Consider the following 71,769-nt stretch of genomic DNA (forward strand, 5'->3'; position numbering starts at 1 on the left):
ATGCCATTAAAGGCAATTTGCTTTCGATGCCCAGCAGAAACAAAGAAAAGAAGAAAAAAAAAAAAAAAAAAAACCGTTGCCGGAGCTTAGTGCAGAGGGTAAACTCATCTGACCACATATATATAGTTCCCTCGAAAGTGTTTCGATGCAAAAAAAAAAGAAAAAAAAATCACAACAAACATGAACTTGCAGCAACAAGCATGAAGCTGCAGCGGTTGAAGACAGGGAAAGCAACTTGACCTTGCTGTTCGAACCTGCACTCACATCCACTATTTTTATCCAACACCGAGTTCAGTGGGTGGCAGACGCGAAGAACGTAGTGTAGCGATGAAGCAGTGCATGCAGTCACTATTGCAGTCAGCAACAATGCATGATGGCAGGATAAGGCAGTCTGGATGCAAGACAGCAAGCAGGTGCAGTGGCCATGCGGTGCCTTATGTGTGTGTGTGTGTGTGTGTAATAGTCTCAACAGTTGCAAATGAAATTGGTTTGCATGTAGTGCAGTGACAGTGCAAATAATGATCTGCATATAGAGAAGAATGGTACGGTGACTGTGCAAACGATGATCCGCATGCAAAGAAGAATGCAGTGCGGTGACTATTGATAGGAGCATATTTAGGCGACTTAGTTGGCTTGTTTTCGTGCATTTATGTTGTTAGTTCATAGTTATTTTAGTAGTTTAAGCTATTTTTGTGTGTTTTTAGGTTCATATGGCTAAGGAAGCAAAAAGGTGCATTTTGGAGCAAAATTGGACTTTGAACGGATAGCTTATGCTTGGAGCAAAAGGAATGGACGAAATTGAAGACCTAAAGGAGTTAGGATTCCTAATCACAAGAGGATTCCTAATCAAATGAGAAATCCTAGTCAAAGAAGGTTTCCTACTTGAAGTAGGAAAGTTAAGCCAAGGTTTCCTATTTTGGTTTAACCTTTCCTAATCCTAAATGTCCTTAAATTCCAGCAAGTTTGAAGGCACCTTATGTATTTTAGGACACAAATAAAGCTTCCCTTGCAATTTCCCTTCCTTGCCGTGCATCCCTTTAGTGTCTCCCTTCCTTGCCGTGCAAGGAAGGTCATTATGTCCTATTTTAAGTCATTAAAATACATTCCCTTTTCATATCAAACTCAGCCACAACTCACATACCTTTTTCTATTCCAAAATCTTTGCCTAATTTCAGAAATAAATCATATTCCCCTTCTCACAATTGAATGCCGCAAGTTACATGCCCTTTCCCTTTGATTTCTGACTTTGTGTTTCCTTTTCCTTAGGGATTTGGGGGTCTAATACTTTCCTAAACCATGTAATAAAAGTTGGGATTCTTGCTCCGAAATAAATACCCAAGCCGCACCTTTCATTAGCCTTAATCACCCCTTCCATACAATCTGCCCTCATTCACACAGAAACACATTCTTGCCGTAGCTTTCCATTAAACCTTCCACCATTCTCCTACTTCCATACCTTCACCCAAGCATCCATACACATCCATTCGAATTATTCCTCATTCTCCCTATTCATTCAGCCATCATCCGCCTTCTACCACCATCCTACCTATCCATCCATCACCATAATTCATACCCAAACACCCTTGTGCCGCAACAAAGAAGGAGAAAGAAGAGAGGAGAAGCCTTGGACGTTTTGGCCATTCAAACTTGGATTGTTGGAGCGTTTCTAGGTGTATTCAATCTTTGTTTTCAATGTTTAATTTATATTCTCTTTGTTTTGTTGTAAACATGAGGAACTAATTTTGTTTTGGCTAGAGGAGACTTTGAAACCATGATTATATTTGCAATATGAATTGATTAATTTCAGTTGTGATTTCATAAATTGTGAATGCAATTTACTTAACCGTTTGATGGATAACTTATTCTTGTTTGTTGATAAAGGGTGCACACTTAATTTGCATGCTTGAATTTGGTGCTAGAATATAAGGGAGTTTCACATAATCGTTACAAACTTATATTCACAAGTAGTTAAGGTTGTTTTCACAATCATGTTAAGTAAATTCCTAGCATGAGTATCATGATGTCATAGTTACAAGTGCTTTGTCAATGCTTATGACTTTCATAGAACGTAATGATCTTTGATTGTATCTCTATTATGATGTCATGTAGGGAACTTTTGAAGAATGCTTTGGGTTGTCATATGATGTCATCCAATCCAATAACTAAAGGAAAATCTGAGGGTTAATTAGTGATGTCACGGTTAATATGGGGTGTTAAGGTTCATGGTTTATCGAAAAAGCAACTGGAAATCAATTTGTATTCGAATGTATCATGTGTGGAAAAGTATCCTCTAGCTATCTAATCATCCATCGTTTTTCCCAAATTCATCCAAATCCTATTTAAGTCTTTTAGTTACTTGTTTTTATCTTAAATTCATCAAAAACCCAATCCCCTTTATTTAGTTGTGTCAAATCTGTCCTAATTAGTGTTTTTGAGTGTTTTGAGTCAAAACCAATTCTATTTTCGTCCAAATTGAGTCCTAGAGTCTAGTTTGAGTCTTTTTGATTGTTTTGTGTTGTTTTGAGTTTTTAAGTTTGTTTTGAGTCATATAAGTTTAGTTAAGAGTCTTTTGAGTTTGTTTAAGTGTTTTGAAGCATATTTTTGTATCTTTGAGTCAGTTTTCATTAGATTAGCAATCCTTCCTAATCCCCGGCCTAGAACGATCCCTACTTATATCTATACTACAATTGTCAAAAAGAGAGTTTAATTTGTGTGCTATTATATATCACATCAACTATGCAAGTAAAAATGGTTCGCATGCAGAGAAAAATGCAGTGCGGCGAGGAAGCCCACCGAAGAACTCAGTTGTGCCATCTTCAAGCCCCTCACAAGTGCATGCTACTATTAACAAGTCAAGAAGGAAAAAAGAAAAAAAGGTGGTGGTGACATAATGATTGAAAAGTAGAAGTAGGGGGAAGATGGTGCATTAGGCACCATCCAAAAAAAAAAAGAAAGAAGGTGATGGGATGGTGCACGACACCATTTTGAAAAATATGATTTAAAAAAATTAAAAAAATTAAAAAAATAATAAATAATAAAAAAAGGAAGTAACACATCTTAGTGAGATATATGTTTTATTTAGCACAATATACTGAATGAAATAAAGCATGTATATTGATATCTACGAGAAATTACAAATATATACAAATAAAAAAAATAAAAATAAAAAAAAAAAAAAAAGAAAGAAAGAAAAAAAGGAGTCTTCATAAAGGTTGCTCATGTGAAGCCTCAGCACCCGATAGAACCCCAGAAGAATGAGGCATTGAAGGTTGATCATGTGGCGACTCAATACTTGGTCGGACTCCAGATGGCGAAGGCAAAAAGTGCCTCTAGAATGCAGCCACAAATCTCTGATGGTCACTTTGAATCCGACCTTCGGAGTCCTACAGCTGATTAAGCTTCATCTTCATGCTCGTCGAATAATTATTTGCAAGCATATGCAAATCTCTATTCTCACGCTTGAGCTGTCTGATCTCTTGTCTAAGATTTTCCACCTCGGCTGTCAAGGATTCAACTTCGCGAGCTCGAGCAAGTAGGCGTTGTTCCATATTAGACACAGAGTCCGCATATTAAACACTGAGAGCCAGGGACTCTTGAACAACCAACTCATCGGACAACCTTGAAAGTAGCCTATTATCTCTAGGAGTGAAGAGGTTCCTAGCTACTACTATAGTCGTTCTTTCATCCTTTATCACAGAGTCTCCAACTGTAAGAGGATCATTAGAAGATAAGAAGGACGAACACCATATATTATCCTGACGCGGCTTGTCTGTATCACTTATGAGACTTAAATCTAAGCAAATGTTAGATGGGTAAGCCATTTTCAGAAATGATGAAAAAAAAGGGTTGGGTAGAGTAAAATCTCAAAAATACAGTAGAGACAATTTTCACAGGCGAGCAAAGTGTGCATTTTGAATACAATCGATACCTTTATAAAATGAGAGGCAACACAGCCACCCTTTCAAAAAAAAAAAAATAATAATAATATCGAAGAAATACCACTCTTTGAATTTCAAAAGTCAGATTTTCTTGCATAAAGTCAGTCAACACTTTTCAGACGCAATCTAAGCTTTTCGGAAAGCACGTGCAACTTTGTCAAAGATCTCTGACAAAGTTGGAAACGCATGAATTTTACTATTCCAACTACAACGCTGTCCCTGACAAGCGTGGGTAACAAGGCCACGTCCGCACCACTACATGCTGTTGGGAAATCTTTATATATACCGACCTTCATCCTCCATGGCAAGGCACACATCCAAAACGCCTGACTCTTCTTCCTTGCCAAGAATACATCTGCAACCAAACCTCTTAACATATTCAGTTTTCTTCCTCCTTGAAAATACCTCTTCAACCAAGTCACACCAGAGCAAAAGTATCTCATAGCATGCTTTCTCCTTGTCATCTTCTTTGTTCTTGTTCTTCCTTGCAGGACAAGGAGAAAGAAAACAATTGGCCAACATTTGGAATCAACATTCCGATTTAGAAACGACTGCCTGGAACCCCCTTCCCTGATTGCTTACCTAGCACTGCTCTCAAGTACTCATCTTCAACTGTTGATGAACTTCCAAAGAAGATACCAGATGCCTGGAGAACATATACAGTAGGCGAAAATGATATATCGAAGCATGTGGAGACAAGCGCAACAAAAACATATGTTGATTCATCCACTACTTCTTCAAAAGCAAACATATCTCATATCATCAGGGTCGAATGCGAAAGTACCTCATATCATGTTTTCTCTCTGTCATTTTCTTTGTCCTTGTTCTTACTTGCAGGACAATAAGAAGAAGAGTAATCAATCGGCACTTGGAATCAAGCTTCCAGTCAGGAACCAACTGCTTGGAATCCTTTCCTTGATTGCTTACCTAGCATCGCTCTAGAGTACTCATCTTCAACTTCAGGATAATATATGGCGCCCGTCCTTTTTATCTTCTAATGGCCCTTTTACAGATGGAGACTTTGTGATGAGGGATGAAAGAATGGCTATAATAGTAGCTAAGAACCTCTTCACTCCTAGAGATAATAGACTACTTTCAAGGCAGTCCGATGAGTTGGCTGTTCAAGAGTCATTCGTTCTCAGTGTTCAAGCTAGCGCCTACTTACTCGAGCTCGCCAAGTTGAATCACTGATGGTCGAGGTGGAAAATCTTAGACAAGAGATCAGACAGCTCAAGCTCGAGATTATAGATTTGCAAATGCTTGCAAATAATTATTCGACGAGCATGAAGATGAAGCTTGATCAGTTGCATGACTCGAAAGGTCGGATTCAAAGTGACCATCAGAGATTTGTGGCTGTATTCTAGAGGCACATTTTGCCTTCACCATCTGGAGTCCGACCAAGTATTGAGGAGCCATATGATCAACCTTTAATGCCTCATTCTTCTGGGGTTTTGCCGGGTGCTGAGACTTCACATGAGTAACCTTTGTGAAGACTCTTTTTTTTTTTTCTTTCTCTCTTTTTTAATTTTTTTAATTTTTTATTATTATTTTATTTATTTATATATATTTGTAATTTCTCGGAGATATCAATAGACATGTTTTATTTCATTCAATGTATTGTACTAAATAAAACATACATTTCACTAAGATGTGTTACTTCCTTTTTTTTTTTTTCTTTTTTTTTTTTTTTAATTTTAATTTTTTTTTAAAATCATATTTTCCAAAAATGGTGCCGTGCACCATCCCATCACCTTCTTCTTGACTTGCTAATATTAGCATGCACTTGTGAAGAGCTTGAAGATGGTATGGCTGAGTTCCTCGGTGGGCTTCCTCGCTACACTGCATTTTTCTCTGCATGCGGACCGTTTTTACTTGCAGAGTCACCGAACTGCATTATTCTTTACATGCGGATCATCGTTTGCACAGTCACCACACCATTATTTGCACAGTCACTGCACTGCATTCTTCTCTGCATGCGGATCATTATTTGCACAGTCACTATACTACATGCAGACCAGTTTCATTTGCAACTGTTGAGACAATTACACACACACACACACACACACAGCACTACATGCAGACCAGTTTCATTTGCAACTGTTGAGGCACACACAACACTACATGCAGACCAGTTTCATTTGCAACTGTTGAGATAATTACACACACACACACACACACACACACATAGGGCATTGCATGGCCATTGCACTTGCTTGTTGTCTTCTATCCTGACTGCCCTGTCCTACCATCCTACGCTGATGCTGACTACAACCGTGACTGCATGCACTGAAGAAAAGCTCGACGTGCTAGCAGAAAAAGCGATGTTCAAAGCTCGATTCCTTCAAGGATGAAGCACCAAGCAATCTTGGAGGTTAACACAAATGGACCACTGAAAGTAAGAAGGCGCACCATCATCCACATTGGACAATCTTCATGCCAACAAGCTCGAGAAGACAGAATTGAAGAGGAAGTCCAAGATGTCTTCCACATCACGATCCAAGAAGGCAAAGAAGATAAAATCCCCGAGGAAGATGTCACTGTTGTGCCACCACAGCTCTAAGATGGAAGGTAAGCCACGGTTAATGATCTCAAGGAACTCAACTTCGGCAAAAGCAAGGAGCCAATGCCTATCTTTGTAAGTGCACTATTAAGTGTGGACGAGGTGGAGGAGTATTAGCAACTGCTATTAGAGTAAAAGACGTTTTTGCTTGGACCTACAAAGAAATGCTCGGCCTTGACCCTCTCATCGATGTGCATCATCTTGCAGTCAAGCCTGGAACGCAACCGATAAAGCAAACTCAAAGACGCTATCGATCCGAGCTCATCCCACAAATTAAGGCCGAGATTGACAAGCTAATCAAAGTAGGCTTCATTCGAGAGGTGTAATACCCCAAGTGGATCTCCAACATCATCATTGTCCTTAAGAAATCTGGACAAATACGTATTTGCATAGACTTCTGGGACCTCAATGATATTTGCCCAAAGGACGACTTCCCTTTGCCAATCATCGAAATCATGGTGGACGCAACCACTAGCCACGAGACACTGTCATTCATGGACGGCTCTTCTGGATACAATCAAATTTGCATGGCTCTCGAAGACGAGGAACTAATAGCCTTCCACACTCCAAAAGGTATCTACTGTTACAAGGTGATGCCCTTTGGTCTGAAGAACGCTGGAGCTACATATCTACTGCTATAAGGTGATGCCCTTTGGATACATAAAATATGTAGAATCTACCCATCAGTGTTTTCTAAGAATTTGAAAGTGCAACAATAAGAAAAGACATACTTGTTTGTACAAATAACACGAAGGGAAAAAAAGGGAGAAACAAACGAAGTTGGAAGGGTAACAACAACATCATAGGCATTTAACCTTTATTCATCTCTACAAGCACCTTTAGCATACAAAGGTTACTACAGCTTGAATTTGAATGAAGCCCCCAACAAATTGTATTTCTAAAACATGGTCTCAACATGAAATGTCAAACAACACCAAATCATGAGCCAACAATGCCACAATTCACAATATTTATTATGATACAGAATGATTACCAAAACAAAAAACAAACCATTTTTTCACGGTTCTTCGAAGGATTAAGAGGCGGGTCTGTGAGTAAAATCGGACACTCAATAGAGTATTGTTATGAAACTATATATAACATCGAAATATCAAAATTCACTGTAAAATGCAAGTATAACTGAAGGAAATAAAATATATGAATATGCAGACAAAGTTTTCCCTTGTGCCTGTTTCCACCTACTTGGAAAATACTGCAGAAGCTGTAATTCATAAAATTCATAAGATGCTAAATGAAAAAACCTGGTATTTAACATATGGAACTCAAAAATACTAAGAACAAAGACAAAAGGTTGAAAATCAACAATTAATCCAAAAAGTGATTCTTATACAAAAACAACAAATACTCAGAAATTGAATACAAAATATCATCTCTTTGAGGTTATTTCTCCTAGTAATACAATAAATACAAAACCCTGAACGGTCAAACAAATAAAAATAAAAATAAAAATGAAAAACCAAAAAGTGTACACCTCGGGATTAAATCGGTGGTGGTTTGGAGAGGATAGATAGTTAGATGGGAGGAACTCGTGACAGGAGGCACGGCTGGCGGTGGCCGCAGCGGAGAGAGAGAGAGAGTAGGAAGAGACGGACAGCGGCTCGTCTCTATTACGAAGTGGGGATGTGGTGCGGAGCAGCAGCGATTACAACACTACAATATTGCTCTAAAATAAAAGAACAGATCATTTGAATTAGACTAATGTCCTCTTCAATGATTGTCTATATTGTTTTTAATTTTTAATGTTGTAAATAGAGATGTGATATCTACCCCTCATTTTACTGCTTATATATTTTTTTAATTTTCGATCATCGGATTAGTTGAATTAAAGAATATCAACAGATAAAAATTATAAAAAATAAAATAGGATATGTGAATAGTACATTCTTTGTAAATACGGTGGATGGCCCAAATGTAGAATTTGAAAGCCGATAATTGCAAATATTAGTATATTACTGTGCACATAAAGACTTTAAGCCTCATAATTGAAGTCTTTAGTATTTACATGAAAACTTTGTAAATAAGGTTAGTTTGCTTTTTGTAATTGTCTGATGAAAAACCTCTTTTGTAATATTACTGTGCACATGAAGACTTTAAGTCTGATTAGTTGAAGTCTTTACTAATTACAAGAAGACTTTCTTCCACGTGGCTCCAGAAACATTTGTCCCCATTTCTCCTTTTTTATTTATTTATTATATTTTACTATTATTTCTGTGGTGCTGCCGATGCACCTCTGCCCTTTTATTATTTTTTCTTTCACCTTTTCAAATGCACCATCCTTTTTTTTATTTATTATTCTATTCCTTCTTTTCAGATGGTGCCCATGCACCATTCCATTAACTTTGTCTTTTTCCCTGCAAAACCCGGCCACAAACTGCAGAAATAATAGAGAGAAGTGAGAAAGGGGCAGGGTAGTGGTAGTCTCGTAAATAAAGTGTTTATTAAATTGCTTTGTGATTAGTTTTTTATTATATCTTTTTGGTTGCTGTCAATTTACTTGAGTCACCGACAGAGACCAGGAAAGCTACGAGGAGAGAGGGAGGTGTGGGATGAGCAAACAAACTCCAGTAGCCCAAACACACAAAGCCCATTCTTTTAAACCAATGGCATGGACGTAAATAAAATGAAATCAACCCAAAATTGCACAGTGCCATCCTCTCGCCTACTTTAAACTAAAGTAATATCATGATTTGGACACCAAAAGGAGAAGTAGATATGGAGTTTTAGATCTGAACAAGATGAACTGCTTCACAAGATTAGCCATGTTTATTGTGAACAAAATGTGGTAGCAGATTCTTGCTGCTGTTATTGTTATTGTTTGTGGGCTTCGGCCACGAGTTATGTCTATGCACCTTGAATTATAAAATATCACGAAGCTGGAATGCATGTTTGTGAAATAGGATATAACAAAACTATTAATTCAAATTGCAACCTATGTCGGTGATGAACATGTAGCATGACGAAGGATCAAAGCTGAGAAGCCGAAGAAAACGATAGTATAGGGAGTGACTAAGCTCATATTCGAAGAGATTGATCCGATTGAACTGCTATTTGTCTAATCTATGTTATTCAGCTGATAAGTTGGCTTCTTCAAGACACCTCGTTAGCCCTCCACTGGAAGGCCTAAAAACATTTCAAACATATACTTATAATTTCAAACATTTCAAGCAATTATTAGTGGCGATCCTGTCGTTCGTATTTCATACAGCTCATCTATGATAGAATATCTGTGAGTAGACCCCTTTTAAAATGCATGTTTTAATGGTAGAAATGCATACATGAAAAATATGATTTATTGATTATGTTTTATGAAACGTTTTACAAGATATTATGCCTTACTTAGAATATTTTGGAATATCTATCGAATCCATGTTCTTGTAGGGTATCTAATGAATGACGATATACTATTTAGAATATGTTTTTACACTTCTTTATAGCATAGATGATGAATGACTTAATACTATGAAGATGTTTTTGAGATATATGTACCTATGTTTTGGAAAAATTATATTCAATGTTATTGTGCTTATTTAGTGGTCACTGTTCTGTCTACGAGGGATGTTATTTATATTGGCTACGGTCGGGCATAGGTTGATGCCTGTTTGGTAAATGATATTTATATTGGCTTTGGCCGGGCGTAGGTTGGTGCCTGTTTGGCAAATGAAGTGTTCTGAAGGAAGTGTTCTAAATGAAGAGTTCTCTATGCCTTCGGGCGATATTGATACCACTAGTTAGGACACTATATACGAGATATGTTTTATGAATGTTTTATGGCATGCTAGGGTTTTCGGAAAAACCTATCACATATTATGCTATTAGTTTTCATTAAAACTTTGGGGGTTACTTTGTTGATAACTATTTCAATATTATATATATCAACTTGGTCCACTCATGTTTGTTTTGCACCCCCTCAGGACATAGGGACGAGGATTACGACTCGCGCTACAAGGTTTTCCCTTACCAGTGACAGCGTGGCATCTCTTCTGCTTTGACTTCACTTGTAATAGCACCTTCCGCTTGTAATCTAAATTAGATGTATGCTCTGAACATGTCATGCATCATCTTTATGAATTCATTGTTGGTAGTTGAATATTATTAGTGATAGTACTCTCATATTGCATGAATAGTCACATTCTATTATCTTGCTATAATTTTTGTGCATGCTTCACATGTTCTCAGCATTTGCATTCATAAATGGCTTACGTCACCTTCGAGTGTCGACCAGCACGTGACCATCCCGATATCCGTAGGACATCGAGATCAGGGCGTGTGTGCATGACATAGGTTCAACAGCGTACGAATTAGTCTCAAAGGTAAAGTTGAGGATAGATTCAGGACTATTTCCTCCTTGTTTAGCATTTTCAAATCAAAACTCTCACCAAAAATGATTGCTGGAAAAGTAGGAAGATATTGTCACGTAAATAAGATCAGCTTGAGGTTCCATGTCCATAAGTATCGATTATTTGGTGAAACTCGAAAGAAAAAAACATATTTAACCTGTTAACCCCTTTGGTCATTCCTGTCTAATTTGAGCGTTAATATAATAATATACATTCATGGACTAGTGAAAGAAAATAGAAAAGCAAAACTTTGTAAAGTATAAGAGTAAAAACGACCCTGCATTGACCCGTTGCATCCGACATCCGACATCCGACATATCCTTGACATTTGTGTGTGAAAGCACGCCTGAATATTCCTTTGCGGAAAGTGATTGGCAATTTCTCCTCTAGCTAGCTACCTAACACCACCCGTGGCTAAAAAATTATCTTAATTAGTCTCTGGCACTCTGCAACTGCTCACCCTCTGCTTCTTTCTTCCAGATAATTCATGCAATCTCTTTCTCTCTCTCTCTCTCTCTCTCTCTGCATATTCAATATTCTAGCTGAAGTATAATCCAGGAAATTAATCTCTCCACAACCTACTTATTTCTTCTCCATCTGGGGACTGGAGGTAATTCTCTAACTTGTTCTTGGGTAGTTCCTGATATTCTCCATACAGTGTTCGATCAAAGGCCTGTAGCAAGGGCTCGGCAGGCGCTGTTGCGATTTACTAATCCCTCACTCTATTGTTGGCTCGTTAATTTGTTTGTATTTGTACATACGAGAATTCTATACACAGACTTTTAGTCGTTAGATCCTTGATCAAGGATCCACTGACCAAGTTCTAACGTCCAAAAATTAGGTATAGAATACGTCGGAGCATATTAGAATTTTTGGTAATATAAATCACTTTACCTGATCATTTTTAATATATTTTTAGCTTGTGTTGTCATCAGGAATTTCTAATTAATACCTTAGTTAGTGATGATCACCTAAACTACTTTATTTCCCTCTTCAATATGAAGGTTGTGGAATTTGACCTAAGCATCTCCCCTTTTTGGTATCTGAAAGCAGACCACTTCTTAGTTCATAGACTTTCTTTCTTTTAGTCATGAGATAGTGATTTTACATTTACACGGCGAAAAGTCAAGCTGCACGAGAACATTTGACCTTTCAGGGTACGAAGATCGTCAATTGATCTGTTAGATTTTCTAGTTTAGGATTTCTAATTCTGGAATATGGATAATATTTTAGGAATATATTTCTAGGCCAGGCGCATTTGCATGATTTATATGATTTGTGGATTTGCAGGTTAAGAATGGCTGCTTCTTCTGCTGCTGCTGCACCCCCTCAAGAAAAGTATGATGTGTTTCTAAGTTTCAGAGGTGAGGACACCCGCAATACTTTTACCAGCCATCTTTACGCTGCTTTATCGGGGAAGAAGATCACCTACATAGACGACATACTTGAGAGAGGAAACGAAATTTCACTTGCCCTTCTTGAAGCAATCGAGAAATCAAAGCTTTCTGTTATCATTTTCTCGAAAAACTATGCTTCTTCCACTTGGTGTCTGGATGAACTTGCGCACATACTTAGATGCAAGGAAAGAAATGAGTAGCTTGTTTTACCCATTTTTTACGACATTGATCCATCACATGTAAGAAAGCAGGAGGGGAGTTATCGAGATGCATTTGCTGAACATGAAGAACGTTTCAAGGACAATATGGACAAGGTGCACAACTGGAGGGTTACTTTGACGAAAGCAGCCAATCTATCTGGGTTTGATAATGCAAACAGAGCCAGGTAACTAAGAACTATGTAATTTGTATATTAAGTCACTTGTGAATTGTGATTGTTTGATTCATGAGCAGATTAGTTAAGGCATAGAGAACACTGACCTTCTGTCGTTTGCCTTCATAATCATATTTTCCAGGACGGATGCAGATTTAATTGACAGAATTGTCAAGCATGTTCTGAAACAATTGAGTCGCAAATCGTCAAGTGATTTAAAGGGCCTATTTGGAATTGAAAGTCGCATTAAGGATGTTAAATCGTTACTATGCATTGATTCACCAAGTGTTTTGACGATAGGTATTTGGGGCATGGGTGGTATTGGGAAGACCACCCTTGCTGATGCTGTATTCAACCGACTCTCTTGTGAATTTGAAGCATCTTGTTTTCTTGCAAATGTTAGCGAGGAATATGCAAAACATGGACCAAATCACGTGCGAGATAAACTTCTTTGTCAGCTTCTAAAGCAAAATGATCTAAGTGTCGACACTCCATCTATAGGGTCACCTTTTGTAAAAGAGAGGCTACACCGTACAAAGGTCTTCGTCGTTCTTGATGCTGTGGATAAAATAGACCACATAGAGCTTCTGGCTGGAGATGATGCTTGGTTTGGCCCCGGAAGTAGAATCATTATCACAACTAGAGATAAAAGTCTACTTGAGAAAAAGAATATTCAGGATTCTAAGATATACAGGGTTCAAGGGTTACCTGATGATGAAGCTCTTAAGCTATTTAATTTGAATGCTATCGGAAATAGCACTCCTCAAACAGATTACGCAGAATTGTCGGGAAAGGTGTTAGATTATGTCAAAGGTCTTCCTTTAGGTCTCAAAGTTTTGGGTTCCTTATTTTTTCACTGCAAGAGAAAAGAAGAATGGGAAGATATATGGAACAAATTGAAGAAATATCCCGACAAAAAAATTCAGAATGTGTTGAGACTGAGTTACAATGGATTGGACGACAATGAGAAGGAGATATTTCTTGATATAGCATGTTTTCATAGAGGCATGGTAGTGGACTATGTAAAAAGAAGGTTACAGATTCGTGGTTTCTATCCGACTGGAATTGAAGCTCTCATCGCTAAGTCTCTCATATCAATTTCAAAATGGGGATGCATAGAGATGCATGATATGATACAAGAGATGGGTCAGCAAATTGTACGTGAACAATGTTGTGACGACCCTGGAAAACGCAATAGGTTGTTCGATGCTGAGGATATCCATCGGGTTTTGGAAAATAATGCAGTAAGAGCCAAATGCTTTCACTTTCTTGAAAGAAAAACAATATCATGAACTTGTCAGATGTGTATACAACTGTGGTTTATTTCCTATTGTATTCTCATTTATAACGTAAATTGCTCTTCATTTTTCAGGGAAGTGCAACAGTTCAGTCGATAGTCCTCAACGGGTCTAACAATAGAAACCTACGCTTGAGTCCTGAATCCTTCAAAAAGATGTATAATCTGAACTCGTTGGAGATTACTACTCCTTTGTACATTTCTCAAGATCTTGAGTCTCTCCCCACTGCTCTTAGATCTCTTTACGGGGAGAGATACCATTTGAAATCGTTGCCAACAAAGTTTTCTCTACAAAATCTAGCTAATGTGGAACGAAGGCCAGGTATATATTCTTATTTTTGTTCTTCAATAAAATGAGTATGGAGCTATTTAGGCTGAGTTATTAATTCTTATCATTTGTCTAAAATTTGTTACAGAATCTTAGGAACTGAAAAGTGATCGATCTTCATTGCTCGAGACGTCTGACTAAACTTCCAAATCTCTCTCAAAGTTGAAGCATTGAGCATGTAGATCTTTTTGCCTGTACAAATTTGGTTCAACTTCCTTTGTATATTTAATATCTTGACAAGCTTAAACATCTTAATCTGGGATTCTGCTTGAAGCTCAAAAACCTTCCGGAGATGCCATAAGGTATTGAATCCATAGATATAGTCCAGACTGCAATAACGGGATTGCCTTCATCACTTCGGCCTCACGAAAAAGTTCCGTCCTTGGAAATTCTATTTTTCAACAGCCTTGAGAATCTTTCGATTTGGACGAAGAATAAGAATACGATTCTTGAAAATAAGCTCAAAATATCGCTTTACCGTTCCTTTCAAAGTTGCTTAAGGGCGCGTTTAAGTCTTGTAAAGTTCTCGGAGCTTCCTAGGTATATATGACGGTTAGATTTGGCTGGTATAGCAATAGTAGAACTGCCATCATCAATCGAGTGTCTCTTTGGCCTTGTCAAAATTCAACTGCAAAATTGCAAAAGACTTGCGAGTCTCCCAACTAGCATTTGCAGTTTGAAATATCCTGAGGAACTTGATCTCACTGGTTGCTCTGCATTGAAATACTTTCCAGAAATCTTGGAGCCAATGGAACATCTGAAGTATCTTTCTTTAGAAAGAACAGCAGTTAAGGAGCTCTTCTCATCAATTGTGAATCTCATTGGACTTAGAAGATTAAACATGTCAGGTTGCAAGAACCTTGAGTTTGTCCCCAACAGCATTTACAATTTATATTGTTTTAGATCCCAAACAGCATTTACAATTTATATTGTTTTAGAACTCTCGAAATCGGTGGCTGTTTGAAACTGCTTGTGAAATTGCCTCCCTTCTCATTTGAATTCTACCATTGGGAAGGATTTTTTATACACCGGCGTATCAGAAATTCCTGATCGCCTTGGCTTAAACTCATTACGAGATTTACATCTAACTGGAACCATGATTAAGAGCATACCGGCAAGCATCAAAGAAGCTTCTGAACTATTTCGTCTGCGCTTAACAATTGCAAGAGCCTTGTATCTTTACCAGAGCTCCCCCTATTGCTACTTTTACTTGACGCACATGGCTGCACCTCCCTACACAGTGTCACGTTCGAAGACTGCAGTACTTACAGTTGGGACTGCTACTATTTCCAGGAACTTATTATATTTTCCAACAACAACAAAGCCTTTTCCCATTAAGTGGGGTCGGCAATATGAATCCTAGAACGCCATTGTGTTCGGTTCTGTGTCACGTCTTCCGTTAAATCCAAGTACACTTAAGTATTTTCTTAGAGTCTCTTCCAAAGTCCTTCTAGGTCTTCCTCTACCCCTTCGGCCCTGAACCTTTATCCCATAATCGCATCTTCTAACCAAAGTGTCAGGAAGCCTTCGTTTCATATGTCTAAACCACCGCAACCGATTTTCTTTCATCTTTCCTTTAAATTCGGCTATTCATACTTTAACTCAGTCCTCATTTATCCTCATTCATAATTTTATCCTTTCTCGTGTGCCCACACATCCAACGAGGCATAATGTGAAACGCCGTCCCACATGGATTGAACATTATGCAACACAAATCTGATCTATGATGTTTATGATATTAAAGAACCATATGGATTGAAGATTATGAGTTGATTACTCAAATGAACTTATACAGTATTTTAGACACTAAGAGTGATCATTTATCTTCTTAAGGGTAAGGATAAATTGATATTTGGTCCGAAAGTACCATATCTTAGTGAAGTATATGTCATGCTGTATTTAGCACAATGCACTAAAATTTATTGACATCTCCAATAAATTACAGACATGTGCATACACATAAGTTAAAACAAACAAACAAACAGGAGGGAACCTTCACAAAGGTTGCTCATATGAAACCTTTTTACTAGGCAGAACCCCAGAAGGGGGAGGTACTGAAGATGGATCATGTGACGCCTCAGTACTTGGCGTAACCCCAGGAAGAAGAGGCACAAAAGGTTGGTTATTTGGTGCATCAATATTTGGTAAAACTCCAGACAACAAAGGCAATTGGTGTCTTTGGAATAAAGCCACAAACTTCTGATGGTCACTTTGAATCCGACTTTCGGATTCCTCCAGCTAGTCAAGTTTTCTTTTCATGATCGTTGAGTAATTAGTTGCAAGTATGTGCAACTCTCTATTGTCAAATTTGAGCCCTATGATCTCTTGTCTAAGATTTTCCACCTCTACCATCAATGATTCGACTTCGTGAGTTCGAGCAAGTAGACGTTGGCCCATATTGGATGATACACCCCGACCCCGATATTCCCCGAATACTAGGATAGGCATGTGCTGGACGACACCCGAGGGTGACGAAAGACATTTATTGAGTGCAAACGCTGAAAACAAGGGGTAAATAAGGTTTATAAATATAAAAGAATAATGAATATGCAAATAAGGACCGTGTTCAGAGCACACCTCTAATCTAGAACACTAGAAGAAAATAATATAAAATTGAATGAGACAAAGGAGTGGGTCCTACACCACGAGGACTCGAAGATGCCGATGCGGAAATGCCTAGACGTCGGGATTGTATACCTCAATTCTAAGTCCTGAAGGGGGTGCAAAACAAACATGAGTGGACCAAGTTGATATATATATATATATAATAAAACAGTTATCAACATATTAACCCCCAGGTTTTATGAAAACACATATATATAATGATAAACATAGGTTTTCCGAAACCTAGCATGTCGTGCAATGTCTCAAATCATAATTCGTATAAATAATAAACACTAATGAATGTCCGATAACTCTTAAGGCCCCATGCCAGCTTCCCGTCTCTGAGCCGACAGTCAGAGGAAAATACACTTCAGGCCCCATGCCGGTTCCCCGTCTTTGAGCAGACAGTCAGAGGAAAACACACTCCAGGCCCTATGCCAACACCAAACCGTCGCCTAGGACGGACCGGATCTATCCCTACGTCCCGTAGCGGAAAGGACCACTAGGTAAGTACAAAACCAGTGAACATACATATATTGAAAATCAACTTCATAGTATAAAGTCATGCATCATCTATACTATAAAGAGGTGTTCTAAACATGTTCTAAATATCATATCGTCATCCATCAGATATTCTATAAGAACATGGGTTATAGGAAAAATAGTAATAATTCAAACTAGCCTCAGTAAGCATGTTATCTCGTAAAACGTTTCATAAAACATAACCATCAAATCATGCTTTTCATGTATGCATTTATATTATCAAAACATGCATTTTTAGAAGGGGTCCACTCACAGTACTTTGCCGTCGAAAAGCCACACCATCTAGCGAAGAAGGAAACGCCACAGATAATCGCCCCTAAGCACATAAATGGTACATTTAGTCAAACTCTACTTAAATGATTGAATTTGGGGAAACGGACATCAGAAATGGGTTCAGAACGTCGAAATTAGCCTAGGAGGGGTCCCGCACGAAAACCCAAAAAGTCAACGGTCAAAGTCAACGTTGATCGTTGACCGGTCAAAGTCAAAGTCAACGCTGACCGTTGACCGGGTCAACAGTCAGACCGGGTCCGGGTCCGGGTCAACAGGTCAAACGGGTTTGGGCTTGAATCCGGATTGGGTTAAAGGGTTTAGACTTGGGTTGAATCCGGGTTTGGGCCTAAGGGCTTGGGTCTAATGGGTTTTAGGGTTAACGGGCCGAAGGCCCTAAAGGAAACGGCCCAAAGGCCATTAAATTAACAAAACAAAATAAAATAAATAAAAAGGTTGGGTTGGGCTGCCCAGGGTTTTGGGCTTTGCAGGAAAGGCCCAAAGGCCTTGGGTTTGGTGGTTCGCCGGATTCCAAGGAGGGAGAAGGCCGAATTTCGGCCGGAGAATTCCCAAGCTCCGATGGAGCTCAAAACTCAACCAAAACATGTCATTCAATATACCAAATTGAAGCCCCGAACGTAAGGAATCGAAATATACTTTTGTTTCCCATAATTGTGGCCGGAGTTGGCCGGAAAACAGCCTGGAAGCCACAGGTGTCCGCCAGAAACTGGGTAAGATTCAAATGAGTATAACTTCTTCAATACTCAATGAAATTGGGTGAAACAAAAAGGAAAGTTGTAGTACTCAGCGAGACGAAGAGATTGATACCTTGCACGGTGGCCAACTCGCTGTGGTTTGGCCGGAAATTGCCTCGAAAGGGGCGGTGCTCGTTGGAAAACTGGGAAATGTCTCCGAGGTGGTTTCTTCGTGGTTTGACATCCAAAACACAACCAAAGGGTTAGAAAAGAGCTATAGGTGTGGGCATGGGTGTGTGTGTGTGTGTGTGTGGGTGCGTTCTGCTCGGAGGGAGGGAGAGAGGTCGGGGGAAATGAGAGAAAAGAGAACTGAGAGAGAAGAAAGAGATGAGAGGCCTGGGGGGACAGAATCAGGGGGTGGGCCCCTTGGGCACACCATTTAAGACTCAAAAACAATTTTAAAAAGGAAAGTATCCCCCAAACTTAGTGAAAATACAAAAAGAGCCTTTTCTTACGTAAATCCCGGGACGGGTTATTACATTCGATACAGAGCCCGCACACTGAACATTGAAGGCCAATAACTCTTGAACAACCAATTCATTAGTCCGTTTTGAGAGTATCCCGTTATCCTTTGGAGTGAGAAGATTCCTAGCTACCATTGTCAAAAGTCGAATTTTATGGAATATATTTCGTTGTCACTTTTCAAACACAATCTCAGCTTTTGGATATCATGGGCAACTTTGTCAAAGATTTGAAATATGTGAATTTCACTATTCTAATTACACTATTGTTGCTAACAAGAGTAAAAGAATAGCACCACAACTTGGTATTGGGTAAACCCCATATATGTCAATCTCTATCCTCCATGGAAAGACAGACCTGCAAGAATGCCCAACTCTTTCTCTTCTCTCTGAGAATGCTTCTTCAACAAAGTATCTTTAAATGCTCTACTTTCCTTTTTTCCAAGAACACCTCTTCAGCCAAGTCACTCAAAATGTTCAACTCATTTCCTCATCAAGAAAATAGTTTTAGAAGTTTTATATTAGCATCAAAATCTTCTACCATTTTTTTTAAGAGCAAAAGTATCTCATATCATCAGGGTCAAAAGCAAAATTATCTCATCTCATGCCTTTTCCCTATCGTTTTTTTTGTCCTTTTTCTTACCTGCAAGACAAGTAGAAAAAAAGCAATCAATCGGATTCTGGAATCAAACTTCCGATCTGGAATCGATTGCCTGGAACCCCCTTCCCCTGATTACTTGCCTTGCATTGCATTCGAGTACTCATCTACAACTGTAGTAGGTCACAAATTTCTTCAGCAAATATAACAGTTGATATGATGTTGGCTTTTTACACTGAAGATGCCAAACAAAGATGAGTCGCTGATTGATGTTTTGAAGAATCAATCAAAGGTAAGTGAAAATGATACATCATCTTGGGGGAAAACATTAGCCTAAAGGATTTGAAATCAAGGGGAGTCACTCATTAGGTGGAGCATCCAAAACATATCAAATTTTAACGATTCAATCAAAGATTTGTAATGTTAACGATTTAATCGAAGATTTGTAACCATCAAAGGGAGAATGTTGTAATATGATATATAGAAAATCCTCTAAAGAATGTCTCTTGGGATCCTATCATACGCTTTTTCCGAATCTATAAAGACCATGTGCAAATCTTTTTCATATTGTAAACACAAAAATTCTATAACGAATGAAACGAGAACACATGTACAAAGTATATTTGTATTGATGAATTTGTAGGGTTACAATCTCTATTTACAACTTTCCTTTGATTCAATCTTCAAATTTTATGTAAATGTGTAGGTTGTTGATCCAAGGGTCGCGATGACTTGATCTCGGATGAATGTTTAAACAATTGCTTCAAGTTTTGAGCTTGAAACAATGCGTGGATGGTCTTCACCTCAGGTTTAGGGTTGCAGCAAAGGTGATGTTGATGTAGGATTTCGTCGATTCAAGGGTCTTGGCAACTTGATCTTGAAACGAACGTCGTTACAAGTTTGGAGCTTCCAACAAAGTCTTGAAGGAATCGGCACAAATGCTTGTTGATTATTTAAGGGAATGCTTGAACTTTGGTCGAAAGAAAGTTTCGGCTTTTGTTGTGCATTCTTTGAAGAGAGCTTTGGCAGCGTATTTAGTCTTCAAAGATTTGTGCAGATGATCTTCTAAATGTAGAATTTTTTACCCTTATGTGTGTCTTAGGGCCTTATATTTATATACTTCAAAAGCCATGCCTTTGGATGGATTTGGCCTTGATTTGTGTCTTGATTCGTCCATGGGAGAATTTAGGTATGTTTTGTGTCTTAATTTCAGCTACTTTTCCTTATATTGGCCGAAATTTATAGGCCTTGTTACCTATTTTGTTAGCAATCTTCAATTCTTACTTGTTTTGTGAAGATGCTTTAGCTTTCTTTCCGGTTTTAAGAGCAATTTGGACCCTTTGTGGATTTTAAGGAGAGATTCCCCTTTTTGCCGAATTTTGGGGAAGTTTTATTTTTCCTTTGCTTGATTTGTGCCACATGTCATTGATGACTTGTCCATTTGTGATGAGTCATATGCCACGTGGAGCTTTGTGATGCATCATTTGTATGCAACGAAATTTACATGTTTACACATATCTCTATATTTTTCCATAAATCTTCTTAAAAGATAGGTTGCCCCCATGGTTGAGCAACTAAGTGTAGAGCAACAATAACAAAGCCTTTCCCCACTAAGTGGGGTCAGCTATATGAATTCTAGAACGCCATTCCACTCGATTCTGTGTCATATCTTCCGTTAGGTCCAAGTACTCTAAGTCTTTTCTTATAGTCTCTTCCAAGATCTTCCTAGGTCTTCCTCTAACCCTTCGACCCTGGGCTTCTGTCCCGTAATCGCATCTTCTAACCGAAGCGTTTGTATGCCTTTGTTTCACATATCCAAACCACCGTAACCAATTTTCTCTCATCTTTCCTTCAATTTCGGCTATTCCTACTTTACCTTGGATATCCTCATTCCTAATCTTATCCTTTCTCGTGTGCCCGCACATCCAACGAAGCATTCTCATGTCCGCTACACCCATTTTAGATGCTTTACCGCCCAATATTCCGTGCCATAAAACATTGCTAGCCTTATTGTCATCCTATAAAATTTTCCCTTGAGCTTCAATGGCATACGACGGTCACACAACATGTCGGATGCATTCTTCCACTACATCCATCCAGCTTGTATTCTATGGTTGAGGTCTCCATTCTTTTGCAAGATAAATCCTAGGTAGCGAAAGTTGTCGCTCTTTGGTACTTCCTAATCTCCAACCCTCACCCCTAACTCATTTGAGCCTCCGTTTGCATTGAACTTGCACTCCATATACTCTGTCCTTGACCGACTTAGGCAAAGACCTTTAGATTCCAACACTTCTCTCCAAAGGTTAAGTTTCGCATTTACTCCTTCCTGAGTTTCATCTATCAACACTATATCATCTACGAAAAGCATACACCAAGGAATATCATCTTGAATATGTCTCGTTAACTCATCCATTACTAATTCATAAAGGTAAGGACTTAAGGATGAGCCTTGATGTAACCCTACAGTTATGGCGAAGCTTTTGATTTGTCCTTCATGAGTTCTTACGGCAGTCATTGCTCCTTCATATCTTTATATCTATAAAGATCATGTGCAAATCCTTTTTCATATCTTTATATCTTTCCATGAATCTTCGTAAGAGATAGATTACCTTCATGGTTAAGCACCCTGACATGAACCCGAATTGGTTGTTCAAGATCTGTGTCTTTTGCCTCAATCTATGCTCAATTACTCTCTCCCAGAGCTTCATTGTGTGACTCATTAACTTAATACCCCTATAGTTCATGCAATTTTGTACGTCGCCCTTATTCTTATGGATAGGCACCAAAGTGCTATTTTACCACTCATTTGGCATCTTCTTTGTTTTCAAATTCCTATTGACAAGGTATGTGAGCCATGCTATACCAGTCTCTCCCAAGACTTTCCACACTTCGATTGGTATATCATTTGGGGCCACTGTTTTTCTATGCTTCATCTTTTTCAATGCTACAACCACTTCTTCCTTCCTAATTTGGCGGTAAAAGTAGTTTTTACACTCTTCTGTGTTACTCAACTCCCCTAAAGAAGTACTCATTTCATGTTTTTCATTGAAACATTATGAAAATAACCTCTCTGTCTTTGACCCCGTTCTTTGTAGCAAGAACCTTTCCATTCTCATCCTTGATGCACCTCACTTGGTTTAGGTCCCTTGTCTTTTTTTTTCCCTTGCTCTAGCTAGTTTATAGATATCCAACTCTCCTTCTTTGGTATCTAATCGCTTATACATATCGTCAAAAGCCGCTAGCTTAACTTCTTTCATAGCTTTCTTCGTCTCCTTCTTCGTTATTCTATACCTTTCACCGTTTTCATCGGTCTTATCCTTGTATAAGGCTTTACAACATTCCTTCTTAGCCTTAACCTTTGTCTGTACCTCCTTCTTCCACCACCAAGATTCCTTTTGGTGTGGAGCAAAGCCCTTGGACTCTCCTAATACCCCTTTTGCTACTTTTCGGATACAACTAGCCATGGAATCCCACATTTGGCTGGCTTCCTCCTCTCTATCCCAAGCGAATTGGGTGATTACTTTCTCTTTAAAAATGGCTTGTTTTTCTCCTTTTAGATTCCATCATATAGTCCTTGGGCATTTCAAGGTATTGTTCTTTTTTTTCTCTCTTTTGATATGTACATCCATCACCAACAAGCGATGTTGATTAGCCAAACTCTCTCCTGGTATAAGTTTGCAATCCTTACAAGTTATATGATCTCCCTTCCTCATTAGAAAAAAAATCTATTTGTGTTTTTGACAACCCGCTCTTGTATGTGATCACATGTTCTTCTCTCTTCTTAAAGGTGTTGGCTAAGAAGAGATCGAATGTCATTGCAAAATCCAAGATGGCTTCCCCATCCTCATTTCTCTCCCCAAAACCATGGCCACCACGAAAACCTCCATAGTTGCCTCTCTTTGCCCACATGCCCATTTAAATCTCCTCCTTTAAATACCTTATCCGTCGGAGTGATTCCTTGCACCAAGTCTCCAAGGTCTTCCCAAAATTTCTCCTTCAAACTCTAATCACATTGATGAGTTAATGTCCTATTACAATCTTGATTGCCATAATTCTATCTCCTACCCTCTTGACATCTACAACATCTTGTGTGAAGGTCTTGTCCACGATGATGCCAACACCATTTCTCGTTCTATTTGTGCTTGATTACCAAAGTTTAAAACCTGAGTTTTCGAGATCCTTTGCCTTAAGACCGACCCACTTAGTTTCTTCCAGGCACATAATACTTATCCTTCTCCTATCCTTTTCCAATTGCCTAAAACTGGATCAGAATGAATGTACCACCATAATGGCTGATGCACATTGTGGAATTATGCGATATGCAACTGCGTTCTCAAAACGTACATATCAACAATTATTGTTACCTTGAGGTATGTACAGCTCGCTCGCTCTCTCTCTCTCTCTCTCTCTCTCTCTCACACACACACACACAGAGACACAGATACACGTGTTAAATTCAGTAACTAGATTTACGGAAAATAATCGTGTTGTCTATCCATGGACCATGGCACAGGGACACTGTGAGAAAGAAGTTTCAGTTGTCATTGTATGCCCGGGAAACGAAATTCCAAATTGGTTCAGCTATCAAAACGAGGGATCTTCACTAAATATCAAGATTCCTCCAAACTGGGTTCGTAGAGGTTTCTTGGGTTTCGCTCTATCTACTGTTGCATCCAGTTATGCTGTTAATTGCGATTTAGAGTTTGCATGTTATGTAAATTTCAAAACTAGTAATGGTGAAAAGCTGCGAATTCAGTTGTCCTTGTTCTAGACTGTACTGGGATTCATACAGCCATCGACCCTTGCAATGCAGATCACATGTTTGTGTGGTATAATGCCTTTGAGCTTATAGAGCGATCGGAGTGAGAGTGCTCCACTGTTTTTTACAAACTTGTCGCTGAGGTCTCTGTTGACTTGTGCAAACTGGATTCATTCCCCGCCATCCCCTACTATTTCAGTCTGATGGTTAATATGTGTGGGATCTGCCTGCTGTATGCCGAAGATGCTGAGAAATTGAAATCCAATGTCATGATTGCGGAACCAAAAGGAGAAGAAGATACGGGACAAGAAGAATCTGAAGCCAGTCGATATGACAGATTTGGCACTTAACAAGGTGAACTGCTTCAAAAGATCAGCCATGTTTCTGGTAAAACACATACGTTGCTGTAATTGTTTGGAGGCTTCGGCCGAAAAATCTGTGTAAACATTTATGCATCTAAGATGTAGATCCAAAAGCTTGGATTTAGTCCATGCATTATTGTTAGAGATTGTTGATCATCATGATTTATGAACATTACTTCACTTTGCATACTCTTCTATGTAAAATTAAAAATGAAAAACAAAATAGTTATCAAACGGGTGCATAGGTTCAGACACGCTTATTTATTGTTTGCATCTTCAGCATGAACGTTAGCGTTGTGCCTGTAGATGTCTATTGCCACAAAAAACAAGATTTGAAGTACACAAAATGTCTTCCAAACCACATTTTATAATTGCTTCTGCTGCACATTAACATAAAATCGTACAGCAGAATCTATTTACATCTTATGTACCCGAAATTATGAAGTATCACGGAGCTAGGCTGCATATCCGTGAAATATTATGGATATAGAACCGGATATAACATAACTGTTAACTCAATTGCCACCGACACCGGGATGAACCATAGCATGACGAGGTGTCAACGCTGAAAAACCGGCGATGAACAATATTTCTGTCCCCGAGCGGTGACTTTCCCTCATCCTCAGAGATTGATCCGACTGAACTGTTCTTTATCTAATCTATGTTATTCAGCTGATAGGTTAGCTTCTTCAAGACGCCTGGAAAGCCCTCCACTAGATGGCCTAAAAGGTTCAAAGAGAAACTTGTAATTAGATGGAAAGAGGAAAGATAATCTGTTGGTGTGTGTGAATCAAGTACAATGTACTTACAATCCACAAAGAACTTTGATGCTGTCATAGAAAAACCACTGCAAGGTAACAACAGGGCCGACAAGTGTAATTCGAACAGGAAGACTTCGAGTAAACAGATTAATGAGCCCAATGTTCTTCACAGCCTGAAGATAAGATATAAAGCCAAAGCAAATGATGTTTTTACCTTGAAAGGCAAGAAACAAACCTTAGAAAAAGCTTAATTCAAAGGGCTACCTGCATCACATTGGCAGCCTTTTTATTGTAAAGAGAGGAAACAATGTTGTCTGCAGGGTTGGAGACAACGGTACCAACAGCTCCTGCAGCATAGGCCGCTAAACATGTCACGCCAAGCTGTTGGGCTCTTGAGCATTCCTCTTTCCTCCTTTGCATAAACTTGCGATAAATCAGATCAACTGAGTGCTCAAACGTCGTGAACATTATCATCGAGACTGAAGAACATATTCACATGAGCAAAGTTAATAAAGATTTACTTCAAATTGACAATACAAGTCTCTATTCTGTACTGAATGCTTGACCACAATAACTAGGAAAATACAGTAACTCTGACATGCAAAAACCAGCAACTGGCTGATTGCATGATTCAGGCATGACATAAAGTCTCAAAGGTAAAGTGCCAAAAACCTACTGTTTTCCTGTTCATAATAATTCAGGTTTGTTTTCTTTTATAACAAGTTCAATAATAACTCTTACCCAAAGTGATAACTAGAAAAGCAGGAAGGTTTTGTTAAGTGAAATAGATAACCTTAATATTCTGTGTGTAGGGTAAAACAAAACTAATCAACTAGCAATGAGATAATATCAAGTAGCCTTTTATTAACAATTGTATGTCAGTACTGAAATTTGAAGGGATCCCACTAAACAAGTAAATGAAGGATTTTTGCGATGCAGAGATAGAGATTTTACATGGAAGATTTCGACCCCATAGTGGTAAGAGTCCTCTGTAAAAACTGCAGTGTAGATAAACTGATAAGGACAACTGAGAAACTAACTGGAGAAAAGGCATCAAGTTTTTGGGGTAACTTACCCAGTTATCCCTTCAGCTAAGTACAACTTTGGAAACCCATCAACCAAGCCTTTTGCAAAGTAGGGCTGTGTTTGAACTCGGACTTTAACGGCTTCAAAAGGACAGAGAGCCACATCAGCAAATACTTGAGCAGATGCACTGCTGAGGAAGAATATGGTACTCTTGTTATGATCTATCAATGCATCTGAGTAAAGCTTCTTAAAGTATTCGTAGAGACCAAATCTGCAGCCACCCTGAACACCATATCCAAAAAGCTTTCCAGACCAACCTCTCCAAAGAGAAGAAGGGCCTTGTTCTTTCCAAAGAGTAGAAAACCCTGTACCCATCCTGTTATATTTAATTGGATTTACCTGAATTGGACAAGCTAAATTATTAGAACATTTTAGAGACTAATTATGTTCTCGACTATCAAAAGAGTAACGAATTTCAGAAGAGACAAAACTAAGGGAGATCAATCCCTTCAAACATGAATTTGCATCCACCAGTAACGGAAATAAAAATTTAAATGGACATATGAAAATCAATGCAACCGCATGAAGTTTCATCACTGGAACGAACAGAGATTCACATTTGGTACGTCACTCGAAGATATGAGCTAAAGCACGAATTATATGCTTGGGATGCAATGTAGTTGGTTACACTAACCTGAGACCCATGCCATTTAAAGTATTAAATATGTCGTGACAACCCATCAGCACCATGAAGATCCATTCACGATGTTTTGGTCGAGGAGATACATCCCAAAAGCGTAAATCCTATTCCTTTTTCGGAAACTTCTAACTCTTGCAAAGTAAACTAAGCACGAATCTTTTATTCAAACATCCAACACAACAAAAAACAACAAAACTTGAATGATCACAGTGATGAACAGGGCAACTGCAATAAGGCCATGAACACAAAAGCTGAATATTAATTCTTTAATTCGAGAACAAAAACAGCAAGCAATGCCAGACAAAACAAAGCAACAAAACCCCACTAAACATTTGTCACCAAAAGGCAAAGTTCTCAACTTTAACACACAAAACATCCAAGAAAATTGGAAAGCAACCTAAAAAAATTGATAACAACAAAAACCCAGAAAAAATCAACGAAAACTAACCTGCATATTAACTTTCAGGACATCAAGTGGCGTGATTGCGAGATGGGTAGCGCCAGCACTGAGCATTCCTCCAACAGTACACAGCCCATAATATGCAGGTGAAAATTCCTCACAAAATCTTCCTTCAACCCCTCTCATGATCTCGACAAGCTCGACACTCCCTCACTTCCAAATCTCACGTTCCTCTAAGTTCCAACCCCAAGAGGAGAAAAACCCATTTGACAGATTCTCGGGCCGGTGGCCAGAGCCCGGCCAAATATCGAATAGCGGCGGTGCCAACAGAGAGAGGGCAAAATGGGGGGAGAGAGAGGATTTCAGGAGAAATTTTTACAAATGTTTTTAAGATGTGAGAAATTTTATTTTTAAATATATTAACTTTTAATATATATATTTTACTATTTATATAACAACATATGAAATATCGCTCCGTCTCACGTTTACACTGAAAAATCTCTCGGATTTCAGGGCGTTAAGGAACAAAGAAAGGGAAAAAGGACGTTCTTGGATTACGTGGCAGCGGGGATTTGAGCAAAAAGTTTGATGCCATGGACGACTTCTCTTGCTTGCAATGCGTCCACGTTTACAGTTCCAAATATATGGCTTTGCTTTAATTAAGCCGTCTCAACTACACCAAATTATTGTTCTTTATGGCGTGGGCAAGATCGTGATTGCATTCAATTTTGAGTCTCTTTGTTAGACCATTCTTTTATGTATAGTTGATAGAAATTTCGACACGACTGCATAACTAGAAAAACTTCAATATCTAGTGGGTTTTTGTGTAGTCTAAATATAACTAGAATACTAGAGACTCTTGCTTTTGTGAAAGTCGTTTTGTAGCTAAGGTTTTCTTTCCTCAATAATGAGGCTACACAAAAATAAGTCACAAAATGAACTGAATGTTGAGACTAGATTCAAATTACAAACTCGAACTCAAAACATATTTTTTGATGTTAAGATCTTAATATAAAAAAAGATGTTTTAAGTTCAAATTTCTTATTTGATCCAAAAGAAACATTTCTTCAAACATCATTATTCCATCTCCTTCTCATATGTTGGTCGCATGACCAAAATGGTGGGATTACATGTTTCTATCCCATTCTGCCCATTTATATTCATGAGCTGATGGTTTAGTAGTAAATGATGGATTACGAGGTTTTCTTAAAATTAAAAACTGGAGGTTTCGGGTTCGAAACCCGCTACTTGTGTGGAAGCTAGACTTATGGCCAGCAGAAGGCTGAAATACTTCTGTGAGTCTTATTGGCTCCCGAAAGTGGTGGATAACTGTGGTTTGCCACTAGTTAACTTCCTTTTAAAAAAAATAAAAATAAAAATTCAGCCCATTATCTCAGTGTATCCAACTCTAAACCACATCGCTTCTTCTTTATGCGCCATTTCTTTTTGTTCTACATGTATTAGTAAACATATTCATGTCCTAGTAAAAGAATTGAATTCAAAAATTCGAATAGATTCAGTAGACATTCCAGAGTCTCAGACACCTGGTGTACAAAACCTCATGACCATCCACTATTAGTGAATTAAAACATTAAAAATGCATTCATAGATCACCATGGATACTAAATTCTTAAGCATTTTTATTACAAATAGTCTTTGAAATTGACTCATCCCATCAAGATGGTCTCTGAAATTGAAAATCAATTAATGTAGTCCCTGAAAATAGGCATTGCAAATCAATATGATCATTTCGTCACAATTCCAATAAAAGTTATGTTATGTGCTGATATGGCACATAATTGGATCCCACAAGTCTAATTAAATATTGCCACGTGGATTAAAAATATTTAAAAAATAAAAAATAATTTTATTTTTTAATAATAAAAAACTAAAAGAAAAAAAAAAGTGATGACCTTGGAACTCTTCCACTTCCAGGGAAAAAGTGGAGAAATTTTATTTAAACCCATGTAAAATATTTTTACACTCAACTTACTTTTTGCACCCATTTGATTTTTAACTAAACTATTAATATATCTTTAAACGCTAATTTATTATCTAATATACCTCCATAAACCCAATTCAATATGTGGATTTATTTTTACACTCATAACTGTTGGTCTCTCCCGAGTTAAGTTATAGAACCATTGAATTTTGGCAATTAAAAGCTCCAATCATGATCTCTTCAAGCTGAGAGATGAATATTGAACACCATTTCTTTAAAACTAAGTCTTAAGATTGATTAATTACACTATTTTTTTTCTTCTTCTTCCTCCTTGAAATTGAACTCATACAGAACAAGCATGCATGTCTCCAATTTTGCTTTCTTAAGCCAAAAATAATAATTTTTTCAACAAAACTGATTCCAATAACAACAACTGTGAGCCTATGACCAAAACCAGAGCCAGAAACAAACCATATATCTAAAACTACTATAATCTACAGGAAAATGATTTGAACTTAGGTACAAGGAGACCAACTAGTCTAACCCACATTTGTAGACAACAAACTGAGTTCAGTTCTCATCAATCTTATAATCCTAGTTTAGTACATAAAATTTTAAGAATGTACATGTTAAAAACTTAAAGTCTATTAAAGTTTTAACCAGAATGAACATAGGATAAACAAAGAATGATCATAGGGTTTAATTATAGTGTTTGGGTTTATTGATAAATTTGAGTTTTATTATTATTTTCATTTTGTACTTAATAGTAATTATGCAATAAAGTAAAATAAACAATTAACATTTATAATTTAAGTTAAATGTAAAAAGAGATTCTAAGGTTTAAATAAAATTTCCTAAAAAAAGCTAGCGGCCCGATTCCAATTCCATTGAAAGGTTATCCATGATATTTACTCTTTTCTAACATTCTCTTTGCTAAACTTACAAACTCTTCATCCTCTGTTGTCATGAGCAGCAGGGATGAAGCCGAGCTGGAATTCATGATTCTGGAATTTCTTCTGCGACCGATGTGAACGAAGATTGAATAGTGACCAATGAACCAGGAACTGATGGAATTGATGATTTGAACAGGGTGCCAAAGAAGAAAGAAAAGGGTAGAAATAGAGTTCCAAAAGGATTTGATTCCTCAGAGGGGGTATTGATGAGAACTAAGCTGAGAGAGAGATGACAGAGACATAGAGAGGGTCAAAAATACACAGAAAGAGAAAGTGACAAAACCATCTGAACCGCCTGTTTCGAGACATGTTGCACGGTTCGACACCAGTCGACGATTATGTCGGAGACTGATCGAAAAGTGCAGCAGCGGGGAAATCCCGACGACGGGTCTTGCTCCTCGATGTGGAGGAAGCCACCCAGCTCGGAGTAGGAGCAGCCCTTCAGGACGAAAAGCAACCGCTTTCTCTTCTCCTGGAAATTGTAATTGAAGGAACCCAATTTTGCTGCCATTGTTGTCATGGCAGTCGAGCTGCGTAGAATTCCCAAGTCAGTTTTTTGGTTTTAATTATTCAAAAATAAAATTATTTTTTATTATTTAAATAATATTTAATTAGACTTGTGGGATACCAGAACAGCACATAACATAATTTTTAACAAAATTGTGATGAAATAATCATATTGATTTGTAATGTCTATTTTCAGGAACTACATTGATTAATTTTTAATTTCAATGATCATCTTGATAAGAAGAATCAATTTCAAGAATCATTTTTGATAAAAAAAAAAAAAAAAAAAAAAGAGTTTTAAAGAAAAGTCCACGGTATTGTTCACTTTAACGAAAAACCACATTTTTACATAAAAAAATAAATCCTGGTACTATTTATTTTACCCTTTATTTTATCTTTATCATTAAAACTCAAAGTTTTCAAGTTTTTTTCATTAGTTTTCTTAAAAAAGAAATCTAATTCCTAATCATCAGGTAACCAAGTAAACATTTCTGAGTCATTTCATTTCATGTACGCAAATATGTCATTGTAGTATGCAAGAACTTTCTGTTCGTATACTATTCGTATCCATTCTAGGGGTTATCGGACCATAAAATAAAATTTGAAAGACTTTATCAAGCACTATATTATTTGGGCTTGAACATTATATCTTCTAATTTACAAAGAAAGGTCCAAGTTGTATGCGAGGCCTGCATGATTGTCCTTAGTCTTAGATCCACATAGCTTGTCCAACAGTAAATCTCTTTGTCAAGAAGTTTCTGTCCCCTTCTAGTATGTTTAATGTTAGTCATAACTCATAACTCTAAATACGACAGATTTGAATAGACAAGAACAGAATCAAGTTCAGTCACATGCCCAAACGACAATATCACTACAAAATTGGGTTACTATGTGATCTCCTCCTTCACGTATCCTAGGGTGCATGGTTGCTCACTCACGTTAATTTCTATGTGTACTTATCTTATACCTATTTGTCTGACGCAAGGTCATCTTTAAGATTTCGAAGGTCCTGTGAGAAATTCATAAAAAGAGCCCTTCTTATAAGATATTTTTTAAAAAATTGAATAATGTATTGATACTAAAAAGCAATATCGAAATAAACTTTAAAACTCACTAACCATCTATTTCTAAATATTGTTAAATGTAGAGAAAGCTACGAAGTAACCATCGTACTAATAACTAACAATAAGTTCAATCTAAAAAAAACAAATAAACAAAACTTAAAAAAGTCTACCACTGAAGTTTCATTTAAAGATGGCTCTTCGTGTATTCTTTGTTGCAAAATCATCAATTAAACCTTCATAATCAATTTTGTCTAAAAAATCACTTTCAATCAATATCAAAGCAAGTTAATTTAACCTTTCCTGCAACATGGTTGACTGCAAGTATGATTTTAATAACTTTAACTTTGATAAACTCTTTTCTGCAGATGCAACGGTAATAGGTACGATCAACAAAATTATGTATGCAATGCTTGTAATCGGGAAACAACGCATCTTCTTCAAGTAGTTCAATATGTCAATGAATGTCTTTATTTCTTTTGGCAAACGCTCTCATAAAAGCTACAACTCTACTAATAATGCATCCCCATCAACCTCAAGGAGCTCATCTTTCTTGTGAAAGTTTTGAAGCCGATCACAACAATCTTTCAATTTATCATTGTCCATCGAATTCAACCGTTTTGGCAAATGCTCTCGTAAAAGCTTCAACTCTACTAATAATGCATCCCCATCAACATCAAGGAGCCGATCACAAAAATCTTTCAAATTATCATTGTCCATCGAATTCAACCGTTCTGAAGTGAACAAAAACCCAAATATATCATCATACGCTTGATATTCTTCAAATCTTCTCTTCAGTGAACCAATAGCTTGATCTATTATATACAAGAAGTAATGAACCCTAAAAGATTCTTCCGCTAATTGTTTAGTTGGTCCCACCTTCATTTTCATCAAAATGTCTTTTTCTACGAACTTGACGCTTTTCTGAAAACATGCGATCAATTTCCATTTCAATAGCAAGTTTTTTAGCATTAATCATAGCCTCCGCAAACCTAGTTTCTCTGTACTTTTCAAAATACTCGATCAATCCTTGTACTTGTTCTATAGTAACATCAATAAGCATGTCTTTAGATTACAAATCTTTGCTAACCTCATTAACAGCAGCCAATATTTCATACCAAATAGTCATGCCCAATAAAAACTCAAAACTCCCAATGTTGTATGTTGCCAAAGATTTAGTTGCACTTCTTGTTACTAAGTCATTGTCACTTTCTGCTAATTGGAGTAAAGCTTTTCTTGTTTGTAGAGGTTGGGATTGAATTGCTTTAACACTAGCAACACGGCTTTCCCATCGTGTGGCCAACAATGATTTGAGAGTTAGTCCTTTTATATTTTTTTTCAGAATCAGCCATCGTTTTGTAGAATTTGCAAATAAGCTATAAATACATTGTATTGTTCCAAAGAAGTACTTCGCTTTGCCACAAGAGTCTGCCATATCACAAAGTGTTAAGTTAAGATTATGACAACCACATGGAGTGTATATTGCCCTAGGATTTATATCCCAAAGCCTATTTTGTACATCTTGGTGTCTCCCTCTCATATTTGATCCATTATCATAACCTTGCCCTCTCACATCATCAATATCAAGAGCAAGAACTTTTAATACATTCTGCAACTCTTCAAACAGTCATTCTCCTAAGAGCAATTCCACCCCAAAAGACTTTGTGTCAGCACTCAGCGCATTTATCCACTCAGTGAACAGTGATACATCCCAATAAACAGTAATAGGCCAAGAGCATCTCCACCCTTAAAAAAAATAGCCTACTCAATTTTATTAAAATATTATTATTATTTATTATAAAATAATAAAAATAATAATTGTATTAAAAAAAAGAGATAAGTCAGAACCTTTCCACTAACCCTCTATACTCTCCCTCTACATCCCCAACCGGTTCTCTCTCTCTTTCTCTTTCTCTCTCTCTCTATATTTTCTCTCCTTTTCTCTCTCTTTTCCAGCTCACTCTCGTGAGCTCTCCTTCTCCTTCCTCTTCAAAACCTTCAACAAATCAAACACAAAATATTATTTTTGTAATCCCTGGAGCTCAAGGAACCTAACCATGGCCTTGCATGCGGCATCGGTGCATGGTGCGAGGTCCTACCATTGAAGTCGATAGCTTGAGCTCTCAATCTCTAACCTAGGTGATGTTTCTATCACTGTATTGTGTTCTTGAGCTTTAAATCCTGTTGTGTTGCAATTTTTGTGGTTAATTTGAGGGCTTAATTCCCTGCATGTGATTCTGACAAAGGAAAACAGACAACTCCGAGGAGTTCAAGGTCCAATCTCGGTGAAATCTCTTGCATTTCACCTGGGTAAGTTCTCAATCCTATTCTTATGGTTTCTAACATATAAATCGTGTTGGAAACCTTTGTGTTGATGCAAACATGTTGTTGGTGCATTTTTTTTCAGATTTTTCGTCGAACTCGGGCCATCACTTTCAAGCCATTTGCCTTCTCCCTCCGTCACTCCTTCCATCCCTGACCTCAGCACAGCGTCATACGGGCCGGTCCCAAGGTCTGTCAATTTTTGGCTGGCTTAGAGACCAGCTTGGGATGGGTGCCAGGCAATCCCGTGGGCTGGAGAGACTTCCCTAGGTGCCAGGGTATTTTTTTTGGCTGTGTGCTGGCCTATCCCACCCCCGGTGGAAGTGCTCTAATGTGTTATTCACAATTAGATATTGCAAAAAAATATTCTTTTACTTTTACTGAAGTACTGTTCACATCCACACATCTTATGATCAAGGTCATATGTTCTTGGTGGCTAAAATCAAGAGTACAATCAAGTATCACGGTAAAATATTTAGCTTGTTTGACTTTTTGAATGATTGCAGCTTTGATTTCACAAGATATCAACAATATCAACTCATTCTAGATGGTATGACTAAGATAATGATAACGAATCTCATTATTTTGGAAGCGTTGAAGATGATACTTTATCAATGGATCAGATTTAGCCATCATTTGAACTCTGGGCCCATAAAATTTCCATTAGTTTCTTGATAAAGCTTATCGTTATTTCCATGAAAAGCCAATGTGTATTTAGCTAGATATTTCACAATGGAAATCAACCTTCGTAGTAACTCCCTCCAATGCTCTTTTTCTTTCTTGATCTAGTCTTGCACAACTTTGTCAATTGTTTCATTTTTCTGCAATCTAAGACGCAAATCAATCCAAGTGGTCATGTTCGAGATGTGATCAGAACTGTTTTCATGCTCTTTAAGCCTCATATTGAGATGTGTCTAATCTTTGTAGCTCTCATTTGCTAATTGACCTTTGAGAGGCCCTTTCTTGAACAATTTACAACAAAAATAGAACACCTAATCAACATTCTTTGAATGGACTAGCCAATCTCTATCATGTTTCTCTCCATTGAATAAGTATCGAGTGTAAAAGGCTGCATTAAAATGCTTGTTAAACTGATTTTTGGGACCTTTCTCAATTGATAGATCTCTTGCAGGACCTTTTTTTTTTTGCCAACAAATCAATCCATCCCAAATTTGAGGATCATAAATGTTTAAGGGAATGGACTCACTCGGTTGATCAGTGATGATGGGAGCATCCTCATGATTGTCATTCTCATCAAGGTCGTCATCAATTTCATCATTCCCTAAATCATCAACTAGTTTCTCATTGTCATCCTGTTATTCCGTAATTAAATCATCCACTGAACTTTGTGGTTCTTTTTCTTTCAAAAAGAACCTATCAATAGCTCCTTTTTTAGACTGAATCAATTGTTCAACTTTTCTTTTTCTTTGACACTTCAAGTAGCCAGATGAATATTTTCTAGTAGTTGCCATATTTTATATCCCAAACAAGACCAAAATAAAATTATAATGAGTATGAACAATGAAACCTGATAGTCTGCAATATGTGTGTGTCTAGTGATTTTTTGTGACTGTTCTCATCTTGATTTTGCCCTGAAAAGTACAAAAGAAAAAAAATCATTATAAATGAGAAATACCCAAATCTTCAAATTCCAAGTCAATATACTTAAATTAGTAAATATCTTACTTTAATGGAAATGTACATCACTCTGATAAGTTGAATTGTCTTCATGATTCGGAAGTTTCTCTTCAATTTCATGAACTTATAAATTAGGGTTTAATAATTTGTGGAAAAGAAGAGCAATGGGATGAAGAGAGAAGTAAAGTAGACTGGGACAATGGTAATGGCGCCCAAGATTCTAACGCCTGGGACTTTGGTGTGAAAGAAGAAAAGTGGGAAGCAGCGATGAGACTTTGGCATGAGAGAAGAAAAGTGGACTCTGAGTTTTAAATTGTTTGCCTCGGTGGGGTTCTCGCCTTTTAATTGATTAGCTTTGCAAACATAGCTTTGTTAATCATAATTTTATATAATTTCGTACAGATTTTAGGTAGGTGTCTTATGGCTTTTGGGCCCATCAGATTTTTATATATATATATATATTTTTTTTTTTATTTGATTAGTAGTTTTATACATTATTTTCATATAATATTATTTTATATATTATTATATTCAATAAAAAAAACTATTTTGGGGTTGTGTGCAATAAAATCGGTCACACCCCTTAAAAGCCGGCTGTATGCACGGGCCGGGCTGGGCCCAATTTTGGAGAGACCAAACCGGACCCAGGTGCAAAGGAGACGGGCCAGGCCGGGGCGGGGATAGTAATTCTAATATAGGAACCGGACCTAACCCGGCCCGGTTGAAATAGGTCGGATCGGGCCGGGTCCACGGGTCCTTGGTTTTTTTTTTTTTTTTTTTTGGTTATATATATATATATATATATATATATATATATATAAACTAACATTTGCACAGATTTAAATTCATTCCTAGCAGTTCACATTTGCACAGATTCACAATTCACTTCACTATCAGTGCAATGCAGATTTTGCATTACTCCCTGCACATATCACATCCAATCCAAATACAAAGTCCAACATCCAAGTTCATATATCAACAACATTACATCGTCCAACATCGTTCGATACATTAAATCCGAGAAATTCAAAATAACATTCATATCTATTTGCCCTTTGAAAAGTCAAGAATGGAATGAATACCTTGAACTCACAACAACATCAAGAAACTTTTGTATTTCATCAATATCATTTGATGTTAATGATGTGGCAAACAGAAAAAACCCAGAATAAGAAGAATGGTCAGAATCTCACTGTAAACAACATAGAATTATGGTACCTAAAATAAATTAGTCAATGGTGCACCCTTCTCATAATTTTACTGTAAGCAACATAGACTTATGGTACTATTAAGTAAGATGACACCTTGTTCTTTCTTTCTTGCACTTTTTTTTTCATTGAAGTTGCAAACTTGTCTATGAAATAATACTGTTGCTGCCCCAAGGCATCATCAACCAAGACTAATAAACTACCAGAAAAAAGGACGAAAAGAAACAGCACAGTTGGCACAGTTGTATTAGTTTCATGTGTCTAATACAAAGACACATGAAACTAATACAAAGGCATTGAATAACAAGAAACAACACAACTTACATTTCTAACAACTTACATTTCTAACAAGAAGTTGAATAACAATGGTAACAACTTACATTTCTAACAGCTTACATTCCTATTAAAACTTGTAATCAAGAATTCCACATATCCATCCACATTTCGCATGAACAAATACAAGTTTAATTCAATTGATTTTAAAACAAAATTTGATAAATCATAGAAGAAAATGGGGGTTTGGTTTTTACCTCTAAGACTGAGTATCAGATTCAGATCCTTAAAATGCTGGCACTAATCACATAAAATTGACCTAATCTGGTAATTAGTTAGCACAATAAACACAATAAGTGATTCAGATTACAACGAAATGCCGAAAAACAACTAAATCAAACTTGACCCACATAATATTTAGGAATTTAACACCCGAAATAAAGCAGAGAACTCGAAATGCAGATCAATTATATACATAGAGGTTGGTTTTTACCTGTGAGATTGAGAGAGAGGTGACAAATCGAGAAGATTGGTGGTGGGGTGACAGGGTTCTGTAAGTCTGAGATGTCGTCGAAGTTGCTGGGCCGTTGTGGTGGTCGCCAGGGCCGTCGTGATGTCGGGGTGGTGGAGAGGAAGGGACGATGCACTCGACACGGTGAGAGAAAGGTGACAAATTGAGAAGATGGGCGATGGGGTGACTGGGTTCTGTAAGTTTGGGATGTCAAATCGAGACGGTGAGAAAAAGGTGATAGAGAGGTGACAAATCAAGAAGATGGTGGTCACCAGGGCTGTCGTGATGTCGGGGTGGTGGAGGGAAGGGGACGGTGCACTTGAGACGGCAAGAAAGACTCGAGTGACAGAGTTGAATTCGATAGGTCGAGGACGAGGAAACCTAAAACCAACGATTAAGATTGGATGGAGATCAATCTCGTCAGTCCATTCTAATTACAAACGGGCCGATCCGGGTACCCGTGATTCTTATACTTCAGTCCATTCTAATTAAAAAAATTAGAATGAATGGAGATCAATCTCGTCGGTTCATTCTAATTAAAAAAATTTACAATAATTTATGACCGTAAGATGTACGGTGAATGGATACGATTGGAGGATCTCCGAGATCCTCACCAAATGGATCCGGAGAGGATCCTTATTCATTCTTTGGTTGTGCCTTTTGCTTCCGTTGTGTGTTGTATTTTTTTTTTAAAAAAAAAAAATTGGGCTTTGGGCTGCCACTTAATATTACGGTCTGATGATATTCATATTCATTTGGAAGTGAGAGGTCTTAAGTTCGAATCTCGTGGATGACGATTTCGATACCAAATTAGGCTGTTTATTGTGTGGTTTTGCTGAACTCCCCCTCTCTTTAATGTAAAATTATTGATATACTAAAAAAAAAATTAAAAAATTCGGTTTTGGGTTGAATGTGCAGTGGCACATTCGTAATTAAATTCAACTTTAATTAAGAGAAAGGTGGCTAAACGGAGACGGTCTTCCGTCAACCGTCAGGGGTGTGTTTCTGAAAATAAAAATTTTGGTTCACGGAGTGAGCTGGTTCCAACGCGTTGGGTTTTCAGTTTTAGGTTTACAGGCTTCATAAGTTTGACAAAGCTTTCAATGAGAACTACAAGCAATTCATATGAGATAATTACACATATTAATTTTTTGTACAAGTTTCTAAAAAGTAGACTTTGGTAGTGATTTCGTAAAGGGGTTGGCAAGGTTGTCCTAGGGACGGATTTGCTTAACTTTAATCTTTTCATGTTTTTGTTGCTGATGTGAAAATAAGAATTTCGGCGCAATATCCGTGGTGTTGTCTTCTTTGACAGAAGAAAGTCCGCCAATGCTTCGGATATGCTCCATTAAGGCTCTCAGCTAGAAGCATTCACGTGTAGCTTCATGTAGGCAAGAATTTCAGCATGGTTAGAAGAAGTCGCAACTAAGGTCTGTTTGGTTGACGTCCAAGAGATTGCGGTGTCTCTAACTGTAAATACATAACCCATTTGAGAAATTGCCTTGTACAGAACCTGCATCAACATAACCAACAAGGTGAGAATCAACACGAAATCCCAGGGAGCGACGTCCCTACTGGAGGATGCATAGTGATAGGACAAGCTTAAGTCCTTAGTACCTTTGAGGTAACGAAAAATGTCTTTAACACCAATCTAGTGTCTGCATGTTGGCGCATTGCTATATCTTGGCAAAAGATTAACAATAAAGGATATGTCCGATCTAGTGCATTGAGCTAAGTACAATAAAGCGTCTGATTGCATTAAGGTATGAAACTTCAGGCTCCATAACCTCTTCCTCATTGTCTTTAGAATAGAAAGGATCTTGTTTTGCTTCTAGTGTACGAATGATTGAACCGTATATAAATAAATAAAGAAGACGGATTTGTGGCACTACTTCTTTTATACAACTTTTGGCACAAGTTTTTGTGGGGTCTGCCGCTTTGTAATGTATTTTAACTACCAAACATATTTTTTTTAGAACATCATATATACATTATTCTTGCAAAAAATTAGGCAAATGCAAATCATTATACATTTATTTGTAGTGAAAAAAATAAACGAATATGGTTATATAAAGAGACCCCAAGCTAGTCTCCAAACTTGAAAAGTTAGAAACAACATCCAAACGAAAATTACTAAAAGAAAGAGTCTTGTTCAACTTCCACATTTATGATGTTTCCCCTGGTAATCAAAACAGTCTCTAATAATGGCTGATCTTATGCATGACGAAAACTACCTCCACTACTATATTATTAGACCCAAATGTTAAGTTATTTTGGCACACTCAAAATTCAATTATTATATTATGTTTTCAATGGATTTTAAAACTTTAAAACACTTCATAATTTATTTATTTACTGTGTATTTCATATCTAATGATATTATTGAAGCAGTGGGTCTTATTTGTGTGCAACATAATCAAACTAACAAATTTTATAACAAAATTCCAACGGAAAGATCAAATTAATGTGCGGTAAAGAACTGCAAGGATGAAAAAGGATCCGTTTTGAACTAAAAGGACCAAAATGTTAGATCAATTTTTAAGAGAGAATTTGTGATAAAAATCTAGAATAAAATTTTTTTTCACTCAAAGGTAAGAAAAAAGAAGCAAAGACAACTTTGAGCCATCCCAAAAGCAGGAGGTGCCCCGCCAATTGGAACTACACTGACTTGTGGACTCCTCGTCCTCTAGTTACTCGTGTTCCATTACAACAAGGTAAATACAATCCGATCCGATCCGATCCGCTTCGATTCGATTCGATTCGATTACTTCACCTCCCAATCATTGTTTTTGGTTTAGTGCTTCTTCTTTTCCTAATACAAGATTAATTAAACTTAATACATCTCCAACACAAACAAGGACTCTGCAATATACACAAACAAATCCCAATTAAATTATTAAACATCTGCTTTCTGATTTGATTTATTTGTTTATTCTTCTTGTCCACTAGCTAATAATTTCATTAATTGGTGGTGGGAATATTCAAGAGCTGAGCTGGGTTGGTGCTGTTTGTGCTCTGCGCTGTGCTGTGCTGAGCTTGCAGGCCATTTGTTAAGAAATTCTTTTAATTTTTTTACCAAGTTCTTTATTTTTAGCAAATTCTTTAAGTTTTTTTCTTTTTATTTCCTTAACCTAGACGGCCTTGGTTCACTTGGTTAGTTTTCTCTCCTCCGAAAACCCCATCAGTTCTCTCAGATTCTCTTCTTCTTTATTTCTCAAAGAAAACAGAGCATCTCTGTTCATTGGCTTGTCATTCCTTGGAGCGAAATTCTAATCCACTTAGTTTTCATTCGTTCGAGCGATATTCTAATCTAATCAGAGTTAGAGATTGATAATCTGAACTCGAGATAAAGTTGGGTTTAGAGGATGATGGAACATGTCACAGGAGGCTGAGCAGGGAGGGAAGTGACGTGCAGGGTCAGGAGAGGAGGAAAGGGCCAGGTGTCCAACAGCCACCACTCTGTTCCTAAAACTGCTTAACTCTGTTTTCTCCTTGTCTTCTTCTCCATTACCACCTTTGTTTCCGAAACTGCTTACCTCTGTTTTCTCCTTGTCGGCTTCTCCTTTAGTACCTTTTCTCTCACCGAATAGGATTTTGTTTTATTTTTTTTAAATAATCTGCGTTTCGTTTTCGAGGAAATTATAGAAAAAGAGTGAAAATATCATCTGCAAAGACTCAAAAGTCTCGAACTTTTGACGGCGTCGTTGCATTCGGAGACAAACACAACAGAACAAACACACCATCAATCTGGTAAAACCCCCACCTTTTGTTCTTGTCTTGTGGGTTTGCCCATGTTTTTCCTTTGTGTTTGATTTTTGTGTTGTTTTATGCAATGGGGTCACTTTGTTGCTAGGATTGCTGAACTGGGTGGTCGAGAACTGGTTCGATTCGTTGATATTTGATCTGGGTTTTTGTTTTTTTTTTTTTATTCGATTGGTTGGATTTTGGTGAGATTTTGTGAAGAGGGTTCCAATTGGTTTAGATTTTTGAGTGGAAAAATGAGTGGAGCTGTTCTTGTTGCTGTTGCTGCTGCAATTGGTAACTTGTTGCAAGGATGGGACAACGCCACTATCGCAGGTAAATCTCTAACTATTTAGTATCAAGAGCTTTATGTCTGTCTTTTTTTCAACATTTGAAAGTTTGATGCTTTTAAGATTGAGGAAAATTGTCTACGTAGATGATTCAAAGATTGGTTCTTTAGATTTGTCCTGGTTTATAATAGAGTTTACTTCATCGGTCTAGCCTGAAGTTTACTTCATTTGCGGTCTATGATTCGATTTTTCTTTGAGAAGTTTGGATTATAAGTTAAGCTTATGCGATTTTGGTGCTTGATTGTGTTTATGAGTGAACTTTTCGGTTTTTCCTGCAGCTTCTGTTTTGTACATAAAGAGGGAATTCAACTTGGAAAGTGAACCCGCCGTGGAAGGGCTGATTGTGGCCATGTCGCTTATAGGCGCAACTGTGGTTACATTTTGTTCTGGAGCCGTAGCAGACTGGCTAGGCCGCCGTCCTATGCTTATAATCTCTTCTGTCCTTTACTTTCTTAGTGGTATTGTAATGCTGTGGTCTCCCAATGTTTATATCCTTCTCTTGGCGCGCCTTTTAGATGGATTTGGGATTGGTTTGGCAGTTACCTTGGTACCACTTTATATATCTGAGACAGCCCCGCCTGAGATAAGGGGATCGTTGAATACCCTTCCGCAGTTTACTGGCTCCGGTGGGATGTTCTTGTCATATTGCATGGTTTTTGGGATGTCGTTGACAGAGTCGCCAAGTTGGAGGTTGATGCTTGGTGTTCTCTCTATTCCTTCTCTTGTTTATTTTGTATTGACTGTGTTCTTCTTGCCTGAGTCTCCACGATGGCTTGTGAGTAAGGGACGGATGCTTGAGGCCAAACAAGTTCTACAGAGGCTGCGTGGAAGAGAAGATGTTGCTGGTTAGTGATTTTATTCTGATATCTTTGAATATTTAGTCACTATTAGTAAAGTCATTTTTAGTTCAACCTAAATAGTAAAACTTTCAAAAATTAAATCAGAGAACCAGTGGTTTGTTTCAAAGGTCAGTTTTTAATTGGAGTCGTCATGTTTAAAGGACTGCATTTTCATTCTATCCGGAAGAGAATCCAGTACTTCTGGGTCGTTATGTCCTTCGAGTTAAAGTCCTTTGTGCATTCTTTTTAGCCGTAACACTACCAAACCTTTTTCGAGCAAGCATAAAGTTGCTTTGTTCTACTGTTCTTACTTCAGATTGCATAATCTTTGTTAGTAGGAAAGTATGTGATATTTGCTTCCCTAAACTAACTATTTCATTTGCAATCCTGCATTGTTTGAATGGTGTTTGATCCTTATTTGACCAACAGGTGAAATGGCTTTACTTGTTGAGGGTCTTGGAGTTGGGGGTGAAACATCTTTTGAGGAGTACATAATTGGCCCAGAGGATGACCTCGCTGATGATCACGATTTATCCACTGAAAAGGATAAAATCAGATTATATGGGCCTGAACAAGGACAATCCTGGGTTGCCAGACCTGTAACTGGGCAAAGCACTCTTGGACTTGTGTCTCGACATGCAAGCATGGTAAATCAAAGCGGTATTGTTGATCCTCTTGTCTCTCTCTTTGGCAGTGTACATGAGAAGCTCCCCGATACAGGAAGTAAGGGAAGTATGCTTTTTCCGCACTTTGGCAGCATGTTTAGTGTGGGAGGGAATCAGCCTAGACACGAAGAGTGGGATGAGGAAAGCCTTGCCAGAGAAGGAGAGGGTTATGCATCTGATGCAGCTGGTGGTGATTCTGATGGCAATTTGCAGAGTCCATTGATCTCACGTCAGGCAACAAGCCTTGAAAAAGACATTGGCCCACCTCCACATGGAAGCCTTGCTAGCATAAGAAACAGCAGTCTCATTGGTGGAGAGGGAGCTAGTAGCACGGGGATTGGTGGCGGTTGGCAGCTGGCGTGGAAATGGTGTGAGAGAGAAGGCCAAGATGGACACAAGGAAGGAGGGTTTAAAAGAATTTATTTACACCAGGAGGGTGATGCTGCGTCTCGTCGTGGATCTATTGTTTCGATACCTGGTGGTGATGCACTGAACGATGGTCAGTTCTTCCAGGCTGCTGCTTTGGTGAGTGAACCGGCTCTTTATTCACGTGAGCTTATGAATCAGCATCCGGTTGGACCGGCAATGATTAACCCAGCTGCAACTCCTGCAAAAGGACCAAGTTGGAGTGACCTTTTCGAACCCGGAGTCAAGCATGCTTTGGTTGTTGGGGTGGGAATTCAGATACTTCAGCAGGTAATGAAAATTCATTTACTGAGAAACCTCCATTAATTTTTGTGTTATAATGATTCCAACTTTTTATGTTTTTTTCTTTTTCATGCAGTTTTCTGGCATAAACGGGGTTCTCTACTACACGCCTCAAATTCTTGAGCAGGCGGGCGTTGGGGTTCTTCTTTCGAACTTGGGCATTAGTTCAGCTTCTGCATCTCTGCTTATCAGTGCAGTAACAACCTTGCTGATGCTTCCTAGCATAGCCATTGCCATGAGGCTCATGGATTTAGCCGGCAGAAGGTAAATATATTCTTTTGGTTATATCTTGACATCTTGCTCGAATGGCCAACTGAACACTTACTGCTTCGTAATTTTTCGTTTGCATTAGCATGCACGATTTCGTGATCCTCAAAATAAGATGTTTAGCATCATTTATGTTTGGTTAAGTTTTCAATGTTAAATTTGTGTATTGTCTAATTTAACAATTTGGAACCATTCTTAATTCAGGAGTTTGCTGCTCGGCACAATCCCTGTCCTGATAGTGTCTCTGGTCATCCTAGTCCTCGGAGGTCTTGTGAATATGGGAAGTGTTGTAAATGCATCAGTTTCGACTGTCAGCGTTGTGCTCTACTTCTGTTTCTTTGTTATGGGGTTTGGTCCGATCCCCAACATACTCTGTGCAGAAATCTTTCCCACCAGAGTTCGAGGCCTCTGCATTGCCATCTGCGCCCTCACATTCTGGATTGGTGATATCATTGTCACCTACTCACTTCCGGTGATGCTCAAATCTGTTGGCCTTGCTGGTGTTTTTGGCATGTACGCAGTTGTGTGCGTCATAGCGTTTATCTTTGTTTTCTTGAAAGTTCCCGAGACCAAAGGCATGCCCCTTGAAGTGATTACCGAGTTTTTCTCTGTTGGTGCAAAGCAGGCTGCAGCTGCCAAGAACAATTAACTTGATCCATAGTGGGTTAAAAGTTTTGAAAGCTGTTTAATCTTCCTAGTTTTGCATCGAATCTACATTTTCTTTACTTGTTTTGGAATTGGTACGATTGATCCTTACGGAAGGGGTTATTGTATAATTATCCCCCATTTGTTATACCTGATTAAAATGACTAGAGTTCAATGTCCAATCTCTTCGGAACGAAAATTGTGGGATAACTTCATGGGAAAGGCGATTGCTTTACTAGTTTACATGTCGAAATTTTACATTTGCTTCGAATTGAATGAAAATTGCAGCGGCTTGAATGAAACTGTTAATGATTCAGGCCATTTTACATGATCTGTTCAGAGCTCCAAACTCCGAATCCATGAGCTCGATACCAACTTCATTTGTAACACCCCTCTTCCCCAACCACACCGCGGCGACAAGATGGGCACGAAGAGTGGCACCTCAGCCACCTATCAACACAACTCACATGGAATCCGTGACCACACTGAGGCAACACCCTTGTGACATCTCCATCCACAAACTCCATCAAGCAGATTGCACATTCTGCTAGTCTTGCATCCGCTTCTGCATTATACGGGACGTTAGGAAGCGAACATATAATCATTTCATCGAGTCCTTGGTCAGGCAAGGGGTTGGGAGGCTGAGGCGTGGAAGCGCTAGATCTGGCCATGTGACGGTCGAACAATGCAGCAAGCCACAGCACCGGGCGGACGATCATGACAACGACAAGGGTTAAGATGCTCAAGAATGGAGTGATGAGGACAATGATGAAGGTTAAGATGCAAAAGAACGGAGTAAGAAGGGGAGTTTTTCCGGTGATAAACCTGCAATGGAAAGCCATGAGAGAATGATGAATAACAAGTTCCCAAAAGAGAGGATTTAAAGGACCGACACAAGGTAGAAAATCATTGAGCATTTAAAGACCAGCTGGAACCCTTAACCACCAACTGTGAGTTCAAACATCCAAATCCAACTCTAAAGTAGACTACTTTAGAGCATTTATCAAGAAAAATAATTTCCGCACTCTATTTATTTTCAACCGGAATAAAAGAACAACACAAAATGGAAAAAAGAGTGCGGAAATCGCTTTGGTTCTAAACCCATGCAACGAAGATGACACAAGAGAGCCAACCACATCGATAATGTGGGAGAGCCAAAACTTAGTGCTTATTCAAAACACTTCATTACGCATTTCACAAGTTTTATGTGAATACAAAATGCAACACAAACACAGAAGCCACCTTCCTTCCTAGTACATTTGTTTACAAAACCACCTAAAATCCTCACCCAACAAAACAAACTCTCCCTCCAATCATTTTAAAACCGACTAGCTCTTAGTTTAATGATACTTCTATCTCGGAATGGTGCTGACAAGCCTGGCACCAACCCGGTCGAGTCTACTCACACTCGCCGCCGCCTTCAACTTCCCTTCCTTTAGAAATGCCGCCACCATTCTTTCTCCGATCACCTTTCCTTTCTCGGGATCATCCGTGACCGCCACCGCAGTGGGCCCCGCCCCGCTTATTGTGCACCCGAATGCTCCGCCCTCGATCGCCGCCTTTTTAACCGCGTCCATGCCGGGGATCAGAGGGGCCCGCCGCGGCTCCACTATCTTATCGCTCGACAAGGCCCTGCCAAGCCCTGGCACGTCCCCCTGCAGCACCGCCGCCACCAGCGCCCCAGCCTGGCTCGAATTCCAGACGTGGTGGGCCATCCCGACCTCCGCCGGCAGAGCCGCCCTCATCTTCTTCGTCGGAGCTTCAAACTCCGGCGTTGCCAACACAAAAAACAATTCTTTACCATCCGGAAAGACTAACGGAATCAAATCCAACGGTTCGTAGCTCCGAATCAACACGAACCCTCCCATAATCGCCGGAGCTATGTTATCGGCGTGGTAGCCAGACACCTTCTCCTCCGATTTTAGCCCCGCGATCACCAATTCCTCTATCCCCAATTTCCCGCCAAAAATCTCGTTGACCGCAACCGCACCCGCCGCCGCGCTCGCCGCGCTGGATCCGAGCCCGGAGCCCAAAGGCAACCCCTTTTCCAGAGTGAGGGAAAGGCCTACCGATCGAACTCCAAGCATCTTCATGACTTCTATGGCGGCGATTCCGGCGCAGTTCGAGAGAGGGTTTCTGCTGAGCTTTTTGGAGTTGTGGTCACCGGAGATCTCGGAAATGGAGATCTCGCCAGGCGAGACCTGGGGGTCGATGGTGAGGGAGACGAAGTCGCCGAGGCCATCGACGGCGCAGCCCAAGAAGTCGAATCCCGGGCCTAGATTGGCGACGGTTGCTGGGGCGAAGGCCTTGACGGAGGTGAAGACGGGTTCGGGCTCGGTGAAGGTGAGGGGGGGTCGGGAGGGGAGGGAGAAATTGCATCGGAGGTGGAGGGGTTTGGGCTTCGATGATTGTGATGGGATGGCGGTGAAGAGCTTGAACGGAGATTGGTGGCAGATCGCCATTGCTAGGCCGAGGGAGCAGCTGAGGGAGTGTTTTGGGGGGGGTGGTGGGGTGGTGTTTTAGGACGGAGGAAAATTGCAGGGATTTGGGTTTTTGGATGAAATATATGGGCTGGGCGTGGGGATAGGTAGTGACATAACCACTGCAAAGAGAAATTGAAAAGACACTTCATTTTTTTTATTTCTAATTTTCCTCCAGTTTCTCAATTTTCCAAATTTCATACTTTTCGGCTCCTGTCAAAATAAAAAAAAAATGGAAATGCTAGGATGACTCATCCAGAAGTGACTTTCCGACTTTTGTTTTAGTACAATGTTTTATAATGTTGATACAAGAAATAACGTTAAATTGTAAAATGATAGATAGTTTATAGAGAGTCTCACTTTTGAGAAAGCATTTTTCTAAGAAAAAAAAGTTTTTTTTAATGCATTTCATTTTTCTGTTCTCGAAACATTATTTTTTTCTTCTCTCACTTTAGCTTGATCGTTAACTTTTATGTTAATCAATGATGTGGTTTAGTGTCGGCATCTCATGTTTTTAATATAATGTTTTATAATGTTGACCTGTGAGCTGACAAATTGTCTATAGAAAGTCCCAATTATGAAAGAGTTCTCACGGTTTAACGTCAATTATCGTGCCAACATTATAATAAAAACATGAGATGATAGATAATTCATGAAGAATTCCACTTTTGAGAGGGCCCCTAATATTTCTCTTGTTATAAATGTACTGATATCAAGTATGTATAAATTGTTGGTAATAATCTAACAACAGCAATAACATATCAACATTCCATTTCATGACCAAATTAATCAAATAAAGTGTATATAAACGAAATAGCAATGTATTATTGAAAAATGAAATATGACAATACATTACCAAGTTTGATGATCAATTTTTCTTTAAATTAGTACAAGGGAGTAAAAGACAAAATATGATATGATTCTTTCTTGGTCAGAAAAACACGATATAATTAACTACGTAATCATGTTTAATTAACGAGTTAGCCAAATGTCATTGTCAGCATTACGCACCTCTTGAGGGTTGTCGATCTGTATTCTCTTGGAAGCATTCCTTACTGATTGATCATCTTCATTTTCAATCACATTTGGACCATTTGGTACTACGCTTTCGTTGCGCTTTCTTTTCGACTTATTTTTCTTCGATTTGTCTACCTTTTTGTCGACGAAGGACAAGAACATGAGGAGGTGTGTTAAGGTAGAGTGAGAGTTGATGTTTTCTTGGCTCGAAGGTTGGGCTTGATCTTCAGCTTCGGGGGTATGGCGTTTGTACTGGTGTAGCGTGGTAAACAAGTAAATGAGTAGAGCAATAAAAGATACAATGCCGGCGATAAGGAATAGCCCCCAGAAGCTTTGTAGTTGAAGCTGGTCGGATACGATGCTGGAGCTCTCTGAAGCACAAATCTTTCTGGAGAGCCATTTGTTATAAATTTTCTGGAGATCACCATTTTCAGATAGAGTGAGGATGGCAGTTGACATGTCAATTGCGAAAGGAGAGTCTCTTGGAAATGCCTAAAAAAAAAAAAACATGTATGATTCGAAACAGTTAAATGATCGGTCTTACATATTTGACATGTTATGTTGTCAAACTGAAAATATGACCTAAACATCCAAACAAGATTTCACTTGATTTAGTGGTCTAGATTGAAGTATGATAACGTATAACATGTTAGACTATTCGACAAGAGAAAAATTCAAAACAAAAGGTATTAGTTTTCGGGCGGATTAAGCAATTTAAGACCAAAACTAGTTATGTTGAGGTACTTACAAATCCCCACCCACTTTTGGTGAATTCTGCCCCCCTAATTGAGAACTTGCAGTTTTCTGAGAGGAAGAGTTCTATATATGCTCTTTCGTCAACCACAGCAGCAACACTTTTGTCCTTAAGCGCGGTTGCATAAGCTTCTGGCGAGCCAAGAGGAACTAGTCTGGACTTTGGGATGTCGAGCTGCTCAACCAAATAGTTCTGAGCAAAAGATCCGATTTGGAATCCTATAGGTTCTGTGCTAGTTATCAAGGTATCGATGCTGGTGATGGGAGATGATAGTTGTTGTACTGTGAGCATTGATGTCAGGCTAGCCGTGTAGCTTGAGTTGATCACTAGAACTACAAAAAGCCAGATGATCAGCACCATGCGGCCTAGCGTGCTGACGATGTTCTCTCCTGAAAGTTCAAAGATTGATCTTTAAAACTTGCTATCAAGTTCTTGGTAAGAACACAATATAATGGCCAAAATTGAACTTACTGTGAGCAAAAAACATAGTAGAGAAGCTAAACCTGAAAAACAACAGAATGAAGGCAGATGAGTCTACAATTTTTCATGCCACTGCAAATCAGTCTCTATAAATCAGTATCTATATGCGAAATCTGTGTCGGAATGTTAAAGTTACAAAGTATTTACCATAAAATTGTGACAATCTGGTTCCTAGGAGGACCTCGGAACTCATCGTTTATTCTATGTTCAAGAATCCATATCACTAATCCAATGATTAGGAAGAAGGATGCCGTTACACCCCACATTGATGAAGAAAATGGCTTTAAGAATACCCAAGCTGAATTCGAATCCCTAACTGGAGCCACCACAACTAGCCCCGACTCTATATACGGCTGAGTGAAATCCACAATCTTCGTCCGGTTAGTGACGATTGCAATGTCACCTACCGCAGCATCAAACTTCTGCAGAACAAAGGTCCAAATCAGATGCAAATTTGGAAACTTTGTGCTTACCATTATTTTCTGTGCCAAAATAAGTCAAGGGAAAATGATTTCCGCATGCCCCTCTTTATTTATGTCCCTTATAATCTATAGATTTATTCAATCCAAAGGTCAGGAATAAACAAGGGGCATGCAAATAGAGAAAAATAGTGTGAGGAAATAATTGAAGGTTACTTACACCTGAAGCAACCATGTTTACGAGCTCGTTGTAGCTAGGGTTCTTAAGGCCATCACCAAACAGAACAAACTTATATGGAACTGCATAAGGAAGTAAATTTATGGCTGCAATGAATATATCAATGCAGTATCCTTCAACTACATCAGTACCACTTGTATGTGACACAAAGCCTTGAAAGCTGACTCGATTTGGCACTCCAATTCTCAATTTCTCCCCATTGTTTGGAAAAACCCATCCCCGAGGCTTAACTGTTGTCCCTCCGGGCCATATAACAGTGTCCAAACGTTGGTTCGCATTAGACCGGTTGGATAATTTCTCAGGGGCAACAAGAGATATACCAGAGTAGTTAGACCAGTATCCAATTCTTTGATATCCATTTGTGATTGTGTTAATGATTTCATATGAAGGATTCAATGGCGATCTATCTGGATGAAATGCTACCCGACCAGTCAGACCGGTTGTATTTGTACGCAAAATATTGTCCAGCAACTGTTTCCCACCCTGAAAAATGCTCAATGCACCCAGGTTCAAAGCCCCTCCTTTAAGACCGCCAATAGGTCCTGTACTAGTAATGTTGGAAAAGGCAATGCTGCTTCCTTGTTCCAAAAGCAAATCTATAGCACGGGCAAGCATCCAAACTGTATCATAGGCATACAGACCGTAAGGGTTCAACCCGATAGAGCCATTACTCAACTCGTTCCACCTCGATATGAAATCCCTTTTTTGCTTAGAATCTGGCGTGTGTGGACGAAGAGTCAGAGCACCTTGGATGGAGCTGGCAGTTTTCGAAGAAAGAGGTGAAGTTGAATCTAAAACAGTAGACAGCCAAGTTGCGGCTATCCAAACATATCCACTCTCCATCATCCCAAGTTCTTTAGCAACATCAAAAACCAGGAGACCAGATGTGGAGAATGTGTGTATAACGATCACTCGAGACCCCATCATTCGAACCTTTATCAACAGATTTTTTACATCTTCTCGAGTTGGTTCCGGGTCAGGTGGAAGTACTGCCTTGTATGAAATCTTGTGGCGTTTTTCTGCAAGTTTCTCACCTAATGCAGCAACACCATTTCGGCTGTTGTCATCGTCTGTGAAAATCGCAACTACCTCTGACCAACCGAAATAACTAACAATGTCTGCAATAGCAGCCATCTGGAATTGATCATTCGGTGCAGTTTGAACAAAGAAAGGGTACTGCAGACTTGCTAGGGTGGGGTCCAGCGCCGTGACTGACAATAACGGGACACGTAGCTCATTGGCAAGATGTGAGAGGATATGAGCCATCACAGAATTTTGTGGACCAATTATAGCAAATGTATCAGACTCCATGTACTTTAACGCTGTGATCAACAAAGAAATAAGAACAACGTACAAATTCAAGTACACGAGATTAATGCAGTTTCGACAACATAAGTATAAATACTGATGCGCATACTGCTGAGAGAATTTTTGTAGTAAAAACACATAGCCAAAAAAAAAAAAATTTACCTCCAATGAGTCCAAGAAATCCGCTGTAGTTGGAATTATGAAAAGATATGGATAATTTAGTTTTATGAAGAATGCTTGGATCAGAATTGACATCGTTCCTAGCCGCCTCAATGGCAATCTTTAAGACTCTTCCGTTGATGCTGCCCGCTGCAAACATTGCGCCAACATTCACGACAGCAGGTCTTGAGTCCGCTTCTATGGAGCCTTGTCTGCAGATGAGGAGTATCGACACAAGCCAAACTAGATTCATTGTGGTACTAAGACTGAGAACCTCACCAAGTTTTGTATATCGAAACAAAATGCCAAAAGAAATAATCATAAGAAGCTTGACATTCAAGGACACTTTCATTCAGAAAACATAAAGAAGAAGAAAAACCTTTGGAATTCTGACAGAGAAACAATTTGGGCAAACCAAAAGCACAAATCTGTCTTGCTAAAGCAAGATTTAGATATATAAGGAATGCCCACCAAACTCAAAGCAAGAATAAAAGTGAAAAGTTCATGTGGCCACTGTTGTCCCTCTGCACTTTATCTATTTTTTCTAGCTACCGATCAATTAAAAAAGATACATTAATTAAAAGAGAGAAAAAAAAGGGAACAAGAATTGAATATATAAATTTGGAAAAAGGAAAAATGACCAGTCCCTAAAGTAAAGCTAGCTAGAGTGCGCAAAACTCAAAAGAAAGAATGGGGGTGAGGCAAAGCTAGTTCCTTAATTAATTCTTCTGATGAGAATACTTCGAACAAGGGAAAGAGAGCAACTTGGGCAAATGGATTTCCAATTGGTCTTGGTGAAGGGGTCATGAGTTTGCTTCTCTTTTGTACGAGTCACTCTTTAGAACAATGGCATGGTTGAATTGTTTTAAGCTAGTGGGAGGCAGTAGTAATTAGTGAGGTACAAGGTTCGCCTATAAGCCAGAAGGTGTAACCGTGTAGACAATCACTAGCCCTCAAAGCTTAAATATTCGGCATGGAGAAGTATTCAGAGTGTAGCCCTATCTGCCTACACTCTGAATACTATGATAACATGTTAGACAACTAATAACCTCAAAAGCTTGAGTTATCAAAGAAGGGGCTAACAACGACAGGGTGAAGAGATTTTCTTCTCCTTACGAAAGGCAAGAAGTTGGAAAAGAACAAGGTTTAAGCTGGGTACTTGTCCCATTGATTATAGTATGTCTGGGTGAAGAGATCATTTGAAGATACGCTCTCTCTGAGTTACTTGGCAAAAGTTATGTGGGTTTTCAACTTTTCACTTGGAGTGACGGCTCTTGTCTGTGACTGCCTCCAGGAAGCGCTTGGACTCTCCCCAGTCCACCGCAACAATATTCTTCACCTCAAACTTAATTTTGTAGAACTTACATTTGAGCAGCGATTTGTTCTTTTAATTGTTACCCTTGCTCCAAGCTATGCAGGGGATTGTGATAGGAGTGTCTAGCACGCTGGAACGTTGGCTGGCATAATTGGGGTTGATTCAAAAGGAAGCTTCTTGAAGCTGCTAAATCTGCTCACATTTGGATCTTTCGAATCCGAAGAGTTGTTCATGGTGATTTTCATCTCACTAGAGTTTAGTCTTCTCAACTGGGGAGAGGATTTTTGACTGAGTTTTTCTTTTGCTTAAGATTTCTGATGGAGAATTGGATTTGGAAGAGTTCGCATTCCATGTGATGATGTGTAAATGAATTGAACATATAAAAATTAAATCTCATTGACTCATTATTCTTTACCTTTAATTTTTAAGCACATTAGCAGTTTGTGCAAAACTTATTACATACTGCAAATAGAATTGGATTACTAATTTTCTTATACAAACAGGAACATAACCACAAATAAACACATCTGTGTGGCTACTCAGAGTTTATTCATCTCCTCAGGGTCTTCTATATTCTGTATCCTTGTGTTCCGCGCGGCTCTCATTTCTTTTCGCATCTTATATGCCCTTGAAGCATGCAGATAAATCATAATGATGCCAGAGTAAAGAGATGGCTTTATAGGATTTACAACATGCCGAATGTAGCAAACATAATGAACCATCGGGCAAATGAACATGCAGATGCAACTAAGTACTGCGCATGCATCCATATAAGTAATGAAAGGCCTGTGAGAGGGGCGTGGATAATAAAACCACCTCCTCCGAAATTCAACCCTCTCCATTCTACCTTGGCAAATGAGCGCGGAGATGAAGGTGACTGTAGCCAGAAGAGCCAACAGCATACCAACTAGTGCATACTGGGGCTTTCTTGGGGATGAAGCCTGAACACAAGCCACTGAAAAGATCTCTAGGAAGACGGTCATGACTAAAAGAAGTTTGCACACCATCACAGTAGTCTACAAAAAGAAGTTAAATTTTCGACAGAGCAAAAGGACTTGAAATTTAGAAGGAACTTGAAATTTCAAAACTACATAAAATGTGTAAAATCTCAAGAAACAGTTAGAGAGAGACAAGAAAACAATAATGCTACAAGGGAGAATTTGAGAGCAGGGGTCAAGCATTACCATTATGCTTTAGGGCGTGGCAGGATACTCCAAAGAAAATTTCACTTTAAATCGAGTAGTACAGGTTAAGTAAATGGTAATGACAAATACATATACATAGGTTAGATCAAGGGAAAGAAGCATGTCGGAAATATATAAATGTTTGCATGCTAATTTTGAAAAGGAAAAGTTATTTGAATCCGCCATTTGTAATTTTAAAGCCCACGTGACATTTAATTTGTTATCGTGTGAATAAAAAGTAATATTAAGGAGAATGCATTTTTATAAATTTATTGTGGCATTTTTGATATAGCACGCCAACTCATTTGGTACAATAAAAGTATTTTAATTTATTTGAGAGTTATTTTATTTACACCTCACGTCGTTGAATAAATATACTGAATGGGTAATGCTTATCCATACTGAATACATGCGCATTTATTTTTTCAATTAAAATTTGTTTTAGTACCTCTCGCGTATTTTTCCCTACTACTCATACCTCACACTCTACACCTAATATACACCTCAATCTCTACATCAACCTTGTGTATTCCATAATTTGGGGTTTGTTATGTTCCCTTCTCAGTAGTTTGTGCTATGGGTGGGCACGGCCGGGCCGGGCTCAAATTTGAAGGGACCAGACCGGACTCGCTTATAAAGGAAATAGGATGGGCTGGTCTAGGTATTGCAAATTTGATCACTAAAATCGAACCTAGCCCTGCTTGTTTCAAACGGGCCGGTTCGAGACTAGTCCATGGGTCCTTTTTTTTTTTTCTTGTTTTGATAGCCTCCCGGACATGTCATCCTCCAAATCTTTGACTCAGTCTCCAACATCAAGATCCACATCCGCTTGCCGTGCCGTTTCCAAATCTGGCAAAACCATAAACCCAATGCACCACGGAAATTCTATTTTCTCAGTAGCCAAACAGAAAACAAGAAGGAACGACCATCGACGGTGACAATTCGAGCTCCAAACTCGACACAAAATTTTTTTTTTTGGGTCAAAAGGTTCAACTTTTATTTCCCAGATCAGTTTGCTCAGACGATGGGTTGGTGTATGTCACGTCTATGGCTTCGAAGATTCTGGGTTTGATTTCTCAAGCTCGAGTTTGGAAGTCTCTGGGTTTTAATTTCCCAGATCCAAGGTGTGGGGGTTGCAGGTTTGGTGGTGGTGGGTTCTGGGTTTCGGATCTGAGCTCGTAGAGTTACGGATATGTGGAGAAATAGGGGCTAAAAGTTGAGTGTTTGAAAGAGAGAGTTGCGGCCTTAGGGTTTCGAAGGTAGAAATGGAAGGATGGACGATGACTTTGTGATTGTTGATGAGAGGCATGAGTGTTGTTGGTGTTTTTCAAAGAAAAAAAAAGAAAGAAAATATCATATCTGATATGAATGAGAGAGGTAAGAGATATGCACATGATTTTGTTTGGTTGGGAAAGAGAGATGATGTGGGTAGAGATAGACAGAAGGATGGGTTAAAGGGAGACAGAGGGAAGTGGGGGTGGCATGGGTTAAGGAGATAGAGAGAAAGTGGGATGTGATATGAGTCATAAAACAATAATAAATTGAACACAGGACATGCTAGAAATGGGCTGGGCCGAAGGCCCGTTCATTTCTATTTTAAGAATCGCCCAGCCCCATTAAATTCGTATACCCGCCCCGCCCAGCCCCATTTGGTGTTATGAAATTTTGGACCTGTCCTTTACCCATCCCAAACTGCGAGCACTCACCCCAACCCGTGGGTCCTAGACCCGTTTGCCCACCCTTAGTTTGTGCGCCTTCAACAACACTACTACATAAGGATTGCCTTAGAGGATGAAAGACATAAACTGCTATAAAACGAACAGTGAATGAAAAACAACACTCGGTCTAACTAACTAAACTAAAACCCATCATTTCTGTTAAGAGTGAATTCCACATTGATGAAAGAAAGAATTTTGTATGAGATTATAAGTAAATTGGGTTATTCTCCATATTGCCAATTAGTTTTATGATGAAACCTCAACTTCTTTACGGTATCATAGCAGATTGTCTTTGCTCCACATCAATAGTTATGTTGTTTACGTATTAGGTTTGAAAATTGACCACACGTGACGGACATGCTAAGAGTGAATCCCAAATTTGATGGGAGCAGGGACTTTGCATGAGCTCATAAGTAAATTGAGTTACTCCCTATATTGCTAATTGGTTTTATGGTTAAACATCAATTTCTTCACTTTTTTGAGCTCCATAACATAGATCAAGAATGGAATTATTTTGAGATAATAGACTGACAATATTGTATTATTGATGCTTCATATCTCAATACTATTACTCCTCCTTGTCTTGTTTTGTTTTGTGAGAATGAGATCTAAAGATGAATTCGAAATCTCCTTTTGGAAGAAAAATAAATTATTTTCTTTTTGTCAAGATTTGAAAATTACGTATTTATACTTTAAGTGGTTAGGGTTTTGTTCAACATTGATGTGGGGGTGGGGGGCGGTGGGGGGTGGGGGAGGGGGAGGGGAAGTGACTTTGAGAGTTTGGAGAAGAAGAATATTGACACGCCCCCGATCCCGATATTCCTCGAACACCAAGATAAGCACATGCTGGCCGACATTCGAGGGTGACGAAAGCCATTTATTGAATGCATGAGGACTAAAATATGAATAAGATAAAAGGAATTTAAATATAATTAATGTGCAAATGAGGAACATGTTCAGAGCATACAACTAATTCTAAATACTAAAAAGAATTAATATAAAATGGAATGAGCAAAGGAATGGGTCCTACACCGAGAGGACTCGAAGGTGCCGATGCGGAAGTGCCTTGACAGGGGGATTATATGCCTCGATTCTAAGTCTTAAAGGGGGCGTAAAACAAACATGAGTAGACCAAGTTGATATATATATATATATATATTAACAGTTATCAACATACTAACCCCCAAGTTTTATGAAAACACATATAGCATGATAAATAAAATAGGTTTTCTGAAACCTAGCATGCCGTGCAATGTCTCAAAACATAACTCATATATATCGTAATCACTAGTGAATGTCCAATATCCCACCAGGTCCCATGCCAGCTCCCCGTCCCTATGCCAATTGCCAGAGTAAAATCACATTCAGGCCCCGTGCCAGCTCCCTGTCTTTGTGCCAATTCGCCAGAGGAAAATCACCTTCAGGCCCTATGCCAACACCGTAATCTCGCCCGTGACGGAATCTATCCCTCACCTCGTAGCAGAATAGGGACCATTATGTAAGTACAAAACCATTGAATATACATATATTTGAAAAACATCTTCATAGTATAAAGTCATCCATCATCTATACTATAAAGAAGTGTTCAAAACATGTTCTAAATATTATATCGTCATCCATCAGATATCCTATAAAGAACATGGGTTATAGGAAAAATAGTAATAATTCAAACTAGCCTCAATAAGCATGTTATCTCATGAAACGTTTCATAAAACATAATCATTAAATCATGCTTTTCCATGTATGCATTTCTACTATTAAAACATTTATTTTTAGAAGGGGTACACTCACCGTACACCGTTGGTGCAAAGCCGTGCCAAAAGGAATAACGGAACCGCCGTTATTAATTGCACCTAAGCACATAAAGGGTACAATTAATAAAACTATGCTCAAACGCTTGAATTTGGGAAAATGGACTTCATAAACGGATTCAGGATGTCGAATTACTCTAAGAAGAGTCCCGGTTAAATTTTCCAAAAATCAACATAAGAATATTCCAGAGAATATATTCCTCGGAATATTCCACCAGGTTGGGCTGGGCTTGCTGCTGGGCTTGGTAGGCCAGCCCAAAGGCCTAGGGTAAAGGGTTAAAGGGACACGGATTGGGCCTAGGGTTTTGGCCTCAAAGGGCTTTGGGGTTTAATAATTAAAAAGGGTTTGGGTTTTGGGTTTTAGAGGGAATGGGCCTAAGGCCCTAACCAAGATGGCCCAAGGCCTTTTGGGTTTTAGGAAAAAAATAAAAAAAGAAAAAAAAAGGGTTAGGTTTAATGGGCCTAAAGCCCGAGTTCTAAACAGCCCAAATGGCCTGGGCTTACTGGACTGTGGGTCGCTGGATTCGAGGAAAGAAGAAGGTTGGAATTCGGCTGGAATTTTAGACAAACTTTAAACGTTCATAACTTTGTCAATATTCAACGAAATCGAGTGATTCAAAAATGGAAATCATAGTTCTCGATAAAACTAAGAGAATGGTTCCTCGCACGACGTCTAACTCGCCGTGGTTTGGCCGGAAAACACCTTGAAAGCCGAGTAGGTCGCCGAAAACTGGGTAAGATTTAAAAGAATATAACTTCTTCAATACTCAACGAAATTGGGTGAAACAAAAAAGAAAGTTGTACTCAGCGAGACAAAGAGATTAATACCTTGCATGCCGGCCAACCCGTCGTGGTTTGGCCGGAAATTGGCTTGAAAGTGACGGGTTCCTCGTCGGAATCTGAGAAAGTCTCCCTGACATGTTTCTTCGTAGTTTCGACGACCAAAACACACAGATACGATTAGAAATGAATTATGAGGATAAAAAGGGCAAGTTTTAGAGTGGTTTCGAAGCTCACCTATGTTGGGGTTCGCTTGAGCACACTTTGAACAGTGACGGTGTCACTGTCCCGTGAGAGGGGAAGGAGGAGGACAACCTTGGTGGTCCGGGGTCGCGACAAGGGGGTCTGGGTGGTGGTTGATGGTGCTCGCTGGAGGTATTGGGTGCTTGCGTGTGTGTGTGTGTGAAGTGCTCGGGAGAAGAGGTTGCAGAGAGAGTCAAGAAGGATAGATAAAGGATAAAGAGAGCTTGGGGGACACAAAAACAAGGTGGCCCCCCTGGGCACACCTATTAAGGCCCTAAAAACAATTTTTAAATAAAAACCCAAAACTATCTTTAAAATCAAGGGTGGGGTGTGACAAATATACACAATGAAAATAGTTTGGGGTATATTTAGAAATTAATTATTATTATTTTTAATTTATGGAGACTGAATAGTCATTTTATATTAGAGTATATAAGTCATTTAATAATAAATCTTTACTAACTAATACATAGATCAAGAAGAGACTTGAAAACCGTAAGAACTCAATCTCTAGTACCAACTGATACAGGGAGAAACATGGTGGGAATATAGTTGAAAATAAAATAAATAGATAGTAATAGATAGAATCCACTATCTCATAGTGCAAGGCGATGCATGAAAACCTTAAGAATATTGCTTTTAGTACGAGCCTACGACATAGACAATTAACAAACTCTTAAAGAAGGCACTTAAAATGAGTTCACAAGTCAAAATTTAATATTATACTTCAAACAACTTGGCACACCCCGCCCGTCACGTCTTGATTTTGGTCGGAGTGTGTCACAACTTCTACTTCTTATGCCTTACAAATACTTGTATTTATTAGGGGTAGTTCGAAAAACCGAAAAATGAAATCCGGAAAAAATCAAACTGAACGCCGAATCAAACAAAAAAAACCAAACCGAAATCGATTGGTTCGGTTTTGTTTCGGACTCCGGAACGAACTGAACTTGAAAACTACGTCTTTGTTTTTACTCTTATAACCCTAATTCCTAAATCTTTGAACTGCACTCCTCAGATCTTCTTTTTTGAAAAGAGAAGCAGCCGACGGGTTGATCTTATGGTTGTAAAAGAGCTCAGTGGAGGTTAGTGTACTAAATTTAAACTAGTAACCAACTTCATAAAATTTCTTGTGTTGAATTTTTTTTTTTTTTTCACTTGAAATAGTCAAGTCAGTCGTGGTTTTGCTTGCAATAGGTATGTGTTTTGGAAAGGATCTAGGGGTTTTGACACCAATGAAAACGGCGAGGAGATTGGCTTTAATACAGAAATATATGCTGCCTATGAGGTAGTTTCTTTTGTTCATTTCTGAAAGTGTTGACTCTAGAAATTACAAAACTTATGTGGCCGCAGACCAAGTAACTATGAGCTAATTACGTTCTTATTGTAAATATAGGTGTACCCCCTCGCAATCGAGCACGGTTGAGCGAGTAGAATAGATGTGATGGTGGTGTTAAATGTGATGCTGACTTCTGCATCTAAGCAATTACGGCCAAGGAAGGAATGCGTCTCTGTCTTGGATTCTAGAACCTGAAGTCAAGATTACTAGATCATTGCGAAGTTCAATAACTAGTAATTAGGTTTTCACTGTGCCGAACAAAGGGTAACCCATTAAATCATTTCTATAAAATTCAATTCTGACATTCCCATTGAGCATTATTAATATGTTAGTAGAGAAACAATTCTTATGAAAATAATGTGCGGATTTATAGCTAGCCATGGCTTGAAGATGAATGCCAAAGCTTTGATTATAATGTCAAGTTTTTCAATTGCTTCCCAAAAATAGAAAAATATTTATAATTTGTACGTAGTTTCGTCCTTTTAGTTTTTATTATGGATCAGTGAACACAATTATAAATATCAACCATTTGCCCTCATTCATATTAGAAAATTATATTCGAATTTGTTTTAAATTTGATTCAGTTTGGATTTAGGGGTTGTGTTTTTAGCGTTTCCTGGTCTGAGTTGTATATAAGTTAGAATACGAGCGAATTCTTTGTATGTTTAGTGAATTTGTAGTTGTTGTAGGAAGAACTGCAATGGTGGAGGGGAAGAAGCTTTAAAGCAGTGTTATTCTACCCCAAGGTCCTATTCTCGCTGCATGGGGTCCCATTGCTTAAAGTTTCAGTTCATGGTTGGACTGATGTAAATCATGTGAAAATTTTATTGGGCATTTTGTAGAGTGGATTTTTGTTTGTTAGTATTTAGTTGAATTTATAGGAGTCAATAAGTTTGAACGATTTAAATTGTAGGATTGTTTTGTTTGATGGATTTCAATTGTGTTTTTAGTTATGAAATAGAATCAGTTTGTTGGATATTTTCTGCGTGTTTATAAACTAATGACATACAATTAGTTTCCTTTGAGTTGGGTCAAAATGATATTGATGGTGCTGTTTTGAAGCTCCTTGTTATAGTGGGTTGGAAATTAAGTTATAGATTCTTTATTTGGTTGATCCGAATTCTAACAGAGGACCCAAAGAAAAAAAGGAATGAATCTCTCGATTGTAGAATAGCATTGAAGATCAACACTCAACAAGTTGTGCAAAAATAGTCTTAGCTACAACTGTTGCTCAGCAGGGCTGGCCCTGAGTATTTAGGGGCCTTATGCAAAACTTAGATGGAGGTCATTCATTTTTTTTAATGTTATATTTATTTATTATTATTATTTTTCAATTTTTTCATCTATAAAAGTAAAATATTACAAGTTACTGCAACAAAAATAAGTTGTTTGATCGGCTAGATGTTTTTCCTTATCTTCAAAGGTCCTGAGTTCGATACAAATTGGAGGGATTCGAACCCAGCACATGAGCTATAAGAAAGAAGAGCTAAACTGCTAGCGATAGAACCACAAATAAGATTGCCTTTTGCATCTAATCTATTTTATATGCATCTATATACATGTAATGAAAATTTGTGGACCCTTCCGAATCGGGGGCCCTGTGCGGTGGCACCTGTTGCACACCATTAGGGCCGGCTCTTCTGCTCAGCGGTCAAAGCACCACAATTTTGGGAGTACATTCCTGAAAATAAGAGTAGTTATATTTTGAACAATTCTTTGTATGTATATAATATTGGTGTAGATGGTAAAATACTATATTTTATGTAAAATCTTTGTACACGTTTTATATAAATAGTTTTTACATATCTATGCACAATATTTATATTTCTTTTTTTTACATTCATACTGCAACGCGCGGCTAAACTTCTAGTGAAACCTATGATATAAGCCCCTTAAGCGTAGTTATCCCCCTCCTTGAATTTGTGAGTCATAGTTCCCACGGGTCTTGTTTCTAAGCTTTATTAAGCTTAAAGCGATCAAGCATACGGTAATGATCATAGGCAAGAGGGAAGCTCTGATAGGATTTTCGCGGTGTCGGATTATGTAAGCATACTGAAGCGAAGCGACAACGCACTGGGAGATGGCACTAATTATTGATGAAAAACCCATCACATCACCCAAAGCCCTATGAGGGGGGCGTGGATCGTAGAACCACCACCTCCTAAATTCAACTTTTTGCCTTTTGCCCTTGTAAACCATCTCAGACGTGCTTGCGAGTAGAGACAGAAAAGCCAATACCAGACCGTATATTGCATACATTGGCTTGTGTGGAGAGGCAACTTGTTCACAACAAATGGAAAAGGTCTCCAGGCAAAGGGCCGTGACTAAAAACATCCAACCTAGGTCAGTACCCTGCAACAGAAGTTTGATTATGTATTACCTTTTATAAACTTGGAATGGGAAAATGAAGAAAGAAGGGAATTAGCCAAAACAAATGTCGGAACTTACATGGTTTTCAGATTCTGTATTTTTAGGTTCCGTATTTTCAGATTCTGGGTTTGAAATCTCAGACAAAGGTGACAAAGGTGACAGAAGTGGCGGTGGGTTGGGCGAGAAGCATATTACCACATTCTTCGTGTTGGTACCCCACTTCCAGTGGAGTGCCTCTCTAACAAGCTCTCTTACGCATCTTTCCGGATCATTGTTATCCATTAATTCTTCCCTTGCATGTGTAAATAAGTGCGGGCTGCACATATTATGGTCATTCCACGTTAGGACCAAGAACTCATCTTCCTCGCTCAGAATTATCTCCTGAACTTTTGGCGCTGCAGGCAAGGGACCTGAGGAACATCTGGAGCCTTCTAGGTCTTCGGTAGTCAGCACAACTTCCTTGCCTCTTCGTCCCATCACAGCTTGATAATCCCCAACACTTGCAATTAGCATTTTCCTAAAGAGGGATATCATATGGATCACATCACATTTGAACAAGAATAGACAGTTGGCAAATAATTATACAATCACACGATATGACATTTTACCCGTGGCCGGGCTTTGGTACAATAAGATGAGATATATTACAATATAGATTAACTATCTTAATCTCAATGAAATTCAAAGTTGTGTGCCTACTAACCTTCCCAAGAAGAGGACAGTAAGTGCACTGGTGATGGATGAACTATCAGGATCACCAATATCAGCAAAAGCATGGCCAGCTTTTTGGAAAGCTTCCCTAATTGCCTTCTTAATGGTAAAGGTAAAATATTTATCTTCAACTATGAAGTTAAAAATGTGCTCCCTTATGATAGAAGCTGCAGCTCCACCACCAGGGCCATTAAAAACCTACAAAATGTTGGCATGTTATTTATGATTAAAGATCACACAGGCACAGCAACGCTAATCTGTTGAGCTAGCTACAAGCTAAAATCATGTCATGTACCCTCTAGGACACCACAAAAAATGGTCAAGAGCACATTCAGAAAGAATTTGATATGATAGAGGAAGAAATGAAGAAGTGATTTCATTTACAGTGTACAGAATACTGAGCAATGTGTGGAGAGAGAGAGAGAGAGAGAGAGAGAGAGAGAGAGAGAGAGAGAGAGAGGATATGTCTCCGTAACTAACATAACAACCAGACTTAACAAACTAACTCTATGAGATTAGTGAGTAGCTAGATTACTGACCCCGTAGAAAGCTGCTGCAGGAAAAGGAAAGTGTCCTGTTATGCCGAGATGTTCCTTAAGGTTATCGATACAGAAAAGCCCATCCTCCTCAGACTCTCTTCCAACTCCGGAACAGCTTCCAGAGCGAAAAACGTAGTCGAATTTGCTGACAAGCATATCGGTTTTCGATTGCTGAACTGGTAATTTATTCTCTGATTTACTAGTCCCTGCTTCCTCTTTCGAGTAACGCACTGTTAATGTACTCTCTGATTTTCCCGCCCCTGCTTCCTTCTTTTTCGAGTGATACAGTGGTAATATAGTCTCTGATTTGCTGGTACCTGGAGCCATTTTTCTAAGTGAAAACAGCCAAAGAGGCGGTTTAATGTATTTCAAACTTGAAAAGTTTATCTTTTGGAAGGCAAACTTGAAAAGCGCAAACGGTTTGTGGTATTTATATTATTCTTCCTTCCGGGTTGTTTCTTCATATAATTTTATGGTTACCCTGCTGACGAGCGGAAATTACCAGAAGATTCTCAGCTCATACCTCCATATGGCTAAAGATCAAATAAGACAAGGGGGATAAAGCAGGAATTTTGTTGATGTGGGCCCCACTTCAACGAATTGCTATGATATTATCCAACATATTTAGCTACAGATAAAACAAGAACATAATAACTTACTTATCAAGAAATAGAACTTTTATCAAAAAATTCGATAATCATTTCATTTTCAATTTTACCCTCTTATTAGATTGAAAATTTGGTTTGATGACCATTTTATTCGAGTTTTCATTTTTTTTACTTTCAGTAGAATCAAAAACAAAATAATTATTCCTAGTGTCCCTTATAGAATACTTTTCATAAGTGTTTATGTTAGAAATGCCTTTATTATTATAAAAAGGTTAAAATTTTCATATGTTTTTATAGTTACCCTGCTAATGAGTAGAAAACTATCAAAAAATTCTCAACTCATTTCTTCATATGGTGAAAGATAAAATAATACAAGGGGTAAAGCTGGAAGTTTGCTGAGGTGAGGGTGACTTTAAACATATTGTGGATTGTCAATACAATTATCCAAATGGTCCCCCATTTTTTTATAAAAAAAAAAATATACAATTACCCAAAGGGTAACCCTTGATTGTATTGCATTTGTGGTAATATTTCGGTTAAGAATCATAAATTAAATCCAAATATAGAAAATATCATAGACCATGCAGATAAAGTCTTGGAAGAAACCCTAACCCTTTACCTCCAAAACTTTCCGACCAAGAAAGTCTTTGCGTGTTGACAGCTGCCCTATGTGAATAGCTTTGATTTTTTTGGTTCCTTGACACGCCCTGATCCTGATATCTTTCAAATATCAGGATGGGCACGTGTTTGGTCGACACTCAGGGTGACAAAGCCATTTTAATATGCATGCAAATTATGAAGAAAGAACGAACATAAATAAAATATGTAAATTTAAATAGAATGAAATATGTAACGCAGGAATGTATTCGGAGTTTACAACTAATCAAGTATACTAAGAAAGGAATATATATATATATATATATATATATATATATTTTTATAAAACAATGGGATTACAAAGAAAGGGGGTCCTACACCTAGAGGAAGAATGTATATGGGAATGCCTCGACGCTAGGATCGTACGTCTCGATTCAAAGTTTTGAAGGGGGCGTAAAACAGAAAAGTGAGTGGACCAAAGTTTATAATAATAATACTAAGTAAAACCATTTTCTTTCTGAACATACTAACCTTCTATTTTGAAAAGCTCATATGGTACTACACGAATATGCTAATATAGTAGATCAAATGATTCAAGACACACCAGTCAACGAAAGTAAAAAACTCACCTCTAAAGGTATTTTTGTAAAATCACACATTTAAAATCATAAAAACCGTAAAATTAAGAATGAGTTGTACATTCCTACTAGGGGTGGAAAAAAAGTACTGAAAATTCTGAAATCGAACCGAACCAAACCGATACCGAAATGAAAAAAATCCAGAATTGACATTCGTCTTCCGTATAGGTTTGTTAGATCATCCCGTACCGAAGCAAAAATAATATATATAATTAAATCCTATTATTACATGTATAATTTTAATTAGTAGAGGCCATTGGATTTGGTTGAGATTAATCACAACTGTTCGTTCGAAATAATCCCCACTCTCTCTTGATCTCACCTCACTTTCACTTAGTCTCTTTCTCGACTCCTCTCGTCCGCCCAAACCCAACCAAAACTTGACCACTCCTCCAGTCTTCCTCCAATAACTCAATCGCCTGAATCCACCCACACCACCAATCCATGGTCACGGTCACACACCACATCCACTGTACATGACCACATCTCTGATTCTTCCCCTCGAAAGTTGAAATTGGAGGTCTCTCGGTCATGATCTCGGTCTCAGTCTCGAAGCTTCTCAGGCCTCACTCCTTATTGCCCAAGGTAAGGAATTTCTAGAATTGTAGCTCCGTCATCATTCATACAGTTTGTTTGATTTCAAATTCGTTTTGAATTTGTGGGTTAGGGTTTGTAAGTTTTAATTTTTATTTTGAATTGAATTTAGGGATTCAGAATTTGTGCTTCTGAATTAGGGATTTTGAAGTGAATTTAATTTTTTTAATCTGGAATTGGACCGTCAGTTTTGCTTCCCAGTCTCGATCCCATAGCGAAATACTGAAAACATTTCGGGACTATCGAAATTTCGGTTCGGGATCGGTCATTGGATTCCCATCCGAAAATGGTCGATTCGGGATTCGATATGTTGTTTTTGGTTTGGTATCTCATACTGAATCAGCCCTACTTCTTACTCTTATTGATATGTATTGAGCAAAAAATAATCCTAAAAATTCAGAAGACGACACATGAAATTTTTTCCAAGAAGATAAAATTGTTCTTATTAAATAGACATGCCTCATAAATACTTCCACGTGCAGCTTAACATCCCTAAAGATTCAAGTAGCTGACCATGACAGCTCAAAGCTTTCCTGCTCGTGGCATGAAAAAATGAAAGGCATTAAAGTTAGGATTAATCATCAAATTCTATCTTTTTTAATACATTCTCAATTAAAGATCAACTCACACAAGTAAGGAATCCTCATCACAATCAATCAAGGATATCTCCATCATCATCCCAAGATATTATCTCCCAAGTAACATCTTGGGAATATTATTTTCTCATTCAAGATGACATAACCTTGGCTAATAGGAAACCGTTGTGTAGGAAAAACCCTAACCCTAGGCCTAGCCACCTCCTTATAAATACCTTATCTCCACCATTTACTAGTAAGCATTTGCTATGCACCTAAGCCCTAAACACTTACTCTTTTCAAGGTTGACTTAAGCATCGGAGATCCATTAGCCACACTCCCACTCCTCGTGGGCGCATGAGGCTTTGACCTTGATCAAAGGTGTTGATTGTTTTGTTGGTACAAATTCATTAAGATTGAAGACGGTGGATTCTTGCTACCACAAATTGGTGCTTTCATTAATAGTTTGATTCAAATGCTCAAAGAAGACTCTCACATTCATGTTGCGAATTCATCTGTTATGTACGTAAATTCTCACATGTTCCTATTCCAAATGTTTTAAAAATCGGCTTAGGTGGCCGCCTAGGCACTAGGCGGTGGAGGACCGATGCGATTTAGGCCGAAACGTTGAGAAAAATCAAGTAGGGGCTAGGTGGGCTAGGCAGTTCCATTGTTTTTATTTATTTATTTTTAATTTCGTTAAAGGTTTTTTTGAATAACCTACTTAATTAGTGAATTTTCAAATTGGCAATATCGCTTAAGTTTTAACTTTCCTAAATTCTCAATAAGTATTTATTTATTTTTCAAAGTATAAGTAAGCACTTATTTATATGTTATATAATAAATTTAATTAAATCTGTCTAGCCGCCTAGGCGCTAGGCTCCAACCCGCCTAGCGTCTAGCATTTTTTAAAACCTTGAGCATTAGCATTACTTTATGTAAAAAGATGAGTTTGCCCACTAAAATAATAGCTTAGAGCCAATATCGAAACATGAGAGGTGATGTTGGGGGAAATGGTCTGGCTGGGTAGACTTGCACGAACTGGTGCATCCAACACTCTGTAGCTGCTCCATCTCAATCTGCCTTTCCAAGTAATTTGTGTCGCTTTGAGTGAACTGTCATTATTGTGGTTTTGGGTTTACAATTTTGCTCAGGGGTACGATATGATTTATGAACAATGCAACTGAAAAAGGTTTTGGGTTTACAACGTTCATAGCTAAGTATACTTCCATGACCTTAGGATTTAGCTTTCGTTGCTCACATCCACATGAAGGAAGTCATCCATGTCTCAAACTGCTCTATTTTGTTCATTTTATTTTTAATTTGATGGGATTGGATCCACCCTGTCCCTTCAATGCGGTTTACGAAATTCACATTGAAACCACAACATGTAAGAACAATTTGGGGCCTAATATTGGGGAAATTAGGTAAAAATTGGATGGTGAATGGAGGAATGAAGTTGGGAACGCTGGATTAGGAGATGAGCGTTGATTTCACCCTTTCAATCCTTATTAATGGCTCATATGTTTGCCATGTGATATATTTGCGTGGAAAATTTCAAAATTTGACAACGGGGGTATTAATCAACTTTTACCGGGATAAATGACTAAAATTAAAATTGAAGAGAGAAAATTAGCAGTGAGTTATAAGTTTAAAAGGATAAATCTGCGAATACCTCAATATTTTATAGTGTTACGTGTGTTGACCTTTCTATAATGTTCGTCTCCTGTTATCACTTTTTTGGCGTACTATAAAATGCCAGTTTGTCTTGTAGTGTTTAAAAGTGACCAAACAAAATTTACAATGAAAAGGATCAACAAACATAAAATCCAAAAGCATGCACTAAAATCAATTAGTAATTGCCAACTACGATTTAGTAATATTTATTTTCATTTATGGAGTGTGTTATCCACACATCTTATTTTACTTCTTGCATACTCCTTGATAATTTCTGTTCGTTGATCTTCTTCAATTCATTCGATCTGACGGTCGAAAATTGAAAAGATGTGTGAGAAGTAAAATAGGGTGTGAGTATCATTCATCTTCACTTATAAATGAGAGATTTTAGGTTTGATTTTCGGCAAAAGCAAATTTGAACTATATTATTGCTAATTCATTGTGAGACTTAACCCACTCATTCACCTCCTTAGTGTAGATAATGTCGTTCATTCAAAAAAAAAAAAAAATCCATAAGTAATTAAGAATATCTAGAAAATAGAGAGAACCTTAAACTTTATTGATTCAAAGTATGAAAGATTACAAACCTAGCACCCTAAAGGTGGTACTTATAATTCTAGGAGTTCAAATATGAAAAGAATTAAACAAATAACATAATATCGAAATTCAAATGTCTTAAAAACTTAAAATCTGGTCATTCTCTTTGAATTCATGCTTTATAGGCCTAAAATTAGCACGCCCAATGAAAGTTACATGAAGTGGAACAACTTGAAAAAACCATAACATTTACTTTTGAGATATGACAAAAGTAAACAATCCTTTTAACTTATAAATTACCCATTCTCCAATCATTTTTCTTAATTAAATGTCACTTCTTTCTTTTTTATCTTTATTGTATCTAAAATAATCTAATTTCTTGGCTAAATCAGAAAGAGTGTAGAGTACGGAGCCATGGGCCATCTCTCACAGGATCTCCAGTAGAGGTAGCAAAGGATTAGCAAACTATATTTGCTAGGCCACATAGGATAAAATCGTCTCCAACGGAAGTAGCAACCCAATTAGCAGACTGAAACAGTAACAACTGATTTTTTTATTGCTACTTATTCTAATTAGCAAATTGGATCTTGCAATACGTTCTATTAAAAAAATTGTTTATTTATTCACCCAACATCTATTAACACAAGCACTTGTTGAACCCCACAATATATTTTGAGATGGATAATGATCTGAAACTGAATTTTTATTTCTGTAAAAATAACAGAGTACAAGAAGATTGGTAGGGCAAAAAGAGTACTTCGCCAAGATGCTCCCCACTTACATTCAATCATCAATCTCCAAATCTACTTACAGATGAGGAACAAGCCAAAGTGGCTCCTCCTCCACCCAAGTATGAAGACCTCCATTGTGAAGGCCAAATTTTGCTAATTCATGAGTCACCCTGTTTCCTTCACGTCGTTGCCATTTGCATGAAAAATAAGAGAAACCTCTTCTTCAAAACATCAATCACCTCCAATACTCCACTATCCTTATCAAGACGAACATCATTTGCAACAATTAAATCCACTATGCTTTTGAATAACAGTTCCAGTATAATAGAAGTGAATCCCGCATCATATGCAAACAATAAACCCTCATTTGCCACGCGTGATTAGGTTGTTAAAGCATCAAAATAACCATAGCGTTGTGTCGCACAACCATCGGCATTTCTAATAACAACTCATACACCTCTATTCAATCCCTTCAACGATATTGCTCCATCAATAGTAACTTTGAATACGCCCCTTGGTGGATGCTGCCATCACTATTCCTCCATAGCCTCATCGTCCCGCACTTGATCAATCTTGGTGGAATCTTGAAAATCAAGAAGAAGATTCCTTGCTTGATTCCGAATTACACGAATACACTTCTCCCCATCGAAAAGATCCTTACATCTTGCTGCCCAAATACCCCACACCAACATAGCAAAGTAGTTATGATCCTCTTTGTTACCTGATAGAATTTCGTGGATCCATAAATCTTTAAACTCCATCAGTTTCCATTCTCCGTGGACGTCCGCTCAACCTGTAGAACCCCAATTTTCATTTGCACTGCCACATTTCCAGACGGCATGTAGCAGCGTTTCCGCTGCCCTTCCACCCACACAACATACAGGTGAGGTCCGTGAGGAAACCAATAATTTTTTTTTTTTTTTTTTGGGGAAAAGAACTTGATTGCTTGGAACGAAATTACATATAGCTCTCCACATCAAGGATTTGATCTTATTTGGCACTACTAGAGACCATATACTGCACCATACGTTTTTATCTCGACCAATAAATCCTTCCACCGATCCTTGTTCGCGGTCCTTTGTTAACCGGGCAAGCGAGTACCCACTTTCGACCGTGTATCATCGGTGTTTTTTGTAATGCCAGATGAGACTGACTACACCTTGTTGAGTTCCCAAAGGAATTTGCATAATTGCCTCGGCTTCCTCCTGCCAAAATGCCGAGTGTAATATCTCTTCCCGCCACTCCTCACATCCGTTAGATAAAGAACTCGACAATGGGTCCGCGAAATAGGTAGTGAACATATTTTGAAACTCATTGGTCATGGAATCCAAGGACCATTGTAGACGGACACGGCAATCCCATTACCAATAGGCCAACGTAATCCCCTTAGCAATAACTCTTTCCCCCATACAAGAGACTGCCAAATGAAAGACGATTGAACACCCACCCCCGCTCGGAGAAGTGTATTAGTCGGATAGCAGCGAGCACGACAAACTTGTTCCACCAAGGACCCATTATTAGTAAAGAGCCACCATACTTGCTTTACAAGAATGCCTGATCGAAACATTTGAAATCCCAAAAACTCAAGCCACCCTTGTACTTGCTCCGACATAAATTTTCCCACCTTTCTCATTCTTCGCTTTGAACCACCAATAATTTGCTAGAAGAGCATGGATCCCCTTGCACGTTCCCTTGGATATTCAAAAGCAAGTCATTGTATATATAGGTATTGCCTTCCAAACGGCTTTGATCAAAATTTCTTTACTCGCTCTAGAAATGAGCTTTTCTTTCCACCCACATATTTTCTTCCCAACTTGATCTTTGATG

At 38.4% G+C, this 71,769-nt stretch overlaps 4 protein-coding genes and 3 pseudogenes across 5 annotated transcripts; 2 read left to right on the forward strand and 5 right to left on the reverse strand.

Annotated features, from left to right (window-relative positions):
* Positions 1 to 11,224: 11,224 nt before the first annotated feature.
* Positions 11,225 to 15,124, forward strand: LOC137726458 (TMV resistance protein N-like; annotated as a pseudogene). The gene is made up of 5 exons (XR_015962788.1): positions 11,225 to 11,466; positions 12,147 to 12,638; positions 12,769 to 13,870; positions 13,999 to 14,245; positions 14,340 to 15,124. The product of XR_015962788.1 is annotated as a TMV resistance protein N-like (transcript).
* A 9,702-nt stretch (positions 15,125 to 24,826) lies between these two features.
* On the reverse strand, positions 24,827 to 28,105 carry LOC137726782 (mitochondrial phosphate carrier protein 1, mitochondrial). Its single transcript, XM_068465742.2, has 6 exons — positions 27,539 to 28,105; positions 26,440 to 26,789; positions 26,319 to 26,362; positions 25,629 to 25,843; positions 25,413 to 25,537; positions 24,827 to 25,325 (listed from the first exon to the last, which is right to left on the reverse strand). The coding sequence occupies exons 1-6, from the start codon at positions 27,674 to 27,676 to the stop codon at positions 25,268 to 25,270; spliced, it is 930 nt and encodes a 309-aa protein (XP_068321843.1). The 5' UTR covers positions 27,677 to 28,105; the 3' UTR covers positions 24,827 to 25,267.
* A 4,031-nt stretch (positions 28,106 to 32,136) lies between these two features.
* LOC148696850 (uncharacterized) lies at positions 32,137 to 33,082 on the reverse strand (annotated as a pseudogene).
* Positions 33,083 to 40,767: 7,685 nt separating this feature from the next.
* Positions 40,768 to 45,422, forward strand: LOC137725126 (monosaccharide-sensing protein 2). The gene is made up of 7 exons (XM_088694519.1): positions 40,768 to 41,366; positions 41,551 to 41,655; positions 41,759 to 41,982; positions 42,275 to 42,841; positions 43,265 to 44,196; positions 44,285 to 44,472; positions 44,680 to 45,422. The coding sequence occupies exons 3-7, from the start codon at positions 41,904 to 41,906 to the stop codon at positions 45,122 to 45,124; spliced, it is 2,211 nt and encodes a 736-aa protein (XP_088550645.1). The 5' UTR covers positions 40,768 to 41,366; positions 41,551 to 41,655; positions 41,759 to 41,903; the 3' UTR covers positions 45,125 to 45,422.
* Positions 45,423 to 45,497: 75 nt separating this feature from the next.
* LOC137725128 (RING-H2 finger protein ATL80 pseudogene) lies at positions 45,498 to 45,839 on the reverse strand (annotated as a pseudogene).
* Positions 45,840 to 46,281: 442 nt separating this feature from the next.
* LOC137725127 (homoserine kinase) lies at positions 46,282 to 47,721 on the reverse strand. The gene has a single exon (XM_068463716.2). It carries the CDS (start codon positions 47,580 to 47,582, stop codon positions 46,473 to 46,475), a length of 1,110 nt encoding a protein of 369 aa, XP_068319817.1. The 5' UTR covers positions 47,583 to 47,721; the 3' UTR covers positions 46,282 to 46,472.
* A 682-nt stretch (positions 47,722 to 48,403) lies between these two features.
* Positions 48,404 to 52,489, reverse strand: LOC137722247 (glutamate receptor 3.2-like). Its single transcript, XM_068461208.2, has 6 exons — positions 51,979 to 52,489; positions 50,491 to 51,830; positions 49,999 to 50,273; positions 49,843 to 49,874; positions 49,366 to 49,760; positions 48,404 to 49,109 (listed from the first exon to the last, which is right to left on the reverse strand). Exons 1-6 carry the CDS (start codon positions 52,325 to 52,327, stop codon positions 48,573 to 48,575), a joined length of 2,928 nt encoding a protein of 975 aa, XP_068317309.2. The 5' UTR covers positions 52,328 to 52,489; the 3' UTR covers positions 48,404 to 48,572.
* Between the last annotated feature and the right edge of the window lie 19,280 nt (positions 52,490 to 71,769).

Source organism: Pyrus communis, chromosome 5 (genome assembly GCF_041283825.1).
Source record: "Pyrus communis isolate YQ-2024b chromosome 5, ASM4128382v1, whole genome shotgun sequence".
NCBI lineage: Eukaryota > Viridiplantae > Streptophyta > Magnoliopsida > Rosales > Rosaceae > Pyrus > Pyrus communis.

What these genes read in the sequence shown, in the direction of transcription:
- LOC137726782 (XM_068465742.2), bottom strand. Translation starts at nt 27,676, where the DNA reads ATGAGAGGGGTTGAAGGAAGATTTTGTGAGGAATTTTCACCTGCATAT. An exon ending in ATGGGGTCGAAATCTTCCAT is followed by an intron (nt 25,844 to 26,318) that starts GTAAAATCTCTA and finishes TATGTTCTTCAG; the next exon opens with TCTCGATGATAATGTTCACG. An exon ending in AGGCTGCCAATGTGATGCAG is followed by an intron (nt 25,538 to 25,628) that starts GTAGCCCTTTGA and finishes TCTTATCTTCAG; the next exon opens with GCTGTGAAGAACATTGGGCT.
- LOC137725126 (XM_088694519.1), top strand. Translation starts at nt 41,904, where the DNA reads ATGAGTGGAGCTGTTCTTGTTGCTGTTGCTGCTGCAATTGGTAACTTG. An exon ending in TGGAAGAGAAGATGTTGCTG is followed by an intron (nt 42,842 to 43,264) that starts GTTAGTGATTTT and finishes TTTGACCAACAG; the next exon opens with GTGAAATGGCTTTACTTGTT. An exon ending in GAATTCAGATACTTCAGCAG is followed by an intron (nt 44,197 to 44,284) that starts GTAATGAAAATT and finishes TTTTTCATGCAG; the next exon opens with TTTTCTGGCATAAACGGGGT.
- LOC137725127 (XM_068463716.2), bottom strand. Translation starts at nt 47,582, where the DNA reads ATGGCGATCTGCCACCAATCTCCGTTCAAGCTCTTCACCGCCATCCCA.
- LOC137722247 (XM_068461208.2), bottom strand. Translation starts at nt 52,327, where the DNA reads ATGAAAGTGTCCTTGAATGTCAAGCTTCTTATGATTATTTCTTTTGGC. An exon ending in TAAACATGGTTGCTTCAGGT is followed by an intron (nt 50,274 to 50,490) that starts GTAAGTAACCTT and finishes TTTGTTCTGCAG; the next exon opens with AAGTTTGATGCTGCGGTAGG. An exon ending in CCAAAAGTGGGTGGGGATTT is followed by an intron (nt 49,110 to 49,365) that starts GTAAGTACCTCA and finishes TTTTTTTTTTAG; the next exon opens with GCATTTCCAAGAGACTCTCC.